This window comes from Amaranthus tricolor, chromosome 9, assembly GCF_026212465.1.
Source record: "Amaranthus tricolor cultivar Red isolate AtriRed21 chromosome 9, ASM2621246v1, whole genome shotgun sequence".
In the NCBI taxonomy this organism is placed as follows: Eukaryota; Viridiplantae; Streptophyta; class Magnoliopsida; order Caryophyllales; family Amaranthaceae; genus Amaranthus; species Amaranthus tricolor.
The window spans coordinates 9,919,834-9,991,922 of NC_080055.1; the positions used below are offsets into that span (position 1 = coordinate 9,919,834).

Consider the following 72,089-nt stretch of genomic DNA (forward strand, 5'->3'; position numbering starts at 1 on the left):
CATGAGATAGACCCTTATAATTAACGTACTCATTATTTTAATTGATCACTTTAGAATTATAAGTAAAATTTATACGAGTTAGCCCAATAGATATAGTTTCGGTACCACCATATCATGACGTTTTGTCATTCTGTAGTTTATTAAATTCAATTAGTTTGGGTTTTTGTTTTAGAGAAAAACAATATTGTGGTTCATAGACTTGCTCAATGAGCTTTTTGTAGTTCCTGTAACGAGATTTACTGTAGGAATTAACCGTGATAATGAACTTGTAAAATAGGAAACATAAAGAAAAGAGATTTGTTTTTCTTCATCACCTTAATTGTTATTTGAACAAAAAAAGTTAGTGAGACCGTCTCATTAAGAAATCATCTTTGTTGAGCATACCAATGTATATTTAAAGTGTTAATATGATCACTTATAATATTAAAGGGATGAATTACAAATATGAGTTAATTATATGGGTCCATCTTATGATAAAACAATCTCATACAAGACAAGGTAAATATTAAAATAAAGTTAGTGAAAAAATATAGATAGTACAACTATTTAAAAATGTTTAAATAAAGATTAATATAATATTAAAATAAAAATAAACAAGGTTTATATGTCCAAAATTTGTGATATAAATTGATATATTTAAAAAAAAAAAATAAAACGATTCAAACTAACAAATGGAAACAACTATAGGAAATCGAGCCAATAATATAATAATATAAGAGAAATTATCAATGGTAACCCTGATTTTGACACTTTTTCAATGGTATCCCTAAGTTGTTTTAATTATTAATGGTACCCCTATGTTATTGAACATCTTACAACGTAAACTTTTTAAATTTTTTCCGTTCAAAATCGTTAACTTTTTTTTTAATTTTATTTTTCAATTTAAAACATAAAAATTAAAAAAAATTAAAAAAATTTTTTTTTTTAAAAAAAAAAACATTACTTCCCTATCACCCCCTCCTCCTCCTTCTACCACCGCCACCACCAACCCTCCATGGCTCTATACAGTTTTTGCCTCCTGGACTGTTTTTTGGTATCTTTAATTCTTCAACAGATTGTATACCTTCAGATAATATTTTTGTTGTGGAATTAGATACCATTTAGGATTATGAATTCAATGATATTGATAGTAATCATGTTAGTGTTAATATCAATAGCTGGATTTCAAATGTATTAGCTCCTGCCTCCTACCTCCTACCTCTTACTTTTTTATGTTGAGAAACAGAACAAAAGTCTTAGCCTTATAATTATTGGTGCAAAACCAATTCAAAATTTGGATTGATTATAATCATAAAACCATGGTTGTTAATGGAACAATGGCTCCTCTTGGAATACATTAACCAATTAGGCCATTGTTATCTTTTCATGTTAATCTTTCTGCCATTGTTTAGGAAACAATGTATGTTGGTTTTACATCCTCGACTGGATCAGTGGCAAGTATTCACTATCTCCTTGGGTGGAGCTTTGCCCATGGTGGGAAGGTCGCTCAGAGCCTTGATTTGTCAAAACTTTCTAAGCTTCCGCGCTATGAAGAAGTGGTGGGAGGTGATAGGGAAGTAATGTTTTTTTATATTTTTAAATTGAAAAATAAAAGAAAAAAAGTTAACGATTTCTGACGGAAATTATCAAAAAAAGTTACGGTTGTAAAACGGTTAATAACACGTATATTATTGATAATACAAATAATTTGGGGTATTATTAAAAAGGGTCAAAACTCAAAAATATCAATTAATTGCATTAAAAAAAAATTACTCCAAACAAAAATGCAATTTTGGTGGTCAAATTCAAAAAAAGTTGTTTAATTAACCGTAACTCTCCCTTAATCGTCTTTTCCCAGTGTGTCCATTTTCCAACGATGAATATCACTCATCAGTCTCTATCTTCCGCCATTAATGTCCTTCACTTTTTCCCCTCCATAACAGTCAAACGTCCTTCCTTCCAATTTTCTTCGCCTTTGCCGACGATTCCCTCTCTGCTCTTCCGGCGATATGCTTCGTTCTCTCTTCTCTTCCTCCTGCGGTAATTGTTTCTACGATTTCTCCGCCAACGTTTATAACGAAGACAACAAAATGGCGTCGGAAACTATCGTATTTCTCCGACGATCTCTCGGCGCTTTCATCTTCTTTGCCGTCATTTTTGTCTTTTATAACTTCGTTCACTCCTTTCATCTCCTTGCCGACACTCCTTCTGCTACTTTCTCTTCTGCCAGTCTTTTTCCTTTTTTTGACGATGTTCCTTATCAGGTAATTGTTGTTTTAGTTGCTTTTTCTTTACGCTGAGGTTGATTTGGATGTGATCTTTTGATTTCAATTTGCGATATTCTTCATGTATGTGATGTTAAACCAGTAGTTTTGATTGTTTTTGGCAGAATATGTTTTGGGATGATGCTAATATCAATGTTCATTGCTGTGATTACTTTGTGATGTTTATGCTTTTTGTATGGGTTTGTGGCAGATATACGTGTTTTTGCGACTGTTTTTACATTTACACTGAGGTTGATTTGAATGTTTTCTTTCGATAAAGGCTTTATATTTGTGATTAATTTGTGATGTTAAAATACTAGAATTCGTATTGTTTTCAGCTGCATATGTTTTGCGATGATGCTAATTTTTTATGTTTGCTGTGATTATTTGTGATGTTTATGCTATTTATATGTATTTGTACCAGCAATACGTGTTTTTTCGACTGTTTGAATTGGAGATATGTTTTAGTGGAGTTGAGATTGCTGTTTGATCTAAATACTATAGGTAAATGAGTTTGTGGATTATGTGTTTTTTGTGTGTGATTATTCATTTAGCCTTGATTTTAATGCTGCATTTGGAGAGAAATCGAATGTTTTCCTTATGTTTGAATGTCTTTTGCATACCGTGATGTTAATGTCATAGTTTTTTTTTTCTTACTGTTAACAAACTAAAAATGTAGTAAATTGTGCAAAATATCAACTGCAAGAAGCACAAAATCATCCACATTCACCACAAAAGTGGTCCATGAGTGCATCTCTGAGATTTTGTAGTAGGGCAGCAACATACAAAAAGCTCATATCTTTGTTGTTTGGATGACTGTAAAAAGTTAGTCAAACGAGTAAGATTTAATTGTGTATCTTGTTTATAGTGTGATCTAAACTCAAGCTATTTCTTTTACATTGCTAATTAAAGTGGAATCAGTATGTGTTTTAGAAACAACATCTCTATAAAATCAGTGTTCAGGTAGGTTATGTTGTGCGCAAAGTGGAAGCAATAACCCAAAAACAATCCAGAAACAACAAAACTATAAACAACAATAAGAAAACACACCAATAATATAATGTGGTTCACTATCAATGTGATAGTTACGTCCACCAGGCACCAGGAATAAAATTTCACTATAAAATTTCACTATGTAAGAAGATGATACGGATAATTTTTCCCGGTCACCAAAACTGTTAATTTTGTGGCTCTCAATTTAATTCCTCCCCATCTTAACCTCAAAGCTAAGCAACTGGAGGTGTTTATGTATTAAACTCCCTTTGCGAAGAGTAATTAGGTTTTAAGAAACTAATTAAAAGTAACCGTTGAAATAATCGTGCAACGTTCAAAGTCTCAGCCGAGACTAGGGGCCCGTGACTTATATGAGTCTTCACTGTGTAAGAAGACTATGTCTTCCAAAAACATACTAATCTCGACCGAGATTAATGTTAATCTCAGTCGAGACTAAGCTAGCAACAAAAACTCTTCAATCTCTTGCTTCTTCCCATGTTCTAGACTAAGTTGAAGTCACCAAACATCAAAAATCTCCACCTTATCGTGAAATCTTGTTCAACAACGAATCCATCAAACTCCATAGTGTAACTACCATCTCCAGCCTCAGCGCTCATGCACAAAACAAACACCCCAACAATTCCCAAAATAAAACTCATTACCTATTTGTATCAAGTAACAACTACTCACAATGCATCCTCCTAAAGCTTTCCGAACGTTGCTCGAAAGGCCTGCACAACATTATTATCAATATTCAACAAGTCAAAACAATGTTTAAACTTGTTGAACGGAACACACTTGGTTAAGAAATGAGTTGGGTTGTCAACAATCTCAATTTTCTTCACTTTAACCCTCGTATTAGTACATCGAAAGTGATACCTGGCATCAATGTGCTTCGTTTTATCATGATGTACTTGAGCCTTTGCTAAGCAAATAGTGCTCAAACTGCCACAATACATCGTAGCAACCTCTTGGGGAATACCAAGCTCACCTACAAGACCTTTGAGCCAAATACTCCTTTGCTATAGAAGTTAACACCATATACTCTGCTTCAGTGATAGACAAAGTCACTAAAGTCCGCAATGTAGACTTCCAACTCGGTATAGAATCGCCTAATGTAAACACATATCTATTTACAGACTTCCTGGTATTTGCAACTGTTGCATAATTCGAATCAGAATATCCATTAACCAAGCACTCCTTATCATTTTCGTACACCGTAGCAATAAATCCTTTTTACTCCTAGCCAGTGTTTCTTACCAAGACGAGCCATAACCTGCAGTATGCGTAATACTCAATCAAGTACACATCATAGCATACATCAAATAGCCAACAACATTGGCATATAAGACTCTAAGCATGTATGAAATTTCAGACTCACTTTGAGGTGACGTAGACATAGATACTTTACAATTCACAGTAGTTGGTGTACTTATTAGCTTTGATTTTCCATCTCAAAACAAGACAACATCTTTTCAATGTAACTTTTTTGTGTCAAGAAAAGGTTACCTTTAGCCAGATCATATGATAGATCTCCATGCCCAATATTTTCTGAGCCGCACCCAAATCTTTAATGTCAAATTCACACTAGAACATTTTTTTTCAATTTAGCAATATTTGTTTTCTTTGTGGCAACCAATGTGTCATCAACATATAGCAAGTTAGCAACAAATATATCTTAAAACCATTATCAAGCTTACTATGATACACACAACAATCATATGAATTCTTTTCAAATCCATGCAAAACCATAAAAGAATTAAACCTCTTGCACCACTGTAGGAGAGATTGTTTTAGTCCATACAATGACTTAAGCAATCTGCATGTATAATGTTCCTTACTAGCTGCCTCGAATCCCTCAAGTTGCCTCGAAATCACCATGGAGAAAAGCTGTGGTGTCTTCATGACGGTATGATGGTATGATGCTCACTTATACCCCTTTATTTGTAAAGATGTCATTAAGCTTGTCTTTGCAAAATTCTAGCACATTGTCCGTTTGTAGCTTTTTAATCTTCTTATCATGTCAATTTTTCCACCAAAGCTTTTCATTACTAAAATGCTTTAAAGACCTCATCTTTTGACTAAAATAATATAAGCCAAGTGTATCGAAATTTATCATCAACAAAACTGACGAAATAGCGAAAACCTCCCATACCTTTAACTCTAAATGGCCCCAACAATCTGAGTGGACATAATTGAGTACTTCATCTGTGATATGAACACCCTTACTGAAATTTAACCTGTGTTGCATACGAAACACACAATGCTCACAAAATGCTAGGTTGACAACCTTGACACTGGATAGAAGACCCCTTTGGATAATAGTTGCATCCCATTCTCACCTAAATGACCTAGCTTCATGTACTAAATCTAAACCATCTCCTGATGATTAACTGATGCGCAAAACTGCAGAACTAGACAATGTAGCACCCTGTAAAACATAATGAGTGTTTCTTATGATACCTTTCAGTGTCGAACTTGAACCTTTGTAGACAATTCTCTATCGAAGATCTCACCATTGTACCCCAAATCATCCAAAGTACCCTATCATATCAGATTCTTTCCCAAAGCGAAACATTCCCAACCTTAGTCAAAGTTAAGTTTCGCCCATCACTAGCCCATAGTTACTAACAATAGTAGGACCACCGTTGTAAGCTTCATAAGTATCAAACCAGTCCCAAAATGGACACATACGAAACGAACAGCTAGAATCAGGAACCCACATATCAGATAGAACCAACTAATGCCAAGTCTTCTTCTGAATTGTAATTTTCTCTAGGCTTACATTGTTTTGTAGCGGCTTGAGACTTGTTCTTTCTTTCAGGACAATTAGCCCTGAAATAATTTGGTTCATGACAATAGTAATCGGTCTTTTTTTTAGTGTTGCTAGACCCGCACCCGACTTAGCATTGTAACCCTTATTAAACCCCTTTTACTTATAAGTTTTACCAGATTTAACAACCAAATTGCAACTAGAATTTTCCTTATTATCACCAATTGCTGACACAATTTCCTAGTATGAAATGTTGTCTGCACTTCTTCTAAGGTCAACAAATCTTTACCCACCACAAAGGACTCAATAAAGTTACGCAAGTAGAATCAAAACAGCATCCTCATCATCTATCTTAACATTTAAATTACGCAAGTCTAACAGAATAGAGTTACGTTTTTCTAGATGCTCTCTTAATAGCGTACATGACTGCATTTGAAGGCTAAATAACCGTTGTTTGAAGGAGTTTGTTGGTTAAAGATTTTATAATATACATTGACTTCAATTTCAACTATTACTCTGCAACCATAACTTGTTCAACAATCTCTATGATGATATAATCATCTAGACTCAGCAAAATGGTAGAGTGTGCCTTCTCCTCCATCACCTCTAACTACCCCCAATCAATCCGATTTCATATTCCGAAGTAGAAGCCACGCGTTTAGGAATCTACGGACGCCAAATTTGTTGTTGTTTTAGCAAAGCCTTCGTCTTTATCGTCATAGCTCGAAGCTATTATTGCTACTGAATTTCAGAATTCTAATTGCAGAATCTTCATACATTGTTTCCTTGAAAAAACACTTCAAGTTCGAAACTTGTGCTCTTGATGCCATGGTGTCAAAACTAGGCCGAGTTGACTCGGAACGGCCGAGTTGACACGGATTTTCAGTCACCCGTTCCGAGATCTCGTGTTTTGTAAAGGTGTTTGTAAAAACGGCGTTCCGCCGCACTTATCGGCCGTTTTGACCGTTATGAACCGGACTTGACAACTTGTCAATGGCGAGTTCATGGGATTCTGGGCGAGTTTGGATATTTTTGATAAGATTGAACCCAAAAAAACAAAAAAGAAATGTATATGGGAGACAAAAGAGCTTATTAAGAAGTTTAGAAGTTGAAGGTTGATGGTCGACTCACCATTGATGATGATGGAGAGAAGACATGAAGTGGAAGAGGAAGAGTGAAGCCAAACTGAGTACTTTCTTTTTGAATAATGCTATGATGAGTAGAGTACTTGGTTATGGGGAATCACTTTATTTTTAATAATATTTTAACTTGATTTGACTAAGTGTACTCAATAGTCATACAATTGAAATTATGCTGTCATCAAATTGCAGTGTTAAATCAGGTTTTTTTTTCATGAGTCACTTTTATGTTTTACTATTTTTTTTATTGCTTTTGATATTACTGCTTCTTTCTTAGTATGGTAATATTAGGAGTTCTCTTTTATAAAATAATAAAAATATTTTTAATATGTTTAGTTGATAATAGGGTTATTAGTTATGATATTCAATAATTAATTAACAATAAACCATTTAAAGTACATAAATAAATTATCTCGCGACCCGTTCCATGATGACCGAATTTTTTCAATTCCCGCAACCCGCGATCGCGACCGTGATCACGACCGCGTTTTTGCACCATGTTTGATGCCAATTGTTGTGTGAACAATGGAAGCAATTACCAAAAACAATCAAGAAATAATAAAACTATAAACAACAATAAGAAAACACACCAAGAATTTAACGTGTTTCACTATCATGTGATAGCTACATTCACTAGGCACCAGAACAAAATTTGAGATTAGAAACCAAATGCTATAGAGAATTTTGCCAGCTCACCAAAACTCTTAATTTTGTGGCTTTTAATTATAATCCCTCTCCTTCTTAACCTTAAGCCTAAACAACTAGAGGTGTTTATATATTATACCCCTTTTCCAAAGAGTAATTAGGCTTTAAGTAACTAATTAAAAGTAACAATCGAAATAATCATGAAGCAGTTCACAGTCTTGGTCGAGACTAGTGAACTCTCGACCAAGACTCCAAAAATTCGCCCGAGACTCATATGAGTCTCGCCCCAGACTCGACACCACATAACTTATTGCGTCCCACGAAAATTAATTTCGACCGAATTGAGATAGTCTAAACTGAGACTCCAAGACCCAAAGCTTTGAGTCTTCCTTTACATACTAATCTCGATGAGATTAATGTCAGTCTCGGTTGTGACTAAGCTCATCAGAAACTCTTTAATCATTTCACTTGTTTCTTCCCATGTTCTAAACTTAGTCCAAGTCACCAAACATCAACATGTTAGATATGTTGATTACGTGCAATGTGAATTTAGAATATCAGTTTCGAGATTAACTTTCTAGTGAATATGATTCACCTCAATGAATAGATGGTATTTGACTGCTATTTGTTTGAGCTATAAGATATTGAAGTGCAACGTTTCTAGATTGTAGACCTTATATTTGGTCCTTTTTGTTGACTCAATTTTTTGGTTGAAAAACTGCTCATTTCAAGGAAGATGTTTGAATTGTGCTTTATATTCAAATTTACAGTTTGGTCTAATTGTAGTAATTCATTTTTGTTGATGTTGTGTTCTGAATACAGGATCTTTTTATTAGTTATTGTTGTGGTTGTTGGATTTTAATTTATGTTCCAAATTCTTGTTTCTTGGTAGCTGGTATGATTTTACTTATTTTGGTATGTTTTTCTTTCTTCATGCCAATGTTACATCATGTGAGTGATAAACTTTGAATATAGGAGTATTAATCATGGTGTTTTATTATGTTCGTGAAAAAAAATCTTCATAGTAGTTGTTTATGATTTGTGAGTTATCCACCTGTTGTTGCAAATTATGGTCACTGAAGTGTGTTAATCACAATTGTGTGAAATCTAACTTGACCTTCATGGTGAAGGTAAACTTCATACGCCTTTAATGCTTTAGTGGACTTAGTTATGATGTGTGCTTAAGGTTAATTGCATTGCTGCTCGCCTAAGTGATGTTTCAAATTGCTAAATTATGTTTTGATAAGGTTCCAGTTCAAATTCATTAGCTAAATACATATTCTATGATAACAACAGGGAAGTGAAGAGTACAAGCTTGAAAGAGTCTTGAGCAATGCTGCTACTAAGGACAAAACCGTTATTATAACAACTTTGAATGAAGCATGGGCAAAGCCTGATTCTATCATTGATCTCTTCCTTCAGAGCTTTAGGATTGGACATCACACTCGAAGACTTCTAAACCATCTAGTGATTGTTGCATTGGATGACAAAGCATTTAGACGGTGCCAAAGTTTACATCATCATTGCTATGCTCTTTTGACTGAAGGAACTGATTTTTCCAAAGAGGCATTCTTTATGACACCTGATTACCTCAAAATGATGTGGAGAAGGATCGATTTCTTACGAAGTGTACTCGAGATGGGATACAATTTTGTTTTTACTGTAAGCTTCTCTTTTTCGCTTGTCTAAACATCTATCATTTGTGTTCTGTGTTCTATTGCTTTATTTTTTTTCATTTATATTTGCATTAAATAATACAGACACATGTTTCATTGCCTTGTGTTGCGTTTAGCTTGTTATGGCTAGCGTTATAGTTGCATACAAACGTTTTTGACTCACTAAGATATATTTTCCTTGTATTATAACCTTTGTTTTAGCTTGGTGAGCCACCCTTTTTTAATACATTCAACTGTTGAAAGATTGAGCTTCTAGAATTTTGTTGTAGCTTAGTGAATGTTTCCTTTTGGCCTTTGGGAATTGGGATGCTTCTTTTGCAAGTTATGTAACTACTCAAATGTGTTGAAACCATTCTTTTTGAAAGTTCGAGTTTTAGTAACTTTTTATTAGAATCCCCCCGTTGGAGTTTAAGGGGATCCTCAAAATGAGATTGGAAATGCCAAGTCTGAGAATGTAGAGCCTAAATTCCCTCTTTCAATCAAGGTTCTACCTTAATGATAAGCTCTTAGAATTACTCAATTTCACCTCCTCAGTATCCAATTTATGTGAAAAGGGTTCCCTTAATGCGCCACTAAGGCGCGCTGAGGGGCTAACCTTGGCCGAGTTTTTTATAACTAAACTTAACATTATTCAGCTCTCTATTACTGTTGTTGTTCGTCTTCCACTAGTCAAATGCACCCTCAAGGATGGCATCACAATTCCAGGAGTGAACTTTCTAACCACATTCATGTGTAATCGTAGAACCTACGTTATCACCCCTTATCCATTTTATTCCATTCAAACATTGCTTTGGGGCTATGGCTCACTCAACACAGTTCATATATCTGTTTTGGTTGGCTCTTGTTCTCATAATGAGCTCAAAAAATTACAATGGAAGCTTGTATGGTAGCTTGTGTTAAATGTCAAGCAATCCTCTTAAATCTATCTACCCCTTTGCAAGCAATGGAATCCATCAACTTTCTTGCTGTCTTAACCTTTTCTTTCAAAATCAACTAAAATTCTTTTTTGTTTGTCTTTATTTTTTGGTTGATGTGTCCTTTCTTGATGGAGCAAAAGATTTACACTTTGGTTTTCGATTATAATGGACTAATATAATAGCTCTAGAAATCAATTGTGACTTTTGTTTCTTATCTATATGAAGTTAATCATGATTTTTGCTATCAAGGTTCAATCGAAACCAACCTCTTGGTCATTACAAGGGTAAGGTTTTGTACATTAGACCCCAAGCCTCACCTAATTATGGGAGCCACTTGACATTGGGGTATTGACATGTAGTGTTTCTAATTCTTTAGTGGAATTTTCTTCTTTGCTTTATTTTTGCCTAGTCACAGTGAGGCAAATGAGATAATTGTTGGTTCAGGGGTTCTGCCTGTGGTCCTATGTGATTGTAGGCTTCTTTGAACAGTACATATGCACATGCCACTTATTTTGGGATCCTAGTATTCTATCTTAGTCTGTAAGGTGAGCTGGAAAATCATTGTTTCTTCTGCAATGTCTAGATTTACCAAGTTGGTCTTTTTGAGCTTTATCGAGGTTTGCATTCAAAATTTTCGCCCTTTGATTCATAATCCTCTCTGATCACATGATCACTTACTGATGATGAACTCTATGGCTTTGGTGAATCTACCAAACTAGTTATAGACTATAATCTGATGCATTCTATAAAATTAATTATCACTTTAATGGCCGCTTTTGGTTGGCGATAATAATGATATTAAATTTGTTTGCAATGTTGTAAGTTTTCATTTCATGAGACTTCTGTTACAAAACTACTCCTCTATTCTAGTGAGTTGGCCTTATTTGGGTTTGAGATTTTTAAAGGGAGTATGGAGAGTTTCATTTTATGGAAATTAATTAAGGGAGACTGGGAGAGATTGAATTGTGTTTGTGGCACTAAAAGAGAGTTAAAATGAGCAAATGAAATTTAAAATGTAATAAGAGTGTATTTCAAATAAGAAGATGAAGTAAAATTACCCGATATGGAAAATGTGGCAAATTGAGAAAGATGGAGGAGGGAGTACATAATTTTTTTTTTTTGAGAATAAGATATGTTGAGGGAAGGAGAGGGCTAGGAAAGGAGGCAGTGAGAATCGAATCCATGACCTTTACTTGAGGAAAGTGTTACATGCTTCAACACAAAGTACATGAATTCATAGTTAGTTTCATGCTAAAACTGGCCTACTAAAAACGGTGATAGAGTGACTCAATTCCTGCATATGAATTTTTAGAGCTGATATGCTTTGATATCTTCAAAATGTCCTTTCCCATCTTTCGCCTTAGTCTATTGTTTAGAAATGCTTTAAGTGATACACATTCAAGATTGTGATTGCATCCTCACCTTGCTTTGACTGTTTGAGACCGAGACGTCAAAATGTATCCTCAAAGAGACTTGATCATATGCTCATTGTAGAAAGGTTGCTAGTGCAACAACCTCCCTAGTCCCCACTAAATTTTTCAATTGTAAAGGTATGATTATTATCCTTTGAACTACCACCGATGTTATTCTAACTTGTATACATGTCCGAGTGTGCAACTTGCCTAAGCCAATAGTTTGAACCGAAGTTGATTGTCCAAGCATCCTATCCATGTTCGAGTGTCAAGGGTTTCATATGTACTTTAGGTAAAGTGAAAAGTTCGAGCAACAAAGGTTACCCACACCAAGAGAATGATATTCTAAATTTTGGTAGTAAGTATGAGCAATCTAAAGATTTCAGAAAACTTTGGCTGTTTTTGTTGTACTTCTGCAACACATTTGCTGAAGAATCTATGTTGGAACTTGATTAGCTTTTAGTCAATTTTTGCAACTTCTTTCAACAGTCAAATTCCAACTTGCTTTGCAATGTCTTCAAACTGATTATTATGTCAACATGTTCTCCATATTCTCCAGGATGCTGATGTCATGTGGTTCAGGGATCCATTCCCACACTTCTTTCCTGATGCTGATTTTCAGGTGGCTTGTGATCATTTCTCAGGTGACTCATTTACCGTACACAATAAACCAAATGGAGGTTTTAATTATGTCAAATCAAACAACCGTTCTATTGAGTTCTACAAGTTTTGGTACTCGTCACAAGAAACTTATCCTGGCTACCATGATCAGGATGTCCTAAACTTCATCAAACATAGTCCATATATATCGGAAATCGGATTGAGTATGAGATTCTTAGATACTACTTACTTCGGCGGATTTTGTGAACCTAGCAAGGATTTGAATAAAGTTTGCACCATGCATGCAAATTGTTGTTTTGGTATTAGTAGTAAGCTTCATGACCTTAAGATTTTGCTTCAAGATTGGAGACGATTTATGTCTTTACCCTTGAGTTTGAAGCATTCGCAAGTGTATTTTTGGAGGGTCCCAAATAACTGCAGGTAACACACTAGATCTGTCAATTGTCAATTTTTTTTTTTTTTGGTTTTGGGTTAATATTTTTTGTTGAAACCTTGAAAAATATATATTAGACCATTATTATAAGAAATATTTTCATAAAATTTTTAAAAATTATGTCGTTTTTCTTTGAAAAGTTCGTCATAATAAAGAAAAAACAGTTGACCGGTTATGTCAAGTCGAACCCAGTTTAATCAGACAGCTAGTCTCTTAAGAGACTGTCTCTTTGAGAGACGTATCTCAAGCCCAGTCTATTAAAGATTATTGTCTACTTACATTATCTAGAGATGGTTTCTCAAAGAGACCGGCTCTCACAAGATTTTGTGTTAATCAGACTCAAGTTGACCCAAAAATGAGTCATTGATGATCCATTGATCTAAAATCGACCTGACCGACCAGGTTTATAACTCACCACTATAGTACTTTACTATCGTTCATTTTGCTTGTTTGTGTTCATTGTCCATAACCATGAATGGGTGATATTTCTTTGCAGCCTAGATGCACTTCACCCTGCTGAGTCTCCATTGGAAAGTGATGATTCTGAAGAAGATTGATATTCAAAGCTGACTCTCATTCATATGCATGATTTCAGTTTGTCTTTTGACTATTTATAGTTGGAAAATTTGTCCTTCCTGTTCACAATTCACAGGTAATTTATCAATTACAACCCATTTTTACTCCCATAGCCCATGGGCATTTAGCCGGATAGTGATTTAGTAAAATAAATAATCAAGTTTTGCTATTAGAAATTTGTACAGTGTAATTTCATTGGAATGTAGAAACATGAATTGTTGAAAGATGCAGGATTTATATATTAAAATTGGAGTATTTCTTCATTAGTACGAAAACCAATAATTTATATTTTGTTTCTTATTATAAAATGATCAACGCTTCAAATTGTATGATTATAGTGGTTAGCTATATTAGTTGCCGTATTTCCTTTAATTAAAACTTCTAGTTACCCATGGTTTGTGTTGGAAAATTGCAATGGCAAATTTCTTCTTGTCATGAAAGACTTTGCTGAAGATTTGTCTGATTTCTGTATATTTTCCTTTAATTAAAAGTTCTAGTTACTCATGGTGTTCATGTTTAGGGCACAATAGACTTGATGATGGGTTCAAACTTGAGGTTGGATTTTTGTACAAACTTAGAGATCAAATGGCGACGAGAACAAATTTAGCTAAAAGAGTTTAGAGTTATATATGGAGGCTCTTGTTTAATGAAGAAGAGGGAGTTGAAGACTTTGCAAAAATAACGTTCTGATAATGTAATAATATCTTAAGGGAATTATTAGGAATCTAACCATTATATCCATGTGGAAAAAGGGATTTTTATCTTTAATAAAGGGAAAAATTGCTCAGAATAATCCAATTTTTGTCTGATTTTCTTTCAATAGTCTCAAGTATTGATTAACCATGAATAATCTCATCTATTGCTACTTGTTTACAGTGGCATCCAAGCAGGTTAAGGAACTGGTTGCAGCAGGTCATTTTTTAATTGTTACTTTGCTATTCATTTCTATCTTCTTCACGTGAATATCCTCCATTAGAATCAGTTTATGTTCTTCTCAACTAAAAACCATTTCTTCTCTCATTTACCTTCTTCTTCTTCTCCATGAGTTTGGCTAAGCTTACAAGCCCTTACTTCTTTCTTTGAACCATGTAAACAAAACAATATAAATAATGTCAATGCACTCACTCTTAGTTGTTAAACCATGTTCTGATAGTTGCTAAACCATTTTAATGAACAGTTTATAAAATTATGTACAAAATGTTACTGATCTGTACACAGATCAGTGTATAAAATATGTACAAATGCTACTGATCGGTGCCATGTTACTTAATCCTGTATGCTACTCATCTGTGTAAAATAAGTGTACAGAATGCTACTGATCTGTACTGATCAGTGTAAAAAATCAGTGTACAGACAGGCATCACTGATCAGTATTCTACTGCATGATGTATGTTGAATGTTGAATGTTGAATGTTTGTATGTTATATGTTGTATGTTGTATAACATCAGTTTACTGAATGCTACTGATGTTCAAATCAGTGTATGAATGAACAACATCTTTCATGGTATGAAAGCACAAAATCAGTGTATAAAATCAAAATCAATGAATGGAGTTAGTAAAGGAGAAGGAGGGTGATGATGCATTAGGTGAGAGTGAGTAAATATTATTTAATAAAGAAAAAAAAATTATTTCTCTCATAACCGGTAACAGGTGAATTGATGATGCCACTGGAAACAAGTGTTAATAAATGGGATTATTCATGGTTAATCAATACTTGGGATTATTGTAAGAAAATCAGATAAAGATTAGATTATTCTGGATAATTTTTCTTGAATAAATTAGACAACAATAAAAGAGGATTTATAGATAGTAACAAAAATCACTTGGAAACAAAATAAAGAAAGCTTGTAAACTATAGAAAAAAGCACTTAGTTATGGATTTGACATATTTTATTAATTTATTATTCGATTATCGTAATATTTTGTTATATATTTATTTAGTAAGTTGCTATTGCTTTTTAAATTTTAGTTAAACGTCGCAATCGCGCACTAATAAGCCTAATACTAGAACAACCTAAATAAACATATTAGATTTAATTCTACTGTCGCAATAAGTCGAGTAATAAAACTAAAAACAATCAGATTCAATACAATCATTTTACCCGTAGAACCTATTATTTCTTATAATAATTATCTCAATATCATTCAAAAATTTATTTTTTTTACGACAATATTTAAATTGATCATACTAGATTTAAAACCTAAGATGACAAAAACAAGATTTAAATTAATTAGCTACCCTACTCTAATAAATATCTATGCTTTAAAAAAATAAAGAAAAAATTACCAAAAATAATATAACTATTTGTTTATTTTCCTATAATAATAACAACTTTAATTAATCATGAATAATACCAATTTAGAGGAAAGTTTTTCTAGAAAATTCCTAACATGTTAATAATCAAACTATAAGAGATTAGTTAATAAACTAAAGATTATTCTAAAAAAAAACCCTCTAAGTAGATGTTAGTCATGGTTAATCAAAATTTGGTATTATTGTAAGAAAATTAATGTAAGATTTATTCACAATAATTTTTCCTAAAATAAAAACATGAGATTAAAGGTTCTAAACAAAATTCTACAGGGTGACAATCAGACCTGCTTTGCTATATGGGACCGAATGTTGACCTGTAAAGAAGATTTTTGAACATAAGATGGAAGTTAAAGAAATGCATATGCTGAGATGGATGTGTGGGCACACATTGATGGATCGTATTAGAAACCAAGAGTTTAAGGACAAACTAGGGGTAGCCCCTGTTTCTGGAAAAATGCGCGAGAATAAATTGAGGTGGTTTGGACATGTGCAGAGAAAGACTTTCGGCGCCCCTGTGAGGAAGGTGAAAAGCATTATAGTAGAGGGCAAAGGAGTAGAGGAAGACCTAGGAGAACTTGGGATAAGCAAATAAAAGTTGACTTACAAGAGTTAAACCTCTCTAAGGACCTGACTAGGCATAGGGGTAGTTGGAGGCGTATATTCATGTTTTAGATTTTTGGTGTTCTTGTTCTCTTGTTCCTCTCGTTTCTTTTTATTATTAGTATTATTGTTTTCTTTTTATTTTGTAGTGGTTCTACTTATTTATCTTATTTGTAGGCATTTAATTTATTTTTCTCGTGTAGATACGTCTCTTTATCTTTATCGAGCCGGAGGACTCCTTTGGCCGCGCTCTCCTTTATGGGTATGAGTTGCCACCGTCCTTCCCTCCCCAGACCCTGTCCATAGTTTTTCTATGAGTGGGATACTGTAACACCCTGAGATTTTCTAACGTCATTAATTAATATTTTAACGACTTTTAGGGTTTTTATAATTATATTAAATCAATTTAAAAGTAGTTTTAATAAATCCCTTTTATATACGAATTTAAATATTAACATATAATTATATTAAAAATACGATTGCGACCTCTAAAATAAAGAGGTTCAAATCAAAATTATTATTTTATTTATACATGTGAGTACACAAAGGTGAGTTTCTTAGTTGAGCCTCACAAGAAAATTAATCCAGATTAAATTATAATAATAATAATAATAATAATAATAACCATGATAAAAGGGCATGAAACCCTTGATGCCCCAAAACAAGTTGTCACTCCCTTCTCTTCCTTCTCCTCTTCTCTCAATCCCCTCTCCCTCACGGCTCACAAAACCACCAGCTGCCGCCTCCTCTGTGACCATCAGCACCAGCAGCAGGCCACGTTTCCCTTCCCCTGCAGCAACCAGACACGCCTTCCCTTCTCCCTCACTCCTCACGGTAGCAGCAGCGCCGCTTCCCCACCAACAGCTAGGTTGCGTCGTGCAGCCCGTGGTTAGCAGCTAGGCTGCGTTTGGACCCTTCAACCACCGCAACCTTCATCCACCTCTTCACCATTTTTTTTACTAGTTTGAACTTTGTAAGCCATCTCCTCTTCTCCCATTTGATTCTTCTTATTTTCAATTAAAAGTTTTATGAAGTTTATGAGTGTGATGTTGATTTTTGTGTTATTTTCATTGAATCTTTGTGGGTAAGAGTGTGATTGATGAATGGAACATATTTATGACTTAGGGTTTGAAGTATGATTAGAAATTATGAGTTGTATGTTGGTTGTGTGTTAGTTTCTTTGAATCTTACTATGAGTAATAATTAAAGGTGTTATCTTTGAAATTAGAAATGATGTGGGCTTTCATGTTACATTTTGGTGGTGTGATGATTGACTAAATAACCTTAAAGTTGTTTTAAGACCTAGTCAATTGGTTATTGTTGTGATAATTAGTAATGGTGATGATTTTGGTTGACTATGAAAGTGATTTTGATTGATTAAATTGGGAATAATAGTTACTAATTGTTGTGGTTTGATTGTTGTGAATTACAAATACCCTTATTAGGTTGTTATTGAAGTTATAGATACATGATGATGTGTAAACAAGATGGAAACCTTGTTACAACAAGTGTAAAGTTAAGGGGTCTTGCATGTGGTTAACTTAGAAAATGTTAATCAAGATAGTTAAGCGGAACTCTCACCCTAAACTTAAGGATATAACAAGGAGGAACACTCACTCACTTGTTTGGGTGTAGCTTAGATTAGGGAACTCTCACCAAATCGTCAACTACAAGCTTTAGTTTTAGGAACTCTCACTAAAACTCTAACTCTTCAAATTTGGAACACTCAAATTTGGACAATTAAAATTGACTAAACACAAGTCAAGTTCAATAAACAAAACACACGTTTTTTGACAAATTTCTGGATGTCTTTTCATTCATGTTTAGCATGCTATTTATAGCTTTCATACATCCAATAATTACATCAACAACTTGCCTAATTAATAGCAACAAAACAAAAAAATAAATGCTGAAAACAAAAGATGATGAAACGGCTCATAACCGTCCACTTTAATCCCATTCAACAATAATTAAAAGACTACTTAAAACTAAGCTTAAAACAAGGATAAATGTTCAGCAATTAATCTCTCAAAAACTGTCCAATACCGTCATTCAAAGCTGCCCCTTGAATTCCAAAACCGCCGCTTTAAATGAGATTAAAAACCAGCTTTAAATCTCCTTAAAACATACCCTTTTGTATTCCAAAACTGCAGCTTTAAATGAGATTAAAAACCAGCTTTAAATCTCCTTAAAACACGCCCCTTTGTATTCCAATTGATGCTCTTCAACGGCTTGCAATCAAGCCTTGTAATCGCCACGTTTAAGTTGCGCCTTCATTGTAACCGTGTTCAATTTGTCCCTTCAATAAGATAATTAGTTATACTTAGCAAAGTACAACCATTTGATGACTTATTTGGACCGTGCATGCCATGATCAAAATAAGACTTGGACAAAATTAATTCCCTTGCATTGGATTGGACTTGGACATTCGTACCTTGACCATCTTGGTCACATGATATTAGTAAGCCAAGAGCATAATGTCAACTTATCGTTGATGGTTGCTAAAGTAATTTGTCGTGTTGTTTTGACTATATTTCTTAATAGCTTTGGAGAATGTAACAAATGATATCCCGATACGATAACTCTAAGATTTGCCTTATCGTTATATTAATGTTATATTAAAATTGTAAGATTTAGTTTTGATTAGTTATTTTTGGGTAACGCGAGCCGATATGCTCAAAATTAGTTAATGTAAAGAAACAATTCACACATACTTCTACTTTAAATTGATGGAAAGACTTATGTTGTGTTGATTTGATGATTTTGACTTGTATTGAATGAGTTGTGTGCGTGCTAGAGTCATCGGAAACTCATGTTGAATGGGTGATGGCGGTTACTTGGGTATTTAGTTTGGTATGTCAAAGTAGTTAAGAGAACTTATTTGTTCTACTCATAACTTATATAGGTGCCCATTTCGTAAGAGGAAAGTAGAGCCTTAGTTGGGGTGATTTTGTGACTTTTGATAGTTCAGTGACGCTTACAGGTACGTACACGCCATAACCAACCCTTATATGCAATTTTATTTAAGACATTATTGTTTATTGTAATAATATACACTGCATCAAAACTATGAGATACTAGTGAGTACGCCTTATACGAAAAGCTGTCGACTATGAAATCCATGCGCTTAGAATAGTTATAGAGAATGAAAGTGTTTGTAGGAGGTGGGGACCACCCCCCCCCCCCCCCTATTTATTTAAGAATTAGATTATGCCTAATTGGAGTTAGAATGACTCCTTTATAGGTGAATTTTCATATTCTATTGAGTGGCTTAGTGGGTTTTGGCGCGCTGCTATCCCAGGGCGCTCATTAATAGTTGAAAGTGAAAGTTATTCCCATCTGATAAAGTATTAGATTATGATTAGCTGGCGTGACTCAACTGGATTATGTCCGGTTGATTTAGTAGTCCCCTAGGTGAGGTTCGACGGGACCACCGTAAAGGGGGTATGAGCATGCTTGGGTCATTGGGTGCCGGGTGGCTGATACCGCCCCTTGACCGAGGTGTTACCATGCGGGCCTTGCAAACCCCAATATGGTGGCCTCTTCACTGGCTTAGTACCCTAGTGTGTTAGTTTTTCCCGAAGGTAGGACCCGAGAGGGTCAGCTGGAGGGGGCATGAGCTCATACTTTGCCATGGGCGCCGGGTGGCCGATAACGCCCTTGGCCGTGTCACTATACCAGGAAGTAGAGAAAAGTTCCACTGATAGAAAACTATTCAGTGATAGAAAGTTATTTAGTGATAGAAGGTTCATTCTTTGGTAGAAAGCTTACGCGTTGATAGAACGTTTACTCTTTGTTAGAATATTTACTCATTAATAGAACATCTACATATTGATAGAATAGTTTATGCTAGTGAGAAGTGTGCCTAAGTTAAGTTACCTCAAGGGTATTACAGACTATGATCACACTTACCTTAAGATAGACAAGCTCTATAAGGTCATGTGTTAGGTATTCTGTTAATGCCTTGGTCAAGTTGAACTATACGTGTTTTGCAAGAGTTTATGTTTGAAAAGAGGAGCGTGAAGACTTGCATTCTACCCAAGAACACATGGTTCGGGTTGGAAAGCACGTAATGAAATTAAGAAGTATAAGTGGCCGATAAACGGTTACTATCTGTGCTTGCGTCTTATGAAATCATCTTATGTTGTTTTATAATATAATGTTATCTATTAGTTGGCCTTATTATATTTGATGCTAGTTACTGACGTGTACGTGTTTGTGTTTATGTTTGATTGTTGTTGACTTTCTATGATTGTCCTGCTATGACACATTGGCCTTTTGTCTAATGTCGAGCAGCAGGAGGATCATAGACAGGCGTAGCAGGTACTGGAGCTTCTTTTGCATTGCATTGCATTTGGGGAGAGTGATGAGGGCGAAGCATAACCTGTGTCATACCGCTATCTTTCGATTTTGTAGCTCTTGTTATCTTTTGTAAACTTTGGTTGTATATGTTTTGTTATGAGGCCTTGTGTCCTCCCTCGTATATTTGTATTTCTGCTGCGTAGTTTATAACTCTGTATGGTTTTAAGGAGTTAAGTCTTTTTAAAACGCAAACGTCGACACTGGAACCACGATCCATGCTTGGCATGTTGATTTGAGAAGTCGGCGACGAATCATTCCGCCGTGACATAGTTTTGATAAGTCGTTGGTGCCTTTACTTTATTAGCTTCTAAATAACTTTTGTTTTTCTACAAAGGCGCACAGTTTTAAGGCAGATGCTGCCGAAATTTCCACTCATTTTTTTTAAGTTAATATTAACATTTATCCAAATTCTTTTCCTTTTCTTTTATGTAACACCCGAATTTCCTCCCGTCCTTTACGGTTTTGGTTTCGTTAAGGGTTCAAAAATTCTGGGGTGTTACAGATACACTGAGTAGGATGATGATGATGAAACAAAAAGAGATAAAAGGAATAACAGTCACAACTTTATTCAATAAAACCCATTATTTACTTAACTCAAAAAAACAAAGTATTATAGCTTTGAATGATAACTTATAGATGATGGCCAATGGCCGTCTATTTGGATGATACTCTTTGTATCCCTGAAAAGAAAGCTCTAATGGAATAAATGTATCTGATTAAAGTTGTTTGCATTTGATCCTATCACATAAAAATTTGAGGTGTATGTATGTAGAGAATTTTGAAAAAATAAAGCAAATGCAATAGGGTGTTAAGAACAAAGATGGATATTCAGCAAGAGGGAGAAAGAACGATATAGATCTCTTATTTATGGAGGGATATAATGGCGTCTGAAGTATAAATAGAAATATCAGGGTGTTAGTGAGTGGTTTCACTCAACCATAAGGGGTATAGCCTAGGAAACATAGTCTATCTTTCAGATCATGCAAAACTTTCAATCAGACTTATGAACATTTCTACTGTCTTATCCTTAATTATATCATAATATACCTCAATCTAATGGTTGGATATTTTTAATGACATGTATGTGGCTGACATACTAACAGATGGGCTTTAAATGTACTCATTTTCTTTTTTAAAACGATTTTAGAAATAACATTAAAATTTTAGGTAAAATTCTGAATTATAGTTTTTAGAAGAACCATTTCCCTTAATAATATTAATGGGATAAATAGTTCCCATTCTGCACTCCCTTAGTACTGTCCACATAGGACAGCCAGTCCAACCCTTTTTTTCTTTTTTTAATAACAGCTATCTTAAAAAGCAATTGATTGTAAAATCCAAACTAAAACGTTGTGTGAAGTTGGGGGTTTCTAATTGAAGCAAAAATAAAGCATGGAAACTAAAACCGCCATCTGAAAAGGCGATTTAGTTATAACATTTAAAAAATTAATTCAGGGCCGGCCGTAGGTTATTAGAGCCCGGGGCGAAAGATTATATATAGGCCCCTAAACAATTATATATATAGAAAAGTTCGAACCTTAACACTAGTTGAAAACTAATATTTTTTAGGAGGCCTTGGACATAGGCACGTTTTGCACTTGCTTAGGGTCGGCCCTTAAAATTATTATAATTAAATCGTCATCTCAAAGGGCGGTTTTGCTTGAGCGTATAATAAAGCAGATTTCATTTTCACGCGCAGCTCTTTCGTTCCTTCCTCTCTTCTGTCGACCAAGTAAAAAAAAAAACAAATTTTACTCCCACTCATATACTCGCTCAATTACTTTAAATCATCTACATTAAATTCTTTCTTCTTGATTACTTCTTCATTTCATTAACAATTCAAGGTAAAAGTTAACCCTAATTCATCTTTTTTTTTTCGATTTTATAATTTGATGTTTATTATCATGATTGTTCTTGTTTTGGCTGTAATGAATTAGTTAGTTGTAGTATTATTTTAATTTCATATGTTAAGCTTAGATTTTATACCATTAGAGTTGAATTATATTATTTATTTTGTATGCATATTAAGTGTTCAGTGAAATGCTTCAATGAAAAGTTCATCAATTTGTTAGCTTATTTTAATGTGTTTAGTATATATTTATGTTATTAACTCTATAATTGAATTGAATAATCTCATTAGTGTTGTTATACTTCAATTAAGTAAATTAATTTTTACATTGATAATTCACTTATTCATGCTTGTATACAAAAAAGTGTGTGGCATCATGTTAGTAACATGCTTATGTGTGCAGAAATAGATCATTACCCTGTTATAGTGTATTAGGGTGGGGAAATTAGTCATAAGAAGGTCGATGTGGTGTATAATGGTGGATTGAATTAAGTTATGTTTATCCATCGTCAACATATGACTTTTGAGGTATTTCTTAGCAAAATGTATGATGTTATTGGTTGTGATCGTGAACTCTTATGAATTAAAAATGGTGATGAAATATCCTGTGATAGGAAAAAATATGTTAGTTCCGGTTAGGAATGATGAAAGCATAAGTGGTCCTGCTTATGCGGTATTACAAGCTCGTGGAACGGCAATGGAGATGTATGTTAAAATGGTTGCAAAATTAGACAATGCGAGAGAAGTCGTGTCTAGCATGGAATTTTCATAATCGGGTCCTAGTGTAAGTCATGACACATTTACAGAAATATTAATAAACCCAAATTACATGAATGAACATATGAATTAGTTTACTTCTCCAACTCACTTGGGTAGCCAGAAAGCCAATGAGGTTGACTCTCTAGATTAGGAGGATGAGCATATTGATTCTGATCCAGAAGAGGATGATAAAAAAGAGAAGCTCTAGATGCAGCGATTAGGGATAGTGCTCCACAGGGACGGATGCAAGGCCCAGCAATGTTGTCAACTGACAGCATATAATTTATACTAATAGCTAGTAGTGTAGACCTAAGAGAAGAGGTTAAATGAGTTGGTTAAGTCTTGATTGTAATAACCTCAACAACCCATGTTCAAATCCTGTGTGCAGCTTTTCTTTTTTGTTTGGAAAACTTAAGACCGGACGCCACTTACCTACTTGCCTACTACACCCTATTTACTCTTTCTTAGTGTCTCATTAGTGTTCTTATATTATATATTGTTATAAATGGTGTGACTTGAGTGCACAATTGATGTGTGCATTCATATGTAACTCTTGGGTTTGGAATCCAATGAGTATGGTAATGTGGGTGATTACGTTAACTTAATATTTGTAGTGTTTAAGTGTGATTTATTGTGGTGAAGTATTCATGTGAATTATTGGTGTTAATGATGATTAATGAAGAAGTGAAAAGGGTCTTGGAAGATACTTTGCTCAAGTAGAATCTAACAGAGAAAGTCTGATGGTAGCTCGACCGAGCGAGCTCTTTGGGTTGGTCGAGCGGTCAGACAGAATGCATCCAGAAGTAGTCTGTAACTCGCTCGACCGAGCGAGCTCTCTGTTTTAGTCGAGCGATTCCTCTGACTTGCCTAGGATGCTGGTTTTCGACCTTTCAAGTTCTTGGAGCTGTTTCATATCATTCATTATTCAATATTAAGCATGTATTAAATGAGCAATTGTCAATGAATGTACTTAGTACTATAAATAGAGCTCTCATACTCAAACAAACATCAAACACAACCCCTAAGCCAAACATATAGCCTTTTGTTTTATCTCTTACACAATTGTAATACTTCATTTGTAAGAGTATTTTATACTCCATTGATATAATATAAATAGAAACTACACACAACGGAGGACGTAGCCATTTTTGAGTGAACCTCCTTAAATTTTTGTGTCTCTTTGCAAGTTTACATTATCAAACGTTGTTTTATTCTTTGTTGTTTGCATCGTTCATCTAAGTTTTTAGCGTCGTATCGATCTTGGCAAATTATTTCATATATGCTTGTTTCTTATTTTTTTTCTCATCAAATTTGTTTAAAACTCTCCTAATTTATTTTTTGATAGATAATTATGTTGGGTAATTGTCTAAATTCATTAAAATAGTTTAAATTAGACATTTGCATTTTTTTTTTGTTCAACTCTAAAATGGAAAGGAATATATGGACAATTACCATAAATAAAAAATTGTTAAAAGTAATTTTATTTTTTCTGTAAATATTGACAGCACTTGATTTTTTTCTAGATTCACCATTCGTACCGCTCCATTTCAAGACTGGCTTTGAATTGATGAGGTTGATCAAAGATTGATTGATGCATGTTAGACCTGGAATAATGACAACTCCATGACTGAAAATGGTGACTTTAGGATAGGGGGAAGAGTTTAATTCGTTAGACCACCTTAAGAAGAATTTTAAAGCATGTGCAATATCTAACAGTAGAAACTTTCGTGTAATTGAGTCGGAGCCTACTAAGTATTTTATACAATGTAATAATGCGGAGGAGAAAGGTTCTGAATGGAGGATGCGAGCATTCATGACAGCCTATAGTTCATTTAAGATTGTGCGATATAAGGATCATAAACAAGGTTGCTCAGGGCATTATAGTGATGATTATCCGCTCCTTACTTCTGACTTTGTTGCTGATCTCATCATAGATATATTTTTCATGGTCTGGTTCTGATTACCCACTCTTCAGTTACACAAAAGGTTTTGTTCAAATCAATGTTCTTGTGTATGTGAATGATCTTCTTATTTCTAGTAATGGTTTCACTTAAGTTCTTGCTTTCACATGAAAGATCTTAGATCTAATAGATATTTGTTAGGCATAAAAGTTGCACGAAGTCATTTGGGCATCTTTCTATTTATTGGAAGACAAAGATACAACCTATTGTTTCTTGTTCTTCTCCTGAAGTAGAGTATCTTTCTATTTCTTTGATCATTTATGAACTGAAATGGTTGTAAGGCTTTCTTTTAAACTTAGTGGGGTGCATTATCTTAAAGTCATAGTCCTATTTTTTGTGACAATCAATATGTTTACATATTGCTAAGAATTCAATGTTTCATTATCATACGAAAACATAAACAAGTTAATTATCATTTCATTGGAGATGTTATCCAAGGTGGTGGTGTTGTTTATTCTTATATGCTCATCACTACTCAATTGGCTTATATTTTTGATAAGGCACTAAGCAAGGCTCAATTTGATTTACAGCTGGTCTTGGACGAGACAGCTTCATAATGAGATCGTTAATTTGGGTCGGCCCAATTCGCTAAGGTACTAGGCAATGCACGAAATTATTAGTATTAAGATTAGAATTATTATTATTTTTAAAAAATGTTATCATTATTAAACAACTTGATTATTTCATGTTGCAAATGTTTGTAAAGATGCCACATGAAAATTTTCATTCCTTTTAGTTAATTGTATGATGATTAACCATTTTGATTATTTCATATAGCAAATTTTTGTAAAAAAATCCTTTAAGTTAATTATATGATATTTAATTCAATAAATATAGCAATTAAACAATTTGACTATTCCATGTGACAAATCTTTGTAAGGATGCTACATGAAATTTTTTCAATCCTTTTAATTAATTATATGATTAAGTACTTAGTGGGTCTGATATCTACTTCCTTTTTGGTGATTTTTGTTGGGGCAAAATAATGAAGCTAATTTTTCACTCCGTTCTCATTTTAAACGATATTACCGTGAGATTGACGCTTTGGATATCAAATCACCCACTTTAGATATTTAGAAGAGTCATTTTAACTTGTATCATCGGGGAATGATTTCATGCCCAAATTGTTCGATTTTTTAATACAAATTCTTATTGAAAACGTTCTCATTATGAAACAGTTATGAATTGCACTGAATAACCTACTAAATTATTTAAAACAATCACATTGAATATTAATTACTCATTTGTTGTTTGAGCTCCATGTATGAATCTGTGTCGCAATAAGATTGTCTCATACAAGATTTGCTAATTTTGAAGGCAAAAGCTAACGAACACCTTGGAAACGTTTGTTAACAAGAACAAAAACATGATAAAAGAATAAATTAGAAAACCAAAATAAAAGATAAAAATAATATAGTATATTTTAAACCATTATTTGATAATTGTTAGGATTATTGGTGACTTGGTTCACCAAATAATCAAGACAAGATTAAGAGTCTTAATCATGTATGTTAGTGTAAGTAATACGAGTACAAGTATTAGCTTTGGTTTGGATGATGGAGAACCTAGTTAGTACATTAGTACAATATACAATATTAGTGGATAGATGGGGCAAGAGTAACGAGGGACCAAAGGGGAACCATAGGGACACCCAAAAAGACAAAACTCGACCAGGAAGGTGTTGTATTGCACCTACTCGAACGAGCATAGGGCTCGCTCGGACTAGCATGCAGCAGTTCTCCCCTTTATGATGTTGTTGTCCCAATTTTCTTTTTGTATTATTGTTGTCCACTGTTGTCCTTATTTCCTCCTATGTATACCCTTGTTTTAGGTCCTTATTAAGTGCACCAAAATCTCATATATAGAGTTTTTATTTAGTTTCTTCCTAATTAACTCCTCTCCACCTTATGTTAATCATTCATTGTAATTCCTATCAAATTTATATATTTTTCTTTAAACACAAAATATAATCTTAGGTTAAAATGGTGGATCATATATAGTAATTTTAAACAAACGCTCCAAAGATGTTCATTAAGAAGATCATTTATTTTTGACAAGGCCTTTACATTGCCCTAACGGCCCTGCATATAAAACACTCGAGACATGAAAATTATCGAAACTGGGAACTTCCTCAAACTATCAACTATCAAACATTTAAACATTCAAACTAAACGACTAGAGAAGGAAAATGGCTGAAATTGAAGACTTGAAGCAATCAGTAGAACAACAAGAAGAAGAAATTGAGAGTGAACAAATTGAAGGATTTAAAGAGACAATGAAGCCATGGGAGCAACATTCTGCAGTCATAAGCATTCCTCGCTTTAATTACAACGCTCCTTCTATTCTCCTTCGACATTCGCATACTGGCTTTCTTATTACCTGCCCTATTAGTGAGCTTTCATTTACTTTAACTTCTTTTCTTTGAGATGATTGATGCTTTGTCCTTTTTTCTATGTTAATTAATATCTGATGTTAATTTGCAAAATTGATAACAGGACGCTAATGTGTTCCCGTTTCTAGATGAATTGAGTTTTTGGATTGTGGTTTAATTTGATTTGTTCGTTGGTTATTGAATAATTTTAATTTATCCTAATTTGGTTTGACAAGGTAAGGTTGCTTACCCCAAATCCCACCCTAGGTGGGATCGGGTGATGAAATGTTGTTGTTGTTGTTGGTTTGAATTGTGCGGGTGAATTACAGTTTGTATACAATTATAGAAGTGAAATTTTGTTGAGTGCTCGTCACTGATTGCTGGTCCCATGCCTGCATAAAGGAGTAGTGTGAGCAGTAGATTTGTGACAACAAGGTTGAAACTAGGCACTTTCAGGATCATCAGCTTAGTCTAATCTTTTTGGATTAAGATTTTGACATTGTTGTTGCCATTGGGTTGAATCTATGTTGCATATTGATGGATGTCCGATGTAAATTATGAAATATTGAAACTACAGTCGTTCCATCCTGATGCCATTTTCCAGTTGGGTTGAATCTATGTTGCGTATTGGTGGATGTCCAATGTAGAAGTATGAAATATTTTTAAACTACAGTCGTTCCATCCCGATGTCATAATTAAGCCAAATTTGGGATTGGATGTACCCAACTTTATGAGTGATAACGAAGAGATTGTTTCTATTAACTTTGAAACTATAATAATTGCAAATTTGTTTCTTTGCGGTAAGACTGTTTTTCTAATTTTATTTATACCCAATGATGAAATATGTTTTTCCATTAAAGCTCAAGTTTTTAAGTGCATGGCTTTTTTGGTGGTGAAAATATGAAAATGATAGCTACAAAAGGAATTCCAACCCTTTCTTTTGGTATCAGAATCATAGTTATGTTGAGGAAATTGACGCTTAGGCTATGAATGAGGACAATGATTTACTTTTCATCATTCGGACATCTGGAAATATTGTAGAAGTACTTCATGGATTTATTTGTATAGGAGAAGAGAAACATTAATGATGCTTTCAAAATTTTGATTAGAAGCTGGGATGTCTAATTAATATATGGGCTTTTGACAGTGGAGATGTGATGGACTTCTTTTTTAAATTCTTAGTAGATGAACAAATATTAGTTCCATATTAGTCTAGACAAAAAATGTGCAAGCTAAATGATGGCATTTGTTATATGCTCAACAAAATCAGAGTAGATTTTTTTTATTTGGGGGTGGGGCTATAGAATTCCCATTGGTACAAGGGAAAGGGAGTTAAGCCTTCATCTTGATGGTGAAAATCAAGCCCTATCACAAGGGTAGAGTGAATAGTTAAAAGGATAGCCTTCAACCACTAGGTTAACTCATGATTCTCAATTAGAAGTAGATTTTAAGGTCCATTACTTCTTGTTTTTATGGCTATTTGAAACTTGAAAGACTCATAAGTGAAATATTGGAATGCTAAGTATCATCTAAATTCTAAACCACTAATCTTAGTGCCGCTCATGCGCTCTCCTAGCTCTTTAGCACTTTTTGCTATCCTTTTTGGGTATGAATTACGCAATTTCATTCTCGATTGCCAACTTACCTAAAGTCTAAACTTTCTATAAGCCTCCGAGGCATGTCGATAAAGAAGGATGTTCTTGGTGTTTCTATTCCACTTCACCTTTTTATTAGGATAACTATATCGTATGATTATTTTAGCTTCTAGCTCAAATACTTCCAATTGTAAACATCAATGACTAAAATATTTTACAACCCATTGTTTATTGTTTTCCTTGCTTGGGTGAAATTTTCTAAGAGAAAAAACTTATTTTCTTTGCAGAGAGGGAGAAGAGTGCTACAAAAGAAGCAATATCCATCCTTGGAAAGGTAATTTTTCGCGGGATCTTTACATGTGCCAAAAATCTCGTTTTAGTTTGAATTGGATTTCTCTTTGTAAATTTTTTTTGTTTCTCGTAGCAGTTTTTGTCGCTATGTCTTTCATTATTCTGTTGCACTTCCAATAGAAAGTAACTATCTGAAGATCTGAGCTAAAATTTATGAGTTATAACACCTAGTTGAATATAATATAGTGTACATGTGATAACTTTACCATGTCTCAAATGGGATCCATAGAGTACTCAAACGCCTGACATGAATATTGGAGAGCTTTCTTTCCACTACCATATTGGAGAGGTTTTAAGTCTTGTACATGAAGATCTGACGTGAACACTTTTATATGTTAACTTTATATTCACAGAATACACCATTATACTTGCTTAAATACAATAATTTAGTGCTAACAAATTGTTTTTATTAAGCTGGTGAAATTTGCAAGATATGTTGATGTGATTACAGAGAAGTATTGTGCGTTTTTCCCCCATAAAACTGCCCCATTTTTTATTTGTGACCAAGTATTGATCTCCCTAGCTCCCTTTGTTGGAAACACTTCCTACTTTTGTTTTCGCATTTGATCTTTACTCAAGTCTGGCTTTTCAAGACCGTCGTATTGTGAAGCAAGAGCTGTTAAACATTATATTACATCTGATAGTACCATTGACTCTTAGACAGTATTTAGAGGTGGTGATTGTACCATTATCGTAGTTTGAAACTCATGGAAGCCAATTAGATGAGCCGCAAACATTTTCAGTGTTATTGGTCTGAAATTTATTTTAAAAACTAGGTTTTGCATTTGTTTTGAAATGCATGGAAGTCCCTTCTTAATTATTCACAATTTATTAATTTTATGGATCAAGATATATCTATCCCACAAAAATGTATAAGTTGCACCATGGATGGTTTTAAATTCTAATATTGTACCAGGCCAGTTTAGGCTTATACAGGTTGAGAGCTTTTTCCTGTCTTTTGAAAAATATGTCTTTTGCATCCTTAGTAGGTTTGGCATCTTGAGATTTTTCATGACTATTTTCAAATATTGATGCTGACAATAATGTAATGTGTATATGAAGAGAATTTCCAATTAATGCTACGTTTGGAAATGATGATTTCATTTAAAAATATAGATTTGATTCAAATTTAGTATTTGGCAAATAAAGAAAATTCAAATTTGGATTTGAGTTAAATCCACTATTGTTATAAAAGTGGTTAAATATGAGAATTTGAGAATGACTTCTAAAACCTTGTCATTCTCAAATTCTTCATTAATGAATTCATAATTGAAATCAATAATTTAAAATGAAATTCATGTTCCCAAACGCAACTTTATTGTATTACTTTGTAATAACACAAAGTACAAATCATAGGAACACTAACAATAAAAAAATCTTTAAAACTGTTTTGCAGTATATTGTGCCTAGTAGTAGTGATCACTTGAATGGGTCCGAGTCTAGTGAAAATGTAAAGAAAAGGAAATTAGACACGGTCCAGGGAGACAATGCTACAACTACTGAAAGTAAGCATCAGCTTCTTAATCCTCAGGCCCAACCAAGTAACTAATAAATTTAGTTGAGCTTCGGGTTGTTTGTATATGGAAGATTCAAGTTTCTATTTTCTGTGCAGGTGAGTTGTCAAAAGTTGAGACTCAATCTTCTGAAACGATGGACAATTCTGTCAACGAAACTTCTAATCTTAAGTTGGTGAAGGTGACAAGAAGTGGTTTGCTTCTCTTTATTTTTTCAAAAGACAGTTTGTTTGATCCAGTCAGCATAGTCTCTGATATAAATCAATCCTTAGAATCAGGAGCACTGAAACGACCACTGTAAGTGCTTCAGATCAGTCATTTTTTAAAGTTATGCCCTCTACTGTTTCATACTCATAATGATCCAAGGCCCCCAGTATGCTTTCCTTGTCGGAGTCCTTCAATGCTTTGTTTTTTGCCTACTAATATATCTTACCATTGCGGTTTTTGCTCCAAACCATCAATAATGTAGCTTTTTGAGCATTTGTATACTTGTGTATACATTATCTTTAAGAAAGGAATGCATTGATGAACAAAAATAGAAATATACAAGAAAAGCAGATCAAACATGGATAATGTGGATGCTACCATGCATTGTGTCACATCTGCATGTCTCTTTGCTTAATTTTGTGCCAATTTCTAATGGTGCATATGTTCCTGCTGCCCTCTCGCCAAATTCCGATCCCTTTTACGGCTTTGGTTCTAGTGACTCTGTGCGTACACATCTAAGGAAATACTGTTCCAACATGATGAGAAAGATGGGAGTGTTCCAACATGCCCATTTGAAAGGAAGAGTGTGTGTCATGTGTGACCCCTCATGTCGGTATATAGTGTTACATTGGTAATACTGCTTTTACATTCCAAAATGTGTCTATATAAGGAAATGGTACACTTAATTTTTTTTTCCAAAAGTGTATGGTACACTAAAAAAAGCAAAGTATTTAATTCACAAGAAGGACGTCTTGTTAGGTTTTTGTAGTTCCAATTGGTTCTTATGAGTTCATTTCCGGAGTCACCAGTAAAAGTTTGTTAATCAACCTATCTTGCTAGGATTTATTCTGAACTCTAGTGAAAATGCGAAGAAACCTAGAGGGAGATCTCTTGGGGTTTTTTGTAGTCTTTGATGTTTACCAAAATCAGATTGAGGATGCATGCCTAAATATTTCATTTAGGGCTATTTTGAAGATTAATATCTATTAATGTTCTTGTGGGACTCCATGTCCATTATGGGCTTGTAGGAAAATGTCAACAAATGCTGAGTTCCTTTTTATTAAGTGGCTACTGAATTCATGATTCCAAGATGAGATGGAAGTTAATTGTCCAACGGAAAAGCTACTTATACGCAACATTCAAACTATATAGTCTAGATGCTTATGGAACGTATTGCCTAATGTTGGAGGGAGAATCCCTGATCTTAACATTAAGGATTGTACTGGCCACAGGGCATTGGTTAAAAAGTTGGGAAAGACTCAATGATTTTTCAAGAACAAGTGCTTTATTTGAGACCACATCTGAGAGTGACCACTTACTCAATGCACGAAGGATCAGATTAATTGAGAGGAATTTTTTGATGAATCATTAGCATTTCTTATGATCAGATTCTTAATTCTTTGCGTACTTGGATTATTGGTTGCAGCTTTGCATGAAACCCAAAACTCAATACAAAGTGTAATTAAAGTACAATTATAAAGATCGAATGTAATTAAAGGACAATTATAAACGATAGTTACTAGCAATTCGAGAAGCTTGCCGTATCCCAAATGAGTGTAAAACTCAACACAAAGTGTATACTGATTCTTGGATACCATCTCCCCTTTCCCCCTATCTTTATCTATATTAAAAACCCCTCCCTCAAGTAGCTTTCTCTGATACCAATTGTCATAGACTAGCTTGGCCATAAGATGAAATTACTAGATTGAACAGAAAATGTATATGAATGTAATGAATTGTATGAAAATGTAAATGTATATGGAAAGATTGAATGTAATTAAAGGACAATTATAAACGATAGTTACAATTCGAAAAGCTTGTCATCTCCCAAATGAGTGTAAAACTCAATACAAAGTGTATACTAATTTCTGGATACCATCTCCCTTTCCCTCTATCTTTATTTATACTAAAAACCCCTTCCTCAAGTAGCTTGCACCCCAAGCTAACAACTAACTAGTAATTACTATAATACCCTTAATTAATTACTTAACCCCAAAACCCCCTTCATGACACGATCCTATAAGATGAGATCCCCTATGCAAAGGCCTTAAATCATGCTTTTGGGGAATTTTGAATTTTTGCCGGAAATGATTAGTATCAGTGATCTTCTCATTGCCAATTTCTTTTTTGTCCAGGTAAAGCGTGAACCTAGGAGGTGATGTTTTTAGTAGCTTAAAATTAGTTTTCAATTTCTGTATTTGCTTGGATTAACTGCTCTACTTATTTCTGTGTGTGATAATTTATATATTGTCTTCTAAACGTTTAGTTAAAATAGTTATTCCAATCAGCCGAAAACTAAAAGTATGTGTAATGTAATATGGAATGATAATAAAAGCGTTTGGCAGAAATCGGGAATGTAACAGCATCCAGATGACAAAATAAGATCAAATCGTGCAATGCAACATTGGAATCACCCTAGATTTAGCCTCAATTTAACCTCGAGTAATTTCACTTGTTTAATCCGTGCATCAAATACTACATTCATTTTATGTTTTGTTAATAATAGTGTTGGGCATCCTTCTAAAGTTAATATAACTTTTTTTTGCAGCTGGTGTCATCGAATTCTCCCCATTCAAGCTACTTGTATATTGAATGAAAAGGAAATTAAAACTACTGTGTCGAAGCTTGTTCTCAACTATGTTGATGACAAAAGCAGTAGATCTTCTACACCTCTAAAGGTAAGCATACTTCAAATTTTCTCCATTGATCTCTTGTATTAGTGGCCGACCCCATATGTAAGAATTAAGGCTTTGACAATTTGTTGTATTCTAGATTTATAGTATCAAACTTAACGATCTATAGTTCTTTGGTTTTGGATTATGTTGGACTATAGCAAAATTGCTGATTAAATCATGTTAACCTATTCATATAAAAGTTGCCGATGATGTTTGGTTTCAAGGGCCAAATGGAAACAACCTATTTGTAAAGTAAGGATAAGGCTGCGTATATCTGACCCTCTATACTGTAAATAGGTTGGAGCTTTGGTGAGAACCACTTAATCAAATGGAATGTTGTATTCTAGTCGTAGTATTAAAACAATTTTCTTTAGCTAAGGCACTCATTTATGAGCCAAAATTTTGTATCTGCTTCATGCAATTTTATACATTTGTTGTCTTCATTCCATGTATTATTTTAGTTCCAATTTTCTATGGGGTGGGGACTGGAAAACTTAATACGCCTAGAATGTTAACCCAAACTTGGCGTGATGAGTGATCATCCATATAATAACCTAAACCAATAGAACTCGAGCTGAATTTGGTTGAATAGACCTATTTACCGCCTGTACTCGTGAAATCAGGATTTACTTTTCCTCATGTTTTCCCCAAATGCTTGCATTCTAACTTAGCTTCTTTATAGTTTGCAGTCGGCTATAGTAGAAGAGGAATCGAGGAGACCGAGATGAAAACTGTGAAAGATAAGAATAATGAACCGAATCTATGCGATTTGTTAGATCGGAATAAGTGCTTCTCTACTGTAGCTGCAGCTGTAAAAGAGGTCGTATCAGATTCAACTGTGGACCTAAAGTCCCCTGAGGTAATAAACTATCAGATTATTTTCGTCCTCGGGTCGCACCTTAAAATTTTCATGTCTCGAGTCTTGACCATCTTCTCTCGGGGCTTTGCAGCTTTCCATTCTTATTGAACTTCTTCCGCTATCTGGGGTGCCTAATGGTTCACTAATAGCCGCAATCTCAGTCCTTCCCCGAGAGCTTGTCAGCACCAAACCACGCCTTTGTGTCAAGGCTTTGGTCTCTGATTCCAAAACTAAGTAAAAGTTTTACTCTACTCCCATTATTATAGCCGCACATGTCCTTGCGCTGGCTGGAGCATCACGGCAAGGCTACAACCAAGAACCAGCATATCATTGCCGAAGTCTCATTCATATACTCAATCTGTTAGGTAGGTTGGTACTTGGTAGGTCTATACTTAATTTTAAAAAGCGCACCCAAGGCGATCTTTAAAGCGCCTCCAAGAGTCCAGGAGGTGACCAAGAGGCGCGCCTTTCTCGCCTCATGCACCTCAATATGGATGATTGATGTATATCTATTTTCCTCAATTTTTTGGTCCCAAAAAACTATCTTTAATCTTTCTTTGTATATGTAGTTGATAGTATTACTAATTTTGCCATATTGTATTACTAAATTTGCCAATTTTTCTCCTCAACCAAGTTCGTATCTATAGTTGATTGTATGATCTGGACTAAGATGCTTTATCAGGTTTGGCTACTGAGAAATACTCAAATTTTTGAGGATCGTCAGATATCGCCTAGACAAGTGGCAAATACAGCCTTTTTTTTTGTTGCTGCTAGGTTGGATGATGATAGGAGGTATAGTCTTGTTGCTTAGGCTTGTTTGAGCTTGTTTTCCTTGTTGGTATGTTGGTTTTTTTTTTGTTTTTTGCTTGTAGTGTTTGGATGCTGCTTCCCTTTGGTGTTTAGGGAAGTATTTCTTTTATAGCTTGTAAAAGGTTTTTTTTTTTTTTGAGTTAATATATTTCTTTTAATTGAAAAAAAAAACCAACAAAAAAATTACCAAAACAAAGTATGAAAACAAAGTGAGTTAAGAGTTGTGTGATGGGTTACACCTGAACATTCAGATCAATCCTACTTTATGCAAACCATAGGAAAATAAAATTGAACCTTTTATTTTATTGAAGTAAAAAGTATAAATAAATATATTATAATTTAAAACTATAAAATAATACTTATAAAATTATGACTCTGGGACAAATTGCCTTACATTCTTTGAATTTTGGCATACATTTTGAGTTTTGGTTGTGAATTGTGTGAGCTGTAATTAACTCCCAGGGCCCCAAGAAAAGGATATTGTTTTGTGTTTAGGCTTTATCATAAAATTCTAAGGACAGATCCTGTAGCTTAGGTCCCATCAACGAATTTGGAACATACAAAAACTCATGATGTGAATTGTGAACTATACTTAAATTATGTTTGTTCAAATAGACATGTAAAAACATACAAGTACTTTTTTTGTTCCTATCTACTAGTGATATTTTGTTTATATACACACATATATATATATATATATATATATATATATATATATATATAAAAGAAATCCAATAAGAAGGGTGTTCAGGATAAGTATCATTCTACACCCTTGATTTGAATAAGATAAAAAAAATCTAAGGTCACGATCAAGCCAAAAACACTTAATTGTAAAAGTCACTATCTTACACAAAAAAGATACTATGTCATAAATTTGAAGAATATTCTTAATTTATAATATAGTATCCTTTTTTTTATATATAGTGACTAATAAAAAATCGTTCTCATCCTTCTCATTTTAAAATTCTTTTTATTTGATCCTATATATATATATATATATATATATATATATATATATATATATATATATATATATATATATATATATATATATATATAGTCAAGTTACGGTGAGAACCAATCTTATATGAGAATCGTGAAAACCAATCTACCTAATAAAGACGTGTTACTTTTTACAGAAAATGTGTTACTTTTGGGCAAAAAAATGTTACTTTTTTAATAAAAAAAATGCTACTTTTTAGTAAAAAAAAGTGTTACTTTAAAAAAAATTGAAAAGAAAATAATACAAAGTAACACGTTTTTTCCGAAAAGTAACACTTTTTTATGTAAAAAGTAACACATTTTTGTAAGTTTTGCTCAGAAATTTTTTTTCTGAAAGTACATTTTTTTGAGGAAAAGTATCATCTTTTTTTTTAAAATAAAAATAACACTTTTTTGCCTAAAAGTAACACATTTTAGTAAAAAAGCAACAATTTTTTGTCAACCTAATTGGTTCTCACGGTTCTCATATAAAGATGGTTTTCACTGGCACTTCTTCCTATATATATTAAAATACGGCTTGTCTAACCTTCATCTACCAATTTTATTCAAGGATTTCCTTATTTATTCACCTTTTTATACTTTAATTAATATAATATAAAATTATTATTTCCAAGAGTATATTTAAGTGAATAACGTAAGCTTATAAAAGAATTTAATGATCTTATAAGATATATAGGGAGAAAAATCAAAGAAACTAACTTAACTAGTTTGCTATATTATTTATTAGCATTAAATAACTTAACTAGTTTGCTATATTATTTATTAGCATTAAAAATAAATTATGACAAGGTTTGATACATCACATATGTATTACTCCTTTTGTTTTTTAATGTTCTTCCAGTTTAGAATGTTCTATTTTGAAGAGAGAAATTTGATTAAGATTTTTAAGACATATATAGATTATAAAATATATCAATGTGAAATCTCGTTAGATTTGTTTTAATGTATACTTTTTTATTATATATTTTTTATAATTTTTTATGATACGTATTTAAAGATATTATTTTAAATTTACTTTAAAAATTATATAAAAAGTAAATGAGAAAAAGAAAAAGAAACGAAGGAAATAGTATGAGATGTATGTAAGCAGGAGCGGATTTAACCATATGCATGGGTTGCATATGCAATCTACTCTTTAAAAAAACAAAATATTGTCGAAGCCACGAATTGTACTTTAAACCAATCAGTTCAAAAAATGCGCTACAATATTTATGTTGTAAATAAAATTTGAAAAATGCATCAAATCTCCATTACGATTGTATCATCCACCCATTACGGTGGATTGAAATTAAATTTTTTACATGATTTTTATATTGTTCATAGTAATATATTCACTTTTTAAAATATTTTAATATATATTTTGAAGGTGAATTCTTTAATAGTAGTATAATTTTTTTTATTAATGTTGATGATTGGTGACTCGAATCGAGTCTTGATTATGGTTGTAGATGAATTTAAGAAGAATGAGTGAAGATATGGGTCAGAGGCTAGGCGACGAGTTGTCACTGCTGGAGTAGAGAAAGCGACGAGTCGTCTCTTCCTCTCTGAATTCGCATATTTGGGTCAAAAAGTTTGCCACGAGTCGTGGCTTTTTGGGGACGACTCGTCGCTTTTTGCAACGAGTCGTTGCTCACTAGAGACGACTCGACGCTTTTGACGGCTATGCGTTTTGTCTTATTTTCTCGTGGGTTTTTGACGATTATTTGAGTTTCTTGGAGCTCAAGTATCTTTTAATTAGGTTTTAGTATATATATCTCCTTTTATTAGTGCTAGGGTTTCATTATTCACAAATAGAAAGATCACAAGAGAACCATTGTAATTTGCGAGTGAAATTCTTGATTCATCTTGTAATTCTTTGCGATCATAGTGAAATTATTTGATCTAGGTGTTGGTGGACGTAGCTATCACATTGGTAGTGAACCACGTTAAATCTCTTGTGTCATTTTCTTATTGTTTGCATTAAATTTCTTTATTGTTTCATGATTGTTAATCGATCTTGCTTCCGCTGTCGCACAACAATTAATAAAAACATAGATTTTTCTTTACTCCTCTCAATACTAAATTTTCTATACGATAATATTTTGATTTGTTCATGTTTATTTAAAGTTCGCCATATTTTTAATGTCACTTAGAGTTATTATTATTATGTTAATATTAATATATGGCTAATATAAGTTTATGGTTTTACGTGGATAATCGTCCCACCAGTTATAGCATTTGACTTGACTGTAATAGAATTGTACACCATATAAAATATGAGCAATCCTACAATATAGGACTAAGAATTTCAAATTTTAGGTAAGTTTGGCTTGAAATGAAACACAAAGTTTCTTCGATCTTTTATTTAACTATATTTATAATACAATTTTTTTTATTAATTTGTAATGTAAAAATAAGACAAAAATTAAGTTTATGAAAGGAATATGTGGATGAGAATGTTGGGATGGTTTATCCCACATCGACAAATTAAAGATGATGTATATATTTTTATTATAAGTTATTGGAGTCCTTCTTCCCATTGCATATGGTTTTGGAATGGTATATATCTCGTTGGCATATGAAGTGTGTGCACCTCGTATTTCCCCGTTAATATGTTGGCATTCACAATAAGTCCAACCTAATTTAACATAGCATCAAAGCCAATAATTCGATCAAAAATTAAAAATGGTAGGTCCAAAAAAATAGGTAGTCCTATCTTAATTGATTGCTCTCGCATGCGAACTTTGACAAATTACAGATATTGTGTACACTTAGAGTCCTTTTTCCCGTTGCCATATGATTTTGGGATGGTATATATCTCATTAGCTTATGAAGTGTTTACACCTCATGTTTCCTCGTTAATATGCTAGCATTCACAAGAAGTTCAGCCTAATTTAATAAAAAAAAAATTGCCGATGAAAGTAGGGGAGAGAATGAGAACGGAAGTGAAGAGAGTATGAACAGAAATGATAAAACTTGATTCACCCTATTTTAGTGTGGACGTCCAGAGAAGAATTTCTCTCTAAATTAAATGTTTTTTTAGCAAAATTTAAAAAACGAAAAGAGTAAGTTGTTTAATGATAAGAAAGCTAATAATAGGGACATTGCTGACATGATTTTGCAAGGTTGCTAAAATGACTTAGTATTGTTAAATTTGGAAACTTCTACCTACTATGTCATACTTATCAAGTTAATGATAATGCAACAAATTTCTAATTGAATAATTTATTTTATTGCAACTTTTTCTTGTACTTATAATTATGGCAAAACTTAAAAGTTTCTAGATGGAGTTAATTCTAAATTAATTAATATTGAATTTGCACTATTGTTTTTGATATAATTTAACAATTTAGAAAATGAAAGGTTAAACTCTCACAAGAAATAAGTATATGGAAGCAAATAAATAAATATATATATATATATATATATATATATATATATATATATATATATATATATATATATATATATATATATATAAATTTGTCATGGTTATAATTTATTGATTAAATAAAACTCTCCTCACTAATTACCCAACTCGCTCCATATTCACCTGTCTCGCCTCGTATATATATTCACCCACTTCATACCCTTGTCGTTCTATATCCATCCGTCATGTACTGATGATTATTATGCTACATCACTATACATTTCTTGTATATTCATCGAAAAGTATTCCAAAATTTTGAAAATATCAAAATTATAAATTCGTCTAACTAAATTTATAGATAATTTTATATGAATTTAAATGTTAGTTTATGAATTATTAACCAAGATTTGATTTTAAGTGTCTTATTAATAGAAGTATTTTATGGTTTGGAAAATAGCAAGTAAATTTGTAAGGAATGAAGATATTATTCGCGCATATAACACGAATATGAGATTAAGGCAGATATAAAATCGATATAAGGTGTATATAACTATCACACCCGTCTAGATATTAAGTGCAATTGCTTTTGGACACATATAAAAAAATCATTTCGACATGTAATTAAAAATTCTTTTAATTCACATTTTGAGGGTTTTTATGGCATTTTATCGCTTTCTATTTAATTTTACGCTTATTTTAAAAGTTTGATTTTTTAAATGTTTTAGTGATAATTGTGCAATAAGGTAAAATGGAGCACGTGAGACGCAACACACCATTCTTCTCTACGTTTTTTATTTTCTTCATTTCATCAACATTTTCACCAAGTAAATATGCACTTGATATGTTTAAGGAGAAAATATTTTATCAAAAAAAGAGTAAATTTCATTGAAAAGAGATGAAATGGACATTAAACTACAAGTAAGAAATACATATTTTGTAAATTATTGCAAACATTACAATAAAAAAATTAAATCTAAGTGTTTTTTACATAGAAAATATATATTGTTATAAAAAGATTACTCTTATGGTATGAATTGTTTTGTATTCACCAAAAATAGAGATTATTTTGAGTTGAAGATTCATAAGTGAGAACTTCAGATTAAGTTAACAAATTCATCCAAAAATAATAAAAAGTGTTTAAAATTAATCGTACAAAATCATAAAAAGTGTTTAAAATTAATCATACAAAATCCAAAAATATTTTCACTCATATATATCCTTTAAAAATATTTAAATTTCAATTTTTTTGGATATATTATAACCATAACAAACTTTATGAAAGAAAAAAAAATATTCAAAATAATCCAATCTATTGCTCATTCTTTGCTAATAATCCAATCTTTTAAACATTTTTAAATAATCCAACCTTTGGTTATATTTTGTTGCGATTTATTAGTAAAGAATAGAAAATATTTTAAATTATTCTAAATAATTTTTCCAAGAGAAGATATATAAAATATAAATGTTAGTATATATAACATATCCTAGGCCCTCAACCATAAGCTTAAGCTTTTGGTTAAATTGGTTAGCTTAACCAAAAGCTAAACTGATGGTTGAGAGATCAGGATATATTATATACTCTAACAATAAATACAACTAAAACTAGATCATACATCTAATAATAGATACTAAGTTATAAGTACAACTACAAGTAGATCATATAATAATTAAACTTCAATTGCTAATAATTTTTATACAAATACATAATATTATAATCCTAGAGAAAATTAAATAACCTGTCAAATTGCTTTCAAAAAGTTGAAAAATTAAACATGATTAATTAAGTACCACAAAGAGAAATGGATAGATCAAGATTAAGACGATCATCCCAAGCAGAAGAAGATGAGTATGAACTAATTGCCTGATTATCACTAATCTCACTAACATTAGTAGATGAATAATTGGTGCTCCTTTGGACTAACAATGCCGATTTCGCCTGTCGTTGTAAGGCGAGAGATAAAGATAAGCTACATTCATTATCATCTGTTTGTGTAGCTGCTGCTGAGTCTACGTCGATTTGGTTTTGTTCGATCTCGAATTCGGTTCGATTCCCAGAAGGGAATAATGTCTGTGAGTTTTGATGCTTGTAATTGTATTGTTCTTCATTTTGGGCAGTTTGCTGATCATGTTCTGCTGTGGTTTTCTGTAACAATGGAAATGTGCAATGACAATTAATAATAAATCCAAAGGTTTTATTCGTAAAAGATTAAAATCGACTAGATGAATTAATTCTAGTACTTTATGATCAATAATCGTTCAAATGAATTTTTCTCCTATCTTAATCTGTAAATCTAAATTCTACTTATAGCATCTTTTAAAATTTGCATATAAACGATCGTTGAAAACTAAGGGTAATTAATATATCGTTTGATTATTGGTATTGAACATGTTATATCATTGCTAAGATAATGGAATTTTCATTCATAAATGAGTTTTTTGATAATTTTTTATCATCATTTAATATCAGATCTTACGTGATAATGATTGGAACGAATTTTGTGTTTAAAATAATCACAATTCTAATCAACTAATTTTTCCGGCTAAGCCATGCGTACCATTTAGAGGTGTACAAAACAGATCAAACGATCCCATATTTATCTAACATAGTAATTAGGCATGATTTGACCCGACTTTAAAATGAATTTAAAATTTTATAAAAATCAATGTAGACACAAAACTCAATTTTAAACCGACCTAAAACATTTAACCGAAAATCAACTCGAAATAAGACAGTAACATCTAGGCTGAATAGCACACTGCTGTTTTCAGAAGACAGATGTTTACTTTTAAGTGTAAAACAATGCAAGTTGAAATAGTACATGAACATTCAAACATTATTTAGAGTAAAGAGTAAACTGCTAAATTCAGCAAAGTATATTAATATACTACTAGTACTACTCTTTACAATGGACCACAATTGAGAAATTATGGAAATTATTCTTCTACAGAAAATCTGTACCAAAAAACTAGAATAGGTTTATCATATTTATAGCTATTTTATTTGTCTCTTTAAAATTAATAGTCATACTGATATATCTCTTTAAAATATTAATATTTTACTATCAGTAGCAATCTCTATGAAACACAACAACGGAGTAATGGATTATGGACTAAAATTTGTGATTAATGAATGTTTTATTATTTTTTCCAAATTTGTTCTTTATATCTTTGGTTAAAATACCATTATTGCCCCAAATCAAGACACAAGTATTGCAATCATGTTCAATTTCAATTTACATGCACTAAAATTTACAACATATATAATTCCACTTAAGTTTACATGCTTCCTATGTTTTATGGAATTATATTTGATTTGTGTTAATAGATGCTTTTATAATATAACTTTTTAAATTTTTAATCATGTGTAACTAAATACATTAATATAATAACTATTTTAAACCAAAAGATATATACATTAAAATTGATCAACAAATAGCTAGTGTAATGTAAGCTTGTTAATGGCTAATGCAATGCAGGGTGAATGATTAATTAATTTTAACTAATAATTTTCCATTTATCACTTACTTCATTTATTCCATTATACTTGATCAATTTTACTTTTTCACACAATCTAATGCTTTAAAACTTATTTTGTTCATTGTATCTTCAATTTTGTATAGCTAAAAAATATTTAAAAATTAATATTTTATTATAAAAATACACAATTAGACGATTCAAATAAGATACTACGTAATAACATAATTATATTTTAATTTTACTTACACACTAGCCATAACATATAGTGCATCCTCCGTTTCATTATATTTGAAACATTTGATATTTTACGTAATTCTATGTGTTATTTTAATCATTAACATATATTGAACTATACACATCTAAAATTATAAAAAGTTAATAATATAAAAGTATTCAATTATGCAATTCAAATAAGATCTCACTTGACTATATTTTATTGTTACACATTAGCCGTCATATATAACATAAGCTTGAACAATGAATAGCGTCAATAGCCGTAATGTAAAAATTAACAAAAAAAAAAAAAGAGAAAGTATAAAAAAATAGAAGTACCTTGAAGGGAAGGAGATGAGAATGATGAGGATGAAGTGGAAGAAGATGATGATGAGACAGAGAGTATTGTTGGTGTTGGTGTTGGTGCCATCTGATAATATTGAGATTTTGATGTTCAAAATGTTGATCTTGTTGTCTGTAATTCTGATTTAATGGAATGATTCCTCCTATTTTTGTCTCACCCTTTGAATTATTATAAATTGACTCCTTCTGACTTTTGTAATCATCATCAACCAAGCAATAAGATGTGTACTTTTTTGGATTTTTTCTTATCCTTTCTTCCTCTTCTTCTTCTTCCTCACTCATACTCAAACACATATTTGGAGTAATTCTCATCATCATCATCATGTTGCTACTACTACTTTTATTATGCCTTTCCTCCAATCTTGGCCTTTTGTGATTTCAATATCATTTCATACCCACAAAATCAAAATAATAAAAAATCGATCATTTTATTTTTATAAATTTAAAGCAAAACGACTTAAAATGATAAATAATGAATATTTATTCTAATACAAAACAATTTAAATAAGTTAAATTTTTAAAATTTTATGTATAATTAGCAAACAAATTGTTCATCATCATGCATTTTTAAAAATTGTTGCAATTATAAATGTATTTTTTTAACGATATTAGCAACTAAAAAAATACTTTTTATATTTGTACTTCATATAGCTACTAATGTTAATAATAAAATACATAAATAATTAAATGCTAAAGTAATAAGCAAAGTGATTTTATTGTGTCTATTATTCATAAATCCACATTTAATGTGAAATTACAATATGATCATCGCATCACCACTAATTTCATAAGGGGATATTGAACAAAAGAGTGCTAAAATTAATTTTATCCTTGCTATTATCATATAATGACCTATATTATTTGCAATACTCTAAAAACACTTTTTGTTAGGATGGACTAGAAAAGCTCCACATACAAATGAAAATGAAATTAATCCTTTCAGTAGGTGGTAATAAATAAACAAACTCTTGTCATAAGGGTAAAAGAGAAAGCCCCCAACAATTAACCTAACTCATAATCATTTTTTATCAGGTTCATTTTAGATTGGGTTGTGTCATGTTCAGATCAACCAAACGAGATTAGAATTCTTTTTGAAAAAGATAATTATTTCTTAGGAAAAAATATCAAAAGAAGTTTTAAACAAGACCAAGAAAACCAGTCAAAACAATCGAGTTCAAATTACAACCATGCATTAACTTAATATTTAACATATTATAATGAATGTATGTAGGGTTAAAGATCAAAGAAGACTAATTACTACCTTTTAGAAGGAAGGAATGCATGAGAAAATGTTGGTTGATCTTGAAAAACATGATTAGTAAGATTTGAGGAAGATAGATGATGCAACCCCACATCTTGTTTCCCTTGCTCAATAATATAATTACAACAAGTACTTCCATTCTTATTATCATGATTCTCAAAAGCTTGTTTCCTTTGCTGGGTGAACCCCTTGTCTCCTAAAAGTAACATATAATTAAACACCCATTTATTTATATTATACAAAATGCATGAGAAAACAACCTAAAGCTTCTTTCAAAACCCTTGCTCTCTTTACTTGTTTTTCATCATGGAGTGTGTTTTTTAGCCATAATTCAACACACGTGAATAAATAGAGTAAATTATAAATACATTTTTGACAAAATATATTGTAGATCTTAGGTCTTTAATTATCCGTTTAAACTTAGACTATGTCAAAAAGAACCAAATCAACCAAAAATTTAAAAGAATACATGTTATATACACTATCGTTTTTTATATTGAATATATTTAAATAAGGCTTTAATTTGCATTGATCATATAATTGATGTTGTATTGTCGGTGAAACTTTGATCCATATAAGGTATGAAATAGTAGTTGAAATTATACTTTAAGTGTAGGAGTCCTTTGAGAAGTTAGGAAAATTGGGAAATTTTTATGTACATATATATATATATATATGAGTAAGTTGAGAGAAAGCAAATTCAGATTCCTCCAAAAAAAAAAAGTAAGATATACAAATATAACCTAATTCTCAATTAATGTTGAAATTTATTGGCATATATCCCTTTTAGTCAAATTTTTAATCAATGTGAAGTGTATATAGAATAAGTTAAGACATTAAATGAAGTGAGACATCAAAACTCACTAAAAAGGATATGATATGGTAAACCAAAATCTTTGATTACAAGAGTAGAGAAAGAACCCATTTGGGGGAACATACATAGAAAGCTATTGTTGCTTTTATTTCTCTTACAAGGATATGTGATATGGTAAATCACTATAAAGAATTGATATTTGACTATTCTATTTTAGAAAATTTATTAAAAATAATCTATAACACAATTGCACAAAATAAAATTTCCTCCGTTTTGTAATATTCTTCTCATTTAGAATATTTTAATTTAAGAAAAAGGGATTTTGACTATGATTTTTAGACACATATAAAATAATAATATATTCGTAAACTTTATTTTCATTTTTTTTAATAATTTTTATGACGTGTGATTAGAGATATTAAATTTTAAAATTTCTTTGAAAACTTTATAAAAAGTAAACGTAAAGAAAAAAAAAAGTATCTAATATTAATATTAATTAGCTCAAAATATTTCATACTAGTATTAGAATAATTTTCTTATAATTATCAAAAACTTTATTAATATGCTCAAAATGCACATAATTTTCAAGTATTTATTACTACGAGAATGATATTATAAATATATTTTAATTAAATATATTAGAAAAATACATTAATTATATGAGTCCGTCTTATAAAAAGATAATTTCATGATACAATGGAAATTGTTATTGATAAGATAGGTAATGAATTTTTTTATTTAATATTAATTAATTATTATTAATTTTTTTAAAAAATAGAAATACTTTAAACTTCACCCTTTAATAAGTTTTATGTTTTTAGAAACAAGATTAGGGGATCACCATAAAAGAAATATCGACAACAAAATGAAAAGATGGCAAGGATTAATACCTTGTCTACTAAAATGATCAGTCTTCATGCTTCTATACATCTGTTAAAATTAAAAAAAAAATAATAACATTATTTATACCAAAGCCAAAAAAAATTAGTGCAAATTACACAATCAAGTGTGAAAGCTTAGACAAACCACCAAAACAAACAAAATATTAAAATTGAAAAAAATATAAGATTTAAAAAAAAAATTCCAATCAATCATGAAAAAAAAAAAAAAAAAAAACCTGGAGATGACTTTTCACATGAGAAATTGTAAGCCCTCTTACATCCATTAACTGTAGAACAAGCTTTGGTGTTGCCTCTGAAATTCATAATCATAATTCAAAAAATTATCATCAATAATCAAGATTATAGTAAACTTTCAAAAAACTATCAAATAAAAAAATATTTTGAATTAAGTAAAAAAAATCATAAAAAACAATTCAATTTAATAAAAATAGATTAATCAATCAAGATTACAAAAACACATAAATAGTGCAAAATTAAAATTGCTCCAAGTAAAAACAAGAGAATAAAAGAAAATACTTAATATAATTCCTATGTAAAACATAATAAGTAAAACACAGGTGAAATCTTGTATATTTTTATTATATTAACTTTACAGAAATCACATTAAATTAAAAATCAGAGAAAGTATATTCAATTTTCAATCACGTAAAAACTTCAATTTAATAAAAAAAATTAAAATTGAAATATAGTTTCGAAATATACTCCTATTATATACTTTATCGGGATAATTAAATAAAGAGAGAAAAGAACAAACTTTGTTGGCCACCAAGACGTTCAATGGCATGAACGAAGCAACGATGAAGATCAGGAGTCCATCTCAACCGAGGAACTTTGGATCTTACATATTGTCGAACACCATTATTATTATTATTATTATTATTAGAAGTAGTATTTTTACTACTTTCCATCATTTTTTTTTTTTGGATTTAATAAGATTGGAATAATATATGAATGAAGAAGTATATATGGTCGGAGTGAAAAAGTTAGGAGAGAAAAAAGAAAATAGAAAGGGAATGATAAAAGGGTTGACTACTTCTGCTTCAATATTTGGTTTTATAAGCAAAAAGATATTCTTCCTTTTCTTTTATTGCTCTCAAACGTCTATTTTGTGTTTTATGAAATTGTTAAAATCTAGAGTTAAATACCAGTATAAATTAATAGTATTTTATTTGACTATATTTTTTTCTTGTATAATATACAAAATGTGTAAAATACCATAAAATTATGAATAGAACTTGGATGTAAGTAAAAAATCGAGAAAGTATATTACTCCCTCCTATTCTGCCCATTAGTCGTTCTATTTATATTTTTTGCTATTCACTTATCACTCTTAATTTGTATTTTATTCTTAGTCTATAAGTTAAAACATAGTCATATAAAATCTTGTTTAATTCGTCTAAATACAAAGATTATTAATATTAATTTTTTATAATTTTTAATTAAGAATAATTAAAGATATTAAATGTTAAAATGTTGCTTCAAGAAGTGTAAAAAACTAAATGAGACTAATGGGTTGAATAGAAGGTAGTATTTTACTTCCTAAGGTTAAAAGGCGAAATATTTAGTTGATTTCTATTTTTTGAGATTAACACTTGATATTATTATTCTTATTAGTAGGTCAAAATAGATATATTATCTTGGATCATTGAATTTGTTAGAGTATATAACATATCTTGGGGAAGCTTATGGTTGAAGCCCCAGGATATATTATATACTCTAACAGAATTAATTTTGAATCAATCTAAATATTTTGAGTCGAATTAAAATAAATAAATTTGTTATCTTACTAAATAAGATAAATATCGAATTATTGAGTCATATAAAAAAATGATAAAAGATTCACGAGAAAATAGTCCAAACTCCAAAGCTGGGGCTGGGGTGATGAAGTAGATAGAGAGAGAGAGAGAGAAATAGAATTCGTTTGGTTGGGCTGATCTGCCGCTGTAAGAAACCTGCAAAGAGGGAAAATTCTCATCACGAGCTTCATATCCTCTTTAAATCATTACATTCTCTTTCTCTCTCTCTCTTTCTACATCACCTTTTTACTATTTTTTCTACCATTTTGTTTTTATTATTTTTATATTTATTATTATTGGCTTGCTTCATTTTACCATACCACCTCTTATTCCCTTAGTCTCATTTGACTTTTTACGGATTTTAAGAAGAGTTAAAAGTGTGACCCTAAGGGTAGGAAAGAGAGTGATATTATGGGTTTTAATGTAAGGGAGGAAAATTAGTATGAATAATGGAGAATATAATTGAAAATAGGATAAAGCTACTAAGGACATAAAAGTCAAAAACCCATACCAAAAATAGAAATGGGACAATTAAGGTGACTTGACCATAAAAGAAAATGAGACATATAAGCTGAATAGGAGGGAGTATTATTTATCATTACTTTAATATAGTTTCATATTTTTTTTATATACTTCTTTTGTTCTTTTATTTTTTCACATCCTCTAATATATGAATTTAATCATTAATATATTTAGATACGTATATTAAAAACTTCTAGAAACTAGTAATAAATGTTGAATCGATACGATTCAAACAAGATCTCATATGACTTTTTCACATAACATTATCGACAATGTAAAAGTCAATTTGCTTGATAAATAGCATTGAAATCAACTATAATATAAGTAAAAAAGAACATAGAAAGTATAAGTTAAAATATACTTTCTTCAATTCATTGTATTTATTATATTTGACTTTTAACTTATATTTTGATTAATGGGGTTAATATTGGAATCAAACATATGTAAAAGATTTTTTTTGAAAAATTACTTAAAATAATCTAACATTTTTATGATTTTTCTATAATAATCTCACCTAATGATTAACCATAAATAATCCCAACTTTATGCGGTATTTGCCAGAATAAAGTTGGGTAACCCGATAACCTGCTATAGTAGGTAGTTCACAAAAAAAGTAAATTTAAAATTAGAGAAAAATTTTGAAAATTTACATAAAAAATTCTACATAATAAAAAATCATAAATTTTTTTAAACATTTTTTTAACATTTTTTCAACATTTTATTATAATTTATCTTTTTTTAATAAAATAAAACTTGCTATAGAAAGTCATCCGGTTACCGTGTTTACTCTAGGAAAATACCTCTTAAAATTAGGATTATTTATGATTAATCAATAGATGAAAATTATTGTAGGAAAATCATAAATAGGTTCAATTATTCTAGATAATATTTTTTTTTTTTTTAAGAAATGTGACAAGGTTTGTGATTTTAGATTTTGAGTGTTTGGTTGACACCAATTGTTATTTTAGTTGAATACATTTGGCTTTTGTAAACATTTTTGTTTTTTGTTTTTGATTTACCGTATTTTTTATGATACGTTGATCCATTTATTTTGTCAAATTTTCTTACTTGAAACTAGATGTTATTAATTAAATATCATTTTTAACTCAAAAAAAAAAATCATCTACACAATTTAATCTTTCTTTTTTAGTTAATACCAAAAATTAAAAAAATAAAATAAAATGTCACTTTGTGGCAAATTTGCTGGGACTATTGAAATGTAATTTAGTTGTTAAAAAGAATCATCATCATCATACCCAATATCCCGCTCAAAGGTAGGGTCTAAATGAGGTAAGGTGACAAACAATCCATACCCATACTTCCTTTAAGAGAGGACTAGAGAAAAGTGATCTATTTTACCCCCAAAAGAAAAGAACCCTGCATTAGAGGAAAATAAGTGACGACTGACAATGTTAACTAACAAGAAAAAAAAAAACCAATGGTTACATAGAAACATAACTAAATAAATAAATGAAAAAAGATAAAATACAAAGAAAAAGATGGGGAGGGAAAAAAAAGAGCTTATTAGCTGTCCATAACATGGATCTAACGTCTCCAACTATTCCTATCCCTAGTCAGATCCGCGGAGAGGCGCTTCTCACTCAAGTCGTTCTTAATTTGCTCTACCCACATTTTCTTAGATCTTCCTCGACTTCTCTTACCCACCACTATGATGCTTTGTATCCTTCTAACGGGAGAGTCGGTTGTCTTTCTTTGCACATGTCCAAACCATCTTAATCTATTTTCACGCATTTTAGCAGATAATAGAGCAACACCTAGTTTCTCTCTAAACTCTTGGTTCTTGATTCTATCCATTTTTGTGTTACCACACATCCACCTCAACATACGCATCTCTACTACATCCATCTTTTGTTCATAAATCTTCTTAACGTGCCAACACTCTATCCCAAACAACAAAGCTGGTCTAATGGCCACTCTGTAGAATTTACCTTTCAGTCTAACCGAAAACTTTCTATCACATAACACTCCAGTGGCTGCTCGCCACATAAGCCAACCCGCTTGTAGCGATGTGTAACATTTTCATCAATCTCCCCATTACTCTGGATAACAGACCCTAGATACTTGAACTTTTTCGTATTTGCAACCACATCTTCTCCAATGATCACCTCTGGATCATCATGTTGCTCATTACCACTAAAGTTGCATCTCAAGTATTCTGTTTTTGTACGGCTTATGCGCAACCCTTTGCCTTCTAAAACTGCCCTCCATTCTTCTAATTTAGCGTTAGCCTCTTCACTAGTTTCTGCAACCAACACTATATCGTTCGCGAATAACATGCACCATAGAACAGTTTCCCAGATAGACTTTAAGAGCTCATTTAAGATGATTGCGAAAAGGAAAAGGCTTAGTGTCGATCCCTGATGCAAGCCTACTTCAACCAGAAAAGATTTTGTAATCCTAACGGGTGTCTGTATGTTAGTTGATGCTCCATCGTACATATCTCGTATTGCTTTAATATGGGTCAATGAGACTCCCTTAGCCTCTAGGCTATCCCAGATGATATATCGTGGTATGTTATCATAAGCTTTCTCCAAATCTATAAACACCATATGCAGGTCTTTTTTCTTTTCCCTACATTTTTCCATCAGTTTTCTTAACACGTGTATAGCCTCAAAGGTTGATCTCCCTGGCATGAAACCAAATTGGTATTCCTTAATAACCACTTCTTCTCTGATTCTCTTCTCTATCACTCTTTCCCATAATTTCATTGTGTGGCTAAGGAGCTTAATCCCTCTATAATTCCCACATACTTGTGCATCACCTTTGTTTTTGTATATTGGGATAAGTGTACTGCTCCTCCATTCTTCGGGCATTATATGTGTCCTCCAGATAACATTGAAAAGGCTTGTTAGCCATTGGATGCCTTCTTCTCCTAAACATTTCCATACCTCAATCGTGATGTTGTCTAGATCGACTGCCTTGGCTCGCCCCATTTCTTTGAGGGCTTTACTAACTTCATTTGTGGTTATGCCTCTATTTGATCCATATTCATGTTGGCTTTGGATGTTGGGAGCATGTCCTCTCACCTCCTCTGGTCCCCTAGTCTCATTTAGCAATTGAGAGAAGTACTGGTACCACCTTGTTTTTGATGTCAACTTGTCTCAACAAAAGTTTACCATCCTCACCCTTGATGTACCTAATTGTCTCAATGTCTTGCTTTCTTCTGGACCTGACCTTTGCAAGCTTGAAACTATGCTTCTCTTCATCTTTTGTATCTAACTTTTTATAAAAGTCTTCATATGCTAGACTCTTTGCCTCAGCTACTGCTTTCTTTGCTACCCGTTTGGCCTCGTGATAGATTTCTCTCTTACTTATCCGATCTCCCTCTTCCGTACAGGCCATAAGTTCTTTAAACCTTATGTTTTTATCATTTATCTTCTTCCTCACCTCCTCATTCCGCCACCAGGACTCCTTGTACACTTTTTGTTTACTTGTCGACACTCCTAAGATCTCTTTGGCAGCTTGTCGAATGGTGTCAGCCATAGCTTTCCATATATGATTTGCATCTTTTGATTGCCTTGGGTAACCCAACACTTTGATCCTGTTTGAAAAAGTGGATGTTGCTTCCCCTTTCCCCATCTATTCCTTCGTCTGCACTCTACCTTCTTATCGACAACTCTCTACCTCATTTTAATAACTAGAACTAATAACCAAAGCCACCATGGACTGACTCATAGCTATCCGCTTCCTTGCCTATGCGTCCATTGAAGTCTCCTCCTAGAAAAACTTTTTCATCTCTTGGGATAGACCCCACAAGGTTACTTAAGCAGTCTCAGAAATCAAGTTTTTCCTGCTCATCTAATCCAACTTGTGGCCCATAAGCACTTATGATAGGCGTGACTTCTTCACCTAGTACTATTCTAACTAGCATAATTCTTTCATTGCACCTCTTCACCTCGATCATTTTGTTTTAAGATTTTGTTGGATACTAGGATCCCAACCCCACTACGTCTACCATCTAATCCTGCATACCATAACTTATACCCTTTCACTCTAATCGAATCATAACCCTTCCATCTGGTCTCTTGAACACACGCCACATGATTATTGTACCTACTAAGCTCATCAGCTAGCTCCAAAGACTTGGCTTCTAAAGTACCTATGTTCCAAGTCCCCACTCTTACTTCAAAGTCATGACGGAGTCTCCCCTACGAAACCCTCCTCCTTGAGCTCCCTCCTTCTAGGACCCAACCTTAGGCTATCGTAGTTCTTCTGTTGCTCTATCTAGGTTCTGACGGCTTTAGGTATTGGTTAAGAGACTAACAAAACTGTGTTCAAAAACAGACATACACAAACAAATAAACAAAGGGCTGGTACCAAACAAACAAAGGGAAAGAAGCTGGACAACAAACCCCATCTAAAACAATCTAGACCAAGAAACAAACACGACGCAAACCTAAAGAGAAGCCAATGACTAAAAAGGGCTGGTACCAAACAGAGTAAACAAATTATGGATGGGATAAAAAAAATTATGAATGGGAATGTCAAAAGACAATAAGATAAAAATAAATGTATAGTTTCAACTTCGAATTAACTCTTTACATTTTTTTAAATAAAAAAAATTTACAATACTTGGAGTAATTTATAAACTAATTACCATAAAACAATTTCAATAATACAAATTTTTAAATAAAAAAATACTACATTTTCCGTTCCGATTTAGTTGCAACATTGCAAAAATAGCACTATTTATTCATCACCCTTAATATGTTATTAATTTTTAATCTTTAAGTAAAAATATAATCAAGTGAGATCCTCTTTAATTCATCTCATTATAAAAATTATTAATATCGAATTTTTATAATTTTTTATTATATATAATTAGAAATATTAAAAATTAAAGTAATATAATAAAAAGTTAAATATGGTAATCATTCTGAAACGGATGAAGTAATACTTAATAATTATACTCCTGTGGGCTGTAAAAAAAAAAATAGGAGTACTGCCTTAGATGGCTAGTTTTAGAGTCCCAACTCTAGGGTAGGCCCCTACAGCTTTGACCTCTTTAAATTCTCTTTTTTTTAATTTCTACTCCAAATTTGGCTTTATTTTTTGCTTGTCTTTTTAAAAATTGTATCTGAGGGTGTCTGGCATTCTGAGCGCGTCGGAGTGTTGGTTTGATAATATGCCAACGTCGTGATGATCACAAAAAGACTCTTATTCTTTCCAATATTCCAACTTTATTTTTCAGGAGTTAAATTGTTTTTTGTCCATTGCATTTATTTCTTCATAAACAAATATTTTGGGTTTTTTTGTCCCTATCTCTCATATTTCCTTTTTTTTTTAAATGGACTAGTATAAGAGTAGTCTTCTAAGAAACATTTTAAATTGTGCTTAATTAAAATACTTTTTTATTTTTATTATACTTATTTTTACTTCTTTTTCCAAATGTTTCTTCTCAAATAGATACGAATTTTAGTTTAAAATTTAACTATGATTTGTCATCAATCTATATGGAAAAACTTATTCATATGAAATCTTAATAGATTCGTCTCAATATATACTTCTACCGTTCTGAAATAGCTGCTACATATGTGCATTTAATACTGTTCATCATTCATATAAGAAAAAATTATAGTCAACTGAGATCTTGTTTGAATCGTATGATCATGTATTTTTCAATATTGAATTTTTAAGATTTTTAGTTATGCGTAACTTAAGAAATAAATAATTAAATTACCGCATTGGATTAAGTAATAAACTGAAATGTAGCAAGTATAATGGAACGGAGGAAGTATTTTTTAAATATCAACTTTTTAGAATTTTAAAAACTCAAAATTAAAATTATTTGACTTTTAAATTTGCATTAGGATTTGCGTAAAAAGTAAATGGAATGACCAAATAAAAATAGAGGGAGTATGTTACTTTGAATCTTAATTTTAACACTTTAGATATTAGAAAGTTCACTTTTCTGAATATGAATACTTCATATGAACATATCTCACCGTGATACAATCTCGTATAAGAATTTCTTTTTTATATATGTGTAAGTTTACATATGGATTTTTGGTTGTGTTGGCTTTTGGTTTATAGGAGTATTTAGCGATTAGCTTTTTATTGGTTTTTTTTATTGACTTTTAGTTATTTGGTTGGTTAATAGTCAAAAAGATATAAGGTAAATAACTTTTAGGCCTATTAAAAATGTAGCTTTTAAACCAAAACAAAAAAACTATTCAAAGAAGTTTTATCATTAGCTTATAACCTACTTTTTCTCTAATAAATCAACAACCAGTAAATATATACTCCACGTTTACCAAACAATTCCTTAACAACTAGCTAATAGCTTATCCACCTATATTTCCAGCTAATAGCTTCACGCAAAAGTTTTAGTTAAGAGTCATTCACCAATTAGATTTTATAACTCCCTTCTATTCAGCTTATGCATCCCATTTTTTTATGGTCAAGTCATCTTAATTGCCCCATTTCTATTTTTGGTATGGGTTTTTGACTTTTATGCCCTTAGTAGTTTTATCCTATTTTCAATTATACCCTCTATTACTCATACTAATTTCCCTCCCTTACATTAAAAAGTCATAATACCACTCTCTTTTTTACCCTTAGGGTCCCACTTTTGACTCTCCTTAAAATCCGTAAAAATTCAAATGTGACTCTTAAGGTGAATAGGAGAGAGTATATTTTTGTTGATCAAACAATAAAAAAAATTTAATAAATGACTTTTAAAAGCATATTTTCATCTTTGTCAAAGATCTTCATAAAAACCAGTTTACACAGTTAATTGATCCAACACTTTCAACTGATTGAATTAGCCAATAGTTTACATCAGGTCCTCCTAGTTTTTTTATTATTAAAAAATAACTGTAGCCGCCTCCTCACAAGATCAACCATCGTCCATCGGCCTTCAATGTTAAAAAATTACTGGGAGTAGTTGATACCATTGGATTTATTTGCTTTCATTACCTTGTGTCACGAAGACTTGTAGATTCTCTTTGAACGGGTTAAACAGTAAAAAAATAATTAATATGTTATTATTGTTTTTTTTTTTAAATGATGTTATTTTTGTTTTATTGTTAAGTAATTTTCATCTAAACGGATTTTAAAACCCGGAGGATTAATTCTGCAACGTAGTTTGTTTTAGATTGACTCTTAAAACAACACAGAGGTGTGCATAAGAATTAGATATCGTAGTACTCTTAAGTAGTACATTATTTTGGCACCTTATTTTCTAGCATCGCATTCTATTATTACGTCATGTTTTCCAATAATTTATTGACGTAATAATGGAGATAGATTAAAACTTGTGCCTTTAAAATTAACACCTATAAAATGAACTAAATTTATTGTTGATGCTTTTAAAATCATAACAAAATCAAAGGAGTAACATGACAGTGCTGAACACGACTTAACCTAAAATGTCACACTCAAAATCGCGCAGTTACACCCCCATTTAGTAATATATGCTTTTAAATCTCAAACTATGTAATGAACTAATGATTAATGTTAGAGGTGTGCAAAAATATCCGATTCGGAATATTTATTTTTTTAAAAATCGGATACTAAATATTTGCAAAACTGAATATCTAGTTTTCCAATTATTCATTGTATATACTTCATATATTTATTTTATAAAAAACTTCATTTAAGTTGTTGAACATTATACTAATATTTACATTTCTCAACTAAAGCTAAGTTACATAATTAGTTAATTAAAATTTAATTTAGACTTATGAAACCAACCGTATTAATGAAATGTTTTTTTTTTCAAACTTTAAAAATAATTCATATTAAAGAAGGAAGGAAAATAGGTTTAAATATTTATATGTACAAAAGCACGAACTGATTTTTTTTTTTTCAAAATTTAAAAATAATTTATATTAAAGAAGGAAGGAAAATAGGTTTAAATATTTATATGTACAAAAGCACGAAATATTTTTTTTTTTAAACTTTAAAAATAATTTATATTAAAGAAGGAAGGAAAATAGGTTTAAATATTTAAATGTATAAAAGCACAAAATTTTATATAAAAAAGGAAAAAAAATCAAATATCGAATATCCGGCATCCAATCAGGATTAAACCGGTTTTTTCGAATCAAAATCGAATTATAATTTTTTTCACAAACCCAAAAATTAAATTTCTAAATCCAGTATTTGATTTTGAGCAGTACTAATTAATGTCCTAGCCCTTATGCCAGGAATTTTGAAGAATTAATTCTAGCATACTTTCATTAATAATAAAAATGAACATAGAATACAGAGATGATTTTGGCTGTAAAATAAATTTATTGTTATGAAAGTAAAAATAAATAGTGATTTAGTGTACATTTGACCCATCTGTGAACAATGCTAAATTCAGAAAAAAGAGATGGTCTATTCACTTCAAAACAAGGCTATACTATAACTAGCTGTTGCTACACTATATTTTTACTTGTTGCAGACGATGCAAGATCAAAATATACTTCTAGTATTAATTCATGGCTCATGCTTGCATAGTATGTTTTATTGTTTATTAACAAAATCTTTATGGACTACAATAATATTTTTTTAAATCTAACCAATTCTTATATTATAAATTATATTTCTTAATTCTTTTGTTGACTTTTTACGCTATTTACAGGTGTTGCATTGATTTTTTTTGGTATATTATCTTTACCAAAAAATTGTAATCATATTAGATTTTACATATTCGTTTCAACAAATTATAACTTTATAATTTTTACCCATTTATAACTAGAGGTATTATTAACGTTTTCAAAATACATTGTCCTGACTACTATGAGAATTATTAACCAGTATAGAAAACTAAGAATGAATATGAATATGGAGGATTATTTAATTACTGGTCAATTAAAGTATGTACCTTTTTCAATTACACGTTTAATTCAATACTAAAATTCTAATATTCTTCAAATATATTAATAATGTAATATTTTTGAAATATTACATTAATTTATATTGATAAATTCATATCAAAATTATAATTATTGAATTATATACATAAATAATAATTTAAAAATTGGCATAGAAGTAATAAATAAAGTTATGGTAGTTTTTGAGTTGTAGTAATTGATTGTTGTGATAGGTTATATATAGAGGTAGGACCATGGAGGTAAAAGAGGACGGCGGTGGCGCCTAACAAGAGCTGACCAAAAACAACAATAAATTGTGTTTAAGAGGCTATCTGACCTAACCTGCCTTGCGTACAACGTTCAAACATTTACCCTCTTAGCCTCGGATTACACTATTTTTGTGAACCAACCTAATAAATTGTGTTTAAGTGGCTTTCGGACTTAGTTTCAACTTCATTCAATCATATTAGTTGCAGAAACTCTTTTTGATCTTTCTTGAGTTAAACAACTCTTTGGCTACATTCTTCGTCATGGGTATAAGTTGTCGCCTTCCTTTCTTCTGCAGATCATGCCCATAATTTTTTTATAGGCGGAATACACAGTGTATGATGATGATGTTATTTCCCCTATATCAAATTACTTGCAATATTAGGAATGCATCAATTCGACCCTCAACATCTTTAAATATATATAATTAATAAATAAAAAGTAGATATTAATAGTTCTGCATTGAGACAACACAAAAACTAAACAAATTAATTAATGGGATGAATAATAGCGTAAAAGTCCTAATGTTGCAAGTAATTTAGAATATAATTATTACCAAGTAAAAATACTTACTATTTAATATTTTTAAGATTAATGCACACTAAAATAACGTGAATCAAGTTCATACAAGACTTTTACTCTTTATTAGAGTACAGGTTTGGTGGCGAACATAAAAACATTTTGGAAATTCCACGTGACAACCTTAAAGTATTGGGTTTTCCACATAGTAATCAAAGTTTTTTAAAAATTTACGCAATAACCCTGAGGTTTACCTAATTGAACCTCCGAACCTTTTTATTAAATAAAAGGTTTGGAAACGTTAATTCTCATTTCTAATGTTGGTTGATTGTACCCTTAAGTTAACTTAGCTCTTTCCTTTATTAGTTTTTCCATTTTCCCCCAAACACAAATCCTAATTTTTCTATTTTTTTTCCAAATTATAATTTCCCCCCAACAAACACTAGTTCTTCCTGTTCTCCTTCTACTATCAAATTGAAATTCCTTCTTAAAACTCTTCTGATGAAAATGATTTTTTTTTTTTAATTTCTTCTTCAAATTCTCTTGGAAGCAAAAATAGAGTAGTTTGAATTAGACCAAGGAAATGTAATTGCACACCACAAAAATTGGCATGAAAACATTCAAAATTCATCCACAAACAATTGAAATTCTTGTTAATTAAAGTTACTCACCTTTATTGCTTGGTAAACCAAACAAAATTCTTGTAAAATCTTGGAAATTTTGTGTTTGAAGTTCTTCAGTTGAATGCTCAAATTTTGTTGTCAAACTTTGAGAAATTGAGGAATTAGAGGTTGGAAAATTAGAGAATAGGGGAATTAAGGTTAGAAAATTAGGGGAAATGTGAACTTTTTGGATGATTTTTGATGTATTGAATCTCACAAACATGCATGGCTTCCTTACTAAAAGACGTTTCCAAACGTTTTTTTTAGTAAATAAGGTTACAGAGGTTTAATTGGGTAAACCTCAACGTTAGCGCGTGAATTTATAAAAACTTTGATTACCATGTGGAAAATCAATACTTTAGCATTACCCCACGTGGAATTTTTGAAAACATTTCCACCTTCTTTTTCTTTTATTTTTTCTCAACTGTCTATCAATCAATTAACTAAAAAGATAATCTTTTCTTAATAGAAACATAAAAATAAATCTCGAATCATGTATCGTTGATATTTTAAGGAGGGTTTTAATTGAAATAAAAGAATAAAAATAAAGTCTTTATTACTCTTTTCATTCCTTTTGATGTTCTTATTTGATATTTTGAAAAGTTAATTAAAAGAATTAACATTCGCATATAGAATATTGAAAAAGAGACAATCATTTGAAGTTCATAAGTGAGAATTATTGTTTATAATGTTTAAATGCATTGAGGCAATGTAACATTACAGCTACAGTTTTAATGTCAAGAATGGACAAAAGGTTGCTTGTTTGACAAATGTAATAAGTTTTCATGTTTTAAACAAAATATGAAATTTGTATTTATTGACCTACTTTACCATGATGCATAGAATAGACATTAACGTAAAATGGGGTGACACCTCTAAAAAAAGGCTAACATTTCTACACCAAGATCAAAAAAGACATTTTTTAGCGGTTATAGTTCCCACTAACTTCAAGTCAATCAATCGGTATAAATTACACCAACATTCTACACCATTTATATAACTTATGTATACACATTTGCTCTTTGTATATGCTATTACCCCAAATCATTTGGAGAATAATATTCAATCTTTCTGCATTTACTCTTATATTGGAGAACATATTTAACACATCAAGTCACAAACAAACTGTAATTGTTCTTCCAAACCAAAGTCTACTATGAACTTGAAACTAGGCAACCTACATGTTCTTGTGTATTTACTAACTTGAATATTGAATGTGGTTTTCGTATTTAAACCCTGTGTGGTCATTTGAAGTGATCTTACTGCAAAAAGAAAAGATATGAAAGAAAAAGCTCTCACTAGTATAATCTACTCATACATACTCATAATCTATGATGTAAACCAACTTAAAACTAACCGACTTGAGTCCGATCCTTGAAAAAAAAAATTAAAAAAACAAAAAGAGTAATAAATAGAAAAAAAGAATCATAAAAGTAATAATGAGGCAAGAAGAGGAATGGTGAAGTATACGCATTAAGCAGAATAGGACAACGCGTGGGCAAATAGGCGTGGGATATGAACAAAATAATTGTATAAGCCAACCAAATGTAAGCAGAAGAAATAATTAAAATTTGTACAACTCCTTATTTTAGATGTAGGACAGTAGGAGTATTTATTTCATAGTAGCAGTTTTGTCATCTTCTAATAGAATTATGGTTATGGTCATGGAGATTGGAGTGTACTAAAATCTCTATCTCTGGCTCTACACCTGAAAGCTGCAACTAGGAAGCATGAACTTGCACCATAATTATCGGATTTTTACATTAAATTATACTCATTATTCCTTTTGTTCATTCTTTATACTCGATTATATGAAACTTACTTTTAATTAAACTATTTGTACAATACTTTTTATATACTCTACTTACGTCTACTTGGTTTTACTATATTTTTCTTTTGAATTAACGGCGAAATACAGCTTTTAAGTTTATTGTTTTTACGAATTACAGTCTCGATATTTTTTCAGCTTCGAAAGTATTAAAGTGTACATCATTCAAGCTAAACGACCGTTGACCAAATCATATAACCTTTGACCAGTTTAAATGACCGTTGACCATTACTAATCATCTTTGAAATTTGTTGACCAACTTTGACTTTCCTAATTACCAATTGTACCCTTGTATTTGTAGCACTTTAACGTGGTTTTTATCCACCATAACGATATTTTTTCAGAAAACGGACGTTGCGATTCTTCTTATGGGTAATTCTTTTGAAAAACCGGTCGAAACTAATTATTCACTTATTTTTTGGCACATAGACCGAAAAATATATTCAATGTCGTATTTACCTATCATAACGATATTTTTAAAAAAAAACGAACGTTGTGACTATCCTTATGGGATAACCTTTATGAAAATCCGGTTGAAACAAGTACTTATTCGCCTATTTTTCCGAAACGTTCATCGAAAAAGATATTTAAAGTCATTTTACTCGTCATAACGATATTTTTTTCAAAAAAGGACGTCGCAATTATTATGATGGGATAACTTTTCGGCCTACGTGCCGAAAAATAGACAAATAATTACTTATTTCGACTAGATTTTCGAAGAAGCTATCCCATAAGGACAATCGCGACATTGTTTTTGAAACAATATCGTTATGATGGATAAAAATGACGTTAAATATTTTTTCGGTCTACGTGCCGAAAAATAGGCAAATAATTACTTATTTCGACGGGATTTTCGAAAGATTTGCCCCATATGGATAATTGCAACGTCCATTTTTTGAAAAAATATCGTCATGTTAATATCTTTTCGGTCCACAAAAATCAAATGTGATTAGTAATGGTCAACGGGCATCCTAGGTCAAAGGTCAAATAAGACTATTATGATGAATAGGAGGGACTATAATACTTCTTCCGTTCTGAAATACTCATTACATTACGGTTATTAATATTGTTTATTGTTCAAGCTTATTTTATATATTGAAGCTAATGTGTAAAAAAATGTATAGTCATGTGAAGTCTTATTTTTATATATAATAGATCATATTAAATTTTTATAATTTTTAGGTATGCAAAGTTCAAGATATAAATAATCAAAAATTAAAATAATATATTAAATTACGTAAAAAGTCAAACTGAAATTTAACGGAAGTAAGTCACAGCGGAGAGATAGTAGACTAATCCTGTTTCTTAGGTCTATTTTATGTAGTTGAATATAGACCTGAAAACTGCAAGTAGGAAGCTAAGGTGCATCAGGCATGCAGTATGAAAATAGGGTAAAAAGAAACATTATGGAGTAAAAGAGGAAAAGGGTACAGGCAATTTTCTGCCATAATTCCTTATTCCTTTGGTGTACTCCTACTAGGGTCTACTGTATAGGATATTTCTGTACATTCTATTTCATTTTTTTATTTGTGAGTACAGAGCCAAATAGAAATAGTCAAATACATTTAATAAACAAATTACTATGCATCGGTTGTTTGATTATTGGTGATAAATAGTACAAAAAAATTAAATTTTAGTAAGAAAATCTCTTAATTAGAATTTAGAAATATGCTTCTTATTATATTTCAATTAATTTATTTTGTTTACAATCTCATTTCAATGAATTATCACTTGAAAACGAAATACTAGACAAAAGCTAGTGCAAATTTGTGAACAACTTTTTCTTATAACCGAAGTTTCCTTTTATAAAGGAAATAATATGCTACATCTTAAAATAAGATTATATATTATTTTTATTACCACTGCTTATTACAAATAAAATATGTCGTTTGATTTTTTTGTAATCATCATCATACTAAGTGTATCTCGCTCATAGGAACTATGATCAGGGTCTGGGAATGAAAGAAAGGCGACAACTCATACCCATAAAAAAAATGCGGCCAACAAATCCTCCGGCTTGAAAAAGATCCATAGATAAATCCCCAGAATAAACCTCAATAGTCAAAAGCATATAAATAAATAAAATACATATAAAATGAACTAGGTAAAAACGAATAAAAGGATGCTACGTAAAAAGGCAAAGACAAAAACAAGAACACCAACTGATAAGCAAAAAAGTATTAGTAGTCTAAAATATAAATAAAGTACCTCAAACTACCCATATCTCTGGTCAGATTCTCTGAAAGGTGTAGGCCATGCAAATTATTTTTTATTTGTTCTTCTCACGTTCTCCTTGATATTCCTTGATTTATCTTACCCTCCACTATAATACTTTCGATCCTCTTCACGGGGGCGTTAAAAGTCTTTCTCTACACATGTCTAAACCATCTCAATGTATTATTTATATTTCCTCCGTTCTTAACTAATTGCTACACAAGTATTTTTAGTATTGTTCATTATTCAAGTTTATTTGATATGTTGCGATTAATATGTAAGAACAATATAATCAAGTGTAATCTTGTTTGAATTGTCTAATAGCGAATTTATACAATATTGAATTTTTAAGATTTTTAGTTATGTATATTTCAAGGTATAAATAATCAAAATAACATATTAAATTACGTAATCAAGTAAAATATAGCAATTATAATAAAACGATATGAATTTATAAATACTCCTATTTTAAGTTTGGGATGGTTGAAACGACGTGATGACTATAAGCTAGATTACCTTTCACGTCATTTCTGCGGATTTTATAGATTAAACAAGGTCAACTATGCTGGCGGAAAAAAAAAAAAGAAAAGATAAATAATGGATAATAAAGCCAAACATCATAGGGAGGCTACAAAAGATTATGTGTTGAATCATGCACCCTCGTCTTCCGGAGTTTATATTTGGTTTTTGAGTTGCGATTGTTTCTAAGGTTAGATTAGAAAAATCGACTCCGCCATTTTAAAGTTTGTATATGTTTTTTTTAATAAAAATGTATTATTATTTTCATTCACTTCTAAAAATAATATTTATACAAAAATGATTTTAGTTTAAAATAATAGTAAGCCGTTAAAATGAAATCTCGATTTATGACCTTTAAATACTCGTCTTTTTAAAGAATGAAATTCAACCATATCATACAATTAATTAAAAAGATTGGAAAATTTCACATGACATTATCCTTGCATACGGTTTGCCATATAGAATAATCAAATCGATAAATTGGTATATTTATTGAATGAAATAAGGTAGCGTTGATTTTAGTCTATAGCATAATATTATATTTTATTATCCACATTTTTTATTAAATTAATTATCCACATTTTTTAATTTAATCAATGATGAAAAATTTTAGATGTTATTTGGTCAACTTATTAGGTAAAGTACTTCTGAAATTTACTAAAAAAGTCAAAATAAAATTGTTAATTAACCATTTTTTGATAAACACCCAATTTTTCTTTGCCACTAAACAAAGGGACATAGTAGTATATTTTAAAAGTGAAAAACAAGTCTATTATCAAATTTTTAAAATAAACAATTTTGTGGTGAAAATTTTCAGTAACGACAATATATAATTATATCATTGTTTAAAAAGTCATAATACTTCTATATCTTAATAATAATAATTTCGTGCATTACACGAGTATGTATACTAGTATTAAATCAAAATTATTAATGTTTTTCAAATTTGTGTTGATCATATTAAAATAATATATCTGATTATCTATGATAAGTTTATTGAATTATATATGTTATATTTATGTGATATTATGGTTTGTTTAATTAATTTTAAATTAATTAAAAAGACAAGTCATTAGATTAATAGAATATTTATTTTTGAATGTGTGAATCCTAAATTATAAGATCATTGTTTGACTTGGTCTTGACAGTTGATTCGAAACCTTGAACCTGAATATTCTAAATTATGTTTTTATTAAATGGTTATTTGCTTAGTTTTACTTGCCAAATGTTTATTCCTATTTTTGTGGATCTTATTTTGAATTATTTTTACGTAAGTTGTGAAAATCGGCCTTGAAAATAGTTTTTTGAAAACTGTTTGAAACATACTGCAAGTTCTTGTAACGTATTTCAAACCAAAAATAAAAATTCGTCATACTTTCTATTACCCTCTCTAAAGAGTTATAGATCTCCTATCAACCTTCAACCTTTTTTAATAAGTACCCAGTCAATCATATACTTTCTCCGTTCCATTATACTTATTATGTTTGACTTTTTACTCAATTCAATGCGTTATTCAAATCATTTATATATTGAAATATTCATAGTTAAAAAATTTTAATACATATCATAAAAGATCATATTTGACTATATTTTTCCATATATATTAACCACAATATACAATTATGCTTAAACGATAAATATCTTCAATATAAGGAATCATATTTTTAAGGAGTATGTAATATGCTTATTTGTAAAGACAAAACACAAAATGACACATGATATTTCTAAAAAAAGAAAATACTAGTAAAAGATAAGAAAAACTCAATTGACATGCGTTAAATTATTTAGGGTAAATTTTGGTTGATAAATAAAGTTAAAAAGTAATGATTATGATGATCTACTTTATGGAAATGTTCGAGGATACTTTTTTGAATGGTTGATTTTAATTGATTTATTAAAAATTTTCACTATTATATTATTTAATATGAATATTAATTATCATATGTATAATTAAATATTGAAAATATAACAATTTCAAAGTAAATATTTATATATAATGATATAACATCATATTTATTTTTAAAGTTTATTTTATTCTCATAATTTATTATAAATAACCAAGATAAGAGTTGTTATTCAGATTTGCGGATTCAGTTGCATTCATTTTCTCTCGATGCGGGAATCTCTCTGTCTAAGCGTTTTCTCGAATCGAGGGACTATTTGGCTACATCTTCCTTTATAGTTATGGGTTACCGTCTTTCATCCTTCCCAGAGTCTGATCATAATTTCTATGAGCATATGATACACTGTGTATGATGATGATGATTAATAATGAGATATATAAAATCAAATTTTCTAACCTATACACCAATCATTAGGTGCATAGTTTAAAAAATATAATTGGTAACTAAGGATATTCTCTAAAATATATTATTTTATAGTTACTTTCTTTAGATGTTGGGATGATTTTTTCCATTAATGGATTATAGATGGTTTATATAATTTATACGTCATTAAAGTCCTTCTTTTCATTGACATATGATTTGGTATAGAATTTTCCAAAACATATTAGAAAAAATCGATATAATATTTATTAATTTATAATGTAATTTATATAAATTGATTAAACTAGCAGATTATCTTGTATAATATATAATTCTATAAGTTATATGGTCAAACAAACCAAACATTATCTACGAAAAAAAAATCTGAAGGTGGCCAAACATGCAATTGTTCATTGCACGTGGAGACGTACTAAACATTCTAAAAGTAACATTAATTAATTCTAATAATTTATGATATTTCTAAATTAAGTCAATCATAGATCTTGAAAAGTGTAAGATAACATAAAGTGTTTTTTATTGCAAATTTGGCAACACATTTTAAAAGATGAAAAAGGTTAGTGGAAAAACAAGAAAAAACTTCAATGTGCATGGCAGCATCCTAAGCAAACCAAAAACCCTAAACAAATAATTAAAGGAGAATTATGTAATAAGTAAAGATTTTAGCAACAATTAAACAATTTATAATACTTCTATGACAATTATTGATTAAGTACATATTTAGTTCTTTCCGTCACATGACAAAATGATTAATATATATTCTGGTTTATACAACATTGTTCTCCTTCCTTTATTTTTCATTTATTTTTTATAAATCTTTTGAAGAAATTTGATATTTCTGAGTACACATCACAAAAAGTATAAAATTTGCATAATAAAAAATTACACATTAAGACAAATTTAACAAGGTCTTACATGAATATATTTTATTGATAAGCTTATTAAACTTTATTCTTCCTTAAATAGAATATTCTAAATGAAAAGAACATTATAGAATAAACATAGCAGTACAAGATGAATATTATTATTATTATTATTATTATTATTATTATTAGATTGGAATATGATTATTATCAAAGTATAACTAGCTAGTCAGAAATTTAGAATAAAAAGTCCACTTACTATTGGAAGAGTTTATCCTTTGTAAGACTCCACAAACTTCGTCTTCACATTATTATTATTTTTATTATTATTATTATTATTATTATTATTATTATATACAAGTGAAAATATTCGTACAATGCACGATTTTTTTAGCATAGATAAATATAAACTTATGATATTGAAATAATAAAATCAGAGATATTATGCAGTATAAATACTTAATTTTGACAGTTATATGTATAATTGAGCTCTGTAATGCTAAAAATTTTCAACAATATATTATATATTCTAATTTACTAAATTTAGCTATTACTAAATGCTTAATTAAAGATACTTTAATGGTAGAGAGATTGATCAAAATCAAATATTGTTATTTTTTAGCCAAAAATGAGTCTATTTAACAAACTCGCTTTAGTTGTGACTTTTGGAATTTTTTAAAGTTTTTAGTATAATATATTAGATTATATTGTTATATAATATTTACATCCTTTGTCTCAATTTATCATCTCATATTTTCCAATCCAATAGGATTTTCATTTACGAAAAAATTGTCAATAATTATCCAACATTTGTTCAATATGTAGAAAATAAATTAGCATATTATTTATTTTCAAATCCAAGTATAGCATCCTCAGACAATAAACTAACATATATATTTTCATTGATGATTGAAGTTTATGGGGGTGTTTGAATGTTTGGCTTTTTGGTTGGTTTTTAGCTTATTGGTTGGTCAATTAGTAAAAATAAATGTTAGGTAAATCACTTTTAAGTCAGCTGAAAAGTTGACTTTTAAGCCAAAATAAAGAAGTTACTCCAGTTAGTTTTTTTGTTGACCAGTTAGTTTTATTGACCTATTTTTTCTCTAATAAACACCCAACAACTAATATCTAAATTTACCAATCATTTTCATAAACAATTAATTTCAGCTAGTTTAAAAGACAACAAAAAAATAATATTTTTCGCTAATCAAACAAATCTACTAAAATATTCGACAACTAACAACTAATAACTAATTATCAGATGGGAGGCCGTATGGTTTTATCTTTTCTAGCGCTGAACATGTGCAAATGTAAATAAAACGGGGCGACTAAAAAGGCGAGTAGGGCCAATGTTTCTTGACTTTGAACCAAAAAGTAAGAATTTGGTGAAGAAAAGGACGTTTTTAAAATGTTCCCATTAATTATTGTTATAGTACTCCGTCAGTTTCTAATACATTGCAATAATATGCAATGTAAAAAAAGTTTTATTAAAATATATAAATATGATTAAAAGTGAATGGTAATGAGAGAAAATATATGAATAAAAATTAAAAAATATAATAAAAAATTATGTAAATTAGAAAAGAAATAAATATTATAACATTCCTTTAAGGACAGACGAAGTAGTCTATATGTTGAATGGAAACAATGAAGAGAAATAGGCATTAGAATGAGACAAAGTGATGAGATAGATAACTTATGAGGGTATACTTAAGATCTCATTTTTAAGCCAATATATGAGATTTCAATGTTCTCTTTGAATTATGTAATCAAAAATATTCTCTTAGAAGTATGTAATCATTCATGTGTAAATTCATAAAATTTTGAAAATTATAAGCTATGATTAAGTTTACTTGAACAATGTAAATTAGTTCTTCTCTTTATATATTTAATATTTGTATTTTTGAGCAACGATTATTGTCTTATTGATCATGAGACGAGCCTATATAATTAATCTGTTTTTCTAATTTATTAGTTTAAAATTATAGGTGATTACTTTAATTTAAGGTTATACGTGATTACTTATAATATTAAAAAATGATCATTTTGAAACTGTAAATAATCATTGCAAGGTTATTAATGATTATTTTAAGACAATAAGTATGTTATGTTAGAGTATATGAAGTAACATCCTGGGGCCTTAAGCTGATTGTTAAGGCCCTAGGATATGTTATATACTCTAACATGTTAGATCAGTCAAATTGAGATGATTTCACTGTAAGACCGACTCATTTGAAAATTTGTGTTTTGCAAAACAACCAACTTTAAAGTTGACCGAAGTTTCATAGATTTATGAGTAGGCACTCTATCAAACTAGGTGATGATATTATTTTTGACAATTCTATAATCATAAACCAATAGAAATTAAATAGAATTAAGGGTTAATTAAAATACTTATGTAATGATGGTAAATTGATTAAGAAATCAAATAGTCCAATGAGGCAATGAGTATTATTCTAAGAGGACAGCCGAAAAGTTTTGCTAAAACATAAAATAATTGCACTATTGGATGAAGACACATTCAAGTTCAACCTGCATGAAAGTCCAATAAAATTATATAATAATAATAACTAATTTATAAATTGCTTTATCAATCAAATAATTACAATCAACTAATTCCACTTAATTTCTCCGTTCATTATGATTGATGGTATATTATTTTTCTTTTAAGCTTTTTTAATATATTACGGCAAATGTATCATAAAAAATTATTTAAATCATCTAATAGTATATTTTTATGATATTAATTTTTATATAATTTTTAATTATGTATAATTTAAGACATAAGTGATCAAAAGAACACATAAAATTGTGTAAAAAGTAAAATACAGTCATTTAAAAAAATATATATCTTACAGAGTTTGATGTTTGTTTAAAAATCAAATTTAATAGAAGAATAATTTGAGTGTGAATACAGGAATAATAATCAAACTATACTTGTCTAATTAAAAAAAAAATCAAAAGAAAAATTCTTACCAACCAAAAAGAATTTATGATGAAGACAATAAATGGGTGGCCGACTTAATGCATGCATTATCCTAATTTATAACTTAATACAACAACTACATATTATGGTATTTTTTCCACTTGCATGCATGGATTGGTCATGCAACTAATCAGATCTCATTCTTGTATCACACTATCACGTATTCTTCTATAAAAAATATATTTTTTACGTGTTACATCACGGTACATATTAGACTTCATTTTATATGAATTAAATGTATACCTATTTTAAAGTTTTGACTTTGTTATAATTGATATGGATGAGATGCTAATTTTTTTAATAAATCTTAATTATATATATATATATATACACGTTCTTATGAAATAAGCTAAATACTAATGAGGAATAAAGTGTGTTTGTCTCGTTAAAAATTATATTAAATTGAATTCCAATCATAGAGAAATTAAATTTGTCCTAGGCCGACGAATAAGCGACTGCCCTGGTCTCGTCCCCAACTCAATCAGCCCCTTGTCGTCGCTGGACAGTTGTTTGATTGTCGCCTTTTATAAATATAGGAGCGCGTCCACTACAAATAAAATACAAAATGGCGACGGCCCATTTGAACGCCATTTGATCGCTAAATGTGCGAAAAGTGGTCTGGACAACGGTCTGGCGACGGCCCACAGGGCAGTTGCCATTTGGGTAGACGCTAAATGAAAAATAGACGTGTGGACGTTGAAGCTCAAAATTTCAACCTTTTTTATTTTATAATATAGTGTGTTAGATTATAAGTTTATATAATTAAAGTAGAAGCTCAAAATTCTATTTAGTTTCCGCATTAATTTAAACTAATCTAATTCAAGCAGTTAAATTTTTTGGGCTATTACAAGCGAACTGGGGAGGACATAGGATTATATGGTACTTCCTTTCTCCCTCCATTTTGTGCCCCTTATCATTTTAATTTTAATTTTAATTGTCCAATGAAGTATTAATATTATTGTTTTCTATTAGCATTATTCAATATGACATCATCAATCATCACAACTCACAACATGTAGCGCCTAGACAATTCCAATTCCATTAATTGGACAAAGTTTACTTCTAGAAGAAGTGAAAAAAGTTTTCAAAGAGTTAGGTATTCCCAATAATCTATGTCGTTACTAGTCCAATACTCCATATTGCAATGGTGAAGGGAGTTTAAATCCCTAATATGAGGACTATTTCCATTTTCCACTAGTCCCTTTATTGCTTGGGCAACTTTTTCCACTAGTTTTGAAAAAATAGAATTTAAGTGAGCAATAAATGCATTATTATATTGACCCAACAAATGAATTCTAAAGTTGGATTTGGAATAGGGCAAGGGTAAAGGTTGCTAACGATGGGGATTTATCTCTAAATGATATTTGACGTTTACAAGGTGTTTAATTATATAGTGTCTTTAAAAGTAGCAATATTATTTTATGTTGGTTTGTATTACTTTAGTTTTATTACTCCTTTCAATTCACATTAATTGGCTTATTTGGTTTTTATAGTATATTCAATGTACTAATTCATTCTTGAATATTTCTAAGTATATCATCATCATCATCATCAAATCCAGTATATCCCTTTCATAGAAAAAAAACTATAGACAGGGTCTGGGGAAGGAAGGACGGCGGCAACTCATACCTATAGAGGAGAGCGCGACCAAAGGAGTCTCCCGACTCGAGAAAGATATAGAGACTAGCTACACGTGAAAGATAAAAGGCCTATAAATAAAAAGTAGACCCACCTACAAATAAAATAGAAAGGAACAAAAAAACTAATAA

The 72,089-nt window shown here is 30.8% G+C and overlaps 3 protein-coding genes across 4 annotated transcripts; 2 read left to right on the forward strand and 1 right to left on the reverse strand.

Moving 5' to 3' along the window:
- The first annotated feature begins 1,825 nt into the window (after positions 1-1,825).
- On the forward strand, positions 1,826-14,221 carry LOC130823119 (uncharacterized protein At4g15970). 2 transcript variants are annotated; one of them, XR_009046577.1, is made up of 5 exons: positions 1,826-2,243; positions 9,090-9,455; positions 12,358-12,839; positions 13,349-13,504; positions 13,949-14,221. XR_009046577.1 is itself a non-coding variant. In XM_057687737.1 (4 exons), the coding sequence occupies exons 1-4, from the start codon at positions 1,989-1,991 to the stop codon at positions 13,407-13,409; spliced, it is 1,164 nt and encodes a 387-aa protein (XP_057543720.1). In that variant the 5' UTR covers positions 1,826-1,988; the 3' UTR covers positions 13,410-13,695. The 2 variants fall into 2 exon arrangements, 1 of the variants encoding a protein (XP_057543720.1); XM_057687737.1 differs by lacking the exon at positions 13,949-14,221 and having other exon boundaries at positions 13,349-13,695.
- A 13,115-nt stretch (positions 14,222-27,336) lies between these two features.
- On the forward strand, positions 27,337-35,488 carry LOC130823120 (uncharacterized). The gene is made up of 7 exons (XM_057687738.1): positions 27,337-27,664; positions 29,528-29,574; positions 30,988-31,096; positions 31,204-31,402; positions 33,861-33,990; positions 34,670-34,846; positions 34,938-35,488. Exons 1-7 carry the CDS (start codon positions 27,463-27,465, stop codon positions 35,082-35,084), a joined length of 1,011 nt encoding a protein of 336 aa, XP_057543721.1. The 5' UTR covers positions 27,337-27,462; the 3' UTR covers positions 35,085-35,488.
- Positions 35,489-41,660: 6,172 nt separating this feature from the next.
- On the reverse strand, positions 41,661-48,087 carry LOC130823121 (uncharacterized). Its single transcript, XM_057687739.1, has 6 exons — positions 47,792-48,087; positions 47,253-47,329; positions 47,026-47,065; positions 45,322-45,517; positions 44,037-44,427; positions 41,661-42,150 (listed from the first exon to the last, which is right to left on the reverse strand). Exons 1-6 carry the CDS (start codon positions 47,946-47,948, stop codon positions 41,788-41,790), a joined length of 1,224 nt encoding a protein of 407 aa, XP_057543722.1. The 5' UTR covers positions 47,949-48,087; the 3' UTR covers positions 41,661-41,787.
- Between the last annotated feature and the right edge of the window lie 24,002 nt (positions 48,088-72,089).

Coding starts and splice junctions, on each gene's coding strand:
- LOC130823119 (XM_057687737.1), top strand. CDS start 1,989: ATGCTTCGTTCTCTCTTCTCTTCCTCCTGCGGTAATTGTTTCTACGAT. Junction 9,456..12,357: donor GATACAATTTTGTTTTTACT/GTAAGCTTCTCT, acceptor CATATTCTCCAG/GATGCTGATGTCATGTGGTT. Junction 12,840..13,348: donor AGGGTCCCAAATAACTGCAG/GTAACACACTAG, acceptor ATTTCTTTGCAG/CCTAGATGCACTTCACCCTG.
- LOC130823120 (XM_057687738.1), top strand. CDS start 27,463: ATGGCTGAAATTGAAGACTTGAAGCAATCAGTAGAACAACAAGAAGAA. Junction 31,097..31,203: donor CAATGCTACAACTACTGAAA/GTAAGCATCAGC, acceptor TTTTCTGTGCAG/GTGAGTTGTCAAAAGTTGAG. Junction 34,847..34,937: donor TGGACCTAAAGTCCCCTGAG/GTAATAAACTAT, acceptor GGGGCTTTGCAG/CTTTCCATTCTTATTGAACT.
- LOC130823121 (XM_057687739.1), bottom strand. CDS start 47,948: ATGATGGAAAGTAGTAAAAATACTACTTCTAATAATAATAATAATAAT. Junction 47,066..47,252: donor ATGTGAAAAGTCATCTCCAG/GTTTTTTTTTTT, acceptor TAATTTTAACAG/ATGTATAGAAGCATGAAGAC. Junction 42,151..44,036: donor CTCATCTCCTTCCCTTCAAG/GTACTTCTATTT, acceptor CCATTGTTACAG/AAAACCACAGCAGAACATGA.